General features: G+C 37.6%; 1 protein-coding gene across 2 annotated transcripts; it reads right to left on the reverse strand.

The window, feature by feature from the left end:
- Positions 1 to 12,804: 12,804 nt before the first annotated feature.
- On the reverse strand, positions 12,805 to 46,201 carry LOC107852275 (probable uridine nucleosidase 2). 2 transcript variants are annotated; one of them, XM_016697339.2, is made up of 9 exons: positions 46,035 to 46,201; positions 45,623 to 45,738; positions 45,198 to 45,257; positions 36,089 to 36,274; positions 35,650 to 35,754; positions 35,458 to 35,554; positions 15,480 to 15,587; positions 15,256 to 15,391; positions 12,805 to 13,350 (listed from the first exon to the last, which is right to left on the reverse strand). In XM_016697339.2, exons 1-9 carry the CDS (start codon positions 46,081 to 46,083, stop codon positions 13,242 to 13,244), a joined length of 966 nt encoding a protein of 321 aa, XP_016552825.1. In that variant the 5' UTR covers positions 46,084 to 46,201; the 3' UTR covers positions 12,805 to 13,241. The 2 variants fall into 2 exon arrangements, with proteins under 2 accessions (XP_016552825.1, XP_016552826.1); XM_016697340.2 differs by lacking the exon at positions 45,198 to 45,257 and having other exon boundaries at positions 46,035 to 46,196.
- Between the last annotated feature and the right edge of the window lie 25,888 nt (positions 46,202 to 72,089).

Here is a 72,089-nt window from a genome sequence, read left to right on the forward strand (position 1 = left end):
CATAATCTCCATTGAATTAATTTGCGGTAGATCTAAGCAAATGTTACTTCAAACTTGGCTCCTCCACAGTATCAACAATGGAAGTGAGCAAATCTTCCACTTGGAAAGTCTCCAATGTATTCTTCACCCAAAATTTATACAATATTTTCTTCTCCGAAAAATAGAGTCTACAAAACCCTAAGCAAAACTAGAGAAATATTGGGGAAGAAGGAATGTGATGGTATGAATAATACATCAAATTAGGGTTTTAGTCTTTTTGTTCAAATTGGATTCAGCATATGCTATTATAGTTTTGCCCTTGGGCTGGCTGCGACCGTAGCTATAAGACCGCGATTGACTTCCATGGTCATGGTTGATTGACCATCTTGACTGACCGCAATCATGGACCATGGACCGCAACTAACTGAGGCTAGTTCACTGCAGGTCTTCAGTTGTACTTTTTCTGCTCCCTTTGATCATTTCAAGCTCCAATCCACATATTTTGATCTCTTCAACTCCTATACCTGCAACGAGTGGATATTAGTGCTTAAATAAAATTATGGCTCATTTAAGATAAGGTAATGTGTATGAAAACTGAGTGAGAATGAGTGGTAAAATCTCCACTCATCAGACGCTTACTTCCGCTCAATTTGTTTCTTCATGAGCTTCTCGATTACATCGGCCTGTGAAGCATTCTCATGCCATAAGGATTCTATTTCTTTATACAAATAGCGGGCATTTTTAGGTACCCTTCTCTCTTTCTCAGAACCATATCCCTCTCAATTCTCAAATGCCTCAAGTTTGGATGATCATTATGGAAAGGCCTAAATAGACATAAATTGGTATGATATAATGGTCAAAATCCTCTCTAGTCCATTATGCTTTAAGTGAAGGCTTTTTCTTTCCTTCATAACACATTGGAGGACCTCTGCAACCAATATGTTGGCATTAAACAAAGGAACGTAAATGCGATGATAACATGATGGGGTTAAAGCTAATGAAAGAGAGACAGGGTACAAAATCCACTTTCCTGGCTGTCGTGTGAGCATCCATTGATAAGACATTCAATAGAAGCCTTGTTCATGCTCTCGGGATCTTTAAAAGAAATGATAGCATTTAAATTATTGACTACTCCCGCCAACCTTGTTTAAAGCTAATCTCATTATAGATTCATAGTACTATCAACTAATATTATGTCGGACTATGACCTGGGGAAAGGGAATCTAGCATAGCATAAGGGCTTACAAACCTCCTGAGGGTCGCGAACGATAAAGTGTCAAGCTGGTAGAGTTTAAGGATTATCCTTTGGCCAGATTATTAAGAAAGACTGAGAAGGCACGGTGTGCTTCATTCTATGATAAACATAAGGTTCAACCCCAAAGAAAACCATGAGGACGAGTCCAAGAGCTATTTTTTGAGAATTCTCCAATTCATGAAATAGGTCGCGACTTTAAAACAAGTTGCATCAGGAGTTTTAGCTCTCTGAGTTGGCGACTTGCCTCTTAACTCCTCGAATTTTTCTTCTAAGGGAATAGCCTTAGAAATAGGTCTTTTCTATTTATTTTCTAATGAGCCAGGTGTTTCCTTTGTTTTATCAGAAGATTAAGGTTTGATTTCAGAAGTATAGTCCATCGTAGCATCAATATGAGCATGAAGTCGACCACAAGGTTCTTGACCAATGAAGTTGATAGCAACATCATGTATGATAGGATCACCAAGAAAGATGACATGCTTGCGAGAAAGTTCTTTAAGAGAAAGCAAGTTCAAATAAATAGCAACCAACGTAAGGCCCAAAGTATTAGGTCTTTTGCCTTCCACCTAAACTGACTAGACAAGTGTGCCCATGATCAACTAGTACCTGTAAAAACATTTAGGATCTTCTCGATCCATGAGGAAAAATCTCCAATCTGGTGGTAAAAGGGAATGCCCATGGATGGATGATATCGAGATGTTGTATATAGCTCATGGATGATAAGTCATTAAAGATAAACAAGAGCAAAAGGAGTGCGAGATGGGAAAAGATTTCTTATAGTGTGTGTTCCAAAATGTAGGGAAAGTAACCTCGAGAGAATCAATGGGATCCATTGCAACAGAATGGTCGGCCCAACCTCAATTGTTGAGATCGACTAAGCTACCGAAAAGAGACCTCCTTTTGCGATAAGATAGTTTCACTATCCCTCTTTGGGCTAAACAAGCGAAATAGAGTAAGACAAAATATGTCAAGGAAAATCCATTGCTAGTAGCCTTGTGCACAAATCGATTTAGTTTGATTTTGGCCGTCATCGAATTAAAATTTCAACTTTTAAATTTTTAAAAGCCTAATGGTAACTTGATCCGTCCTAGGTCCAATTTGATTATTTTTTATTATTTTGATTCAAACATAAATTGATTTGTTCAATTTCAAAATTTTAACAAGTACCTATTTTCATTTCAATTTGATAGAAAACATAATAAAAGTAACAAAATTATAAAACTGGGTCTTAAATAACCAAAAGTAACATTGCGCAGTAAGTTTAAAGTGAGTGCAATGATGGGAATTTGGGAGTAAAATAGTGAGATTGAGAGAATTAAGAGGAATGATGGATTAAGAGAGGTCTTTAAGTATGTAAGAAAGGCACATTAGGTCTATAAATGGAAATAGTCTAGATTTTTGCATGGGCTATACCTAGTTACTTACCATACATACATCGCCTTTAGCCCTATACCTCTATTATAAGTTGATGTTTTAATTTTTTGAATCAATTAAGTTATAAACACACCCAACCTTATCCAAATCGAGAAACCATAATAATTTAAAATTAAATTTATAAATCAATTCGAATTGTATTATGCAAATTGCTATCAATTCAAAAATTTGAGCTAATCTAATTTGTGCACATCCCTACTAACAGTTAAAGTGGCCAGCACACAGAGGAAAGCGATAGTTCTCCCCATTCGTGGGACAATCTGACCTAAGCGCAACTGAAAAGTATTACAAAATGATATGATACCTCATCAATGGGATCTTCGGGGTCCATGCTAAATGGGTAAGTATAGACGAAAGTATGGTTAGTACTCGACAAGGTGATATGTTCAAATGAATGAGAATCTTCCACTCAAAATTTCCTAAGGGACCATCCACAGTTTCTTCATACTATGGCTAAATCACCCTTTTTCATAAGGGAGCCTCATTCTCTATGAGCCTATCATTTCCTTTAGGTCACTGCATGGTAGGACTTTGAAGTCTTCATCAAAAGAGAAAAAGTTAGGGATGATTTCACTGATAGTTGGTTAGGAAAGAGTTGGCTTCCTGTTCTTTTTCTTTGTGGCTTCACTAGCGGCCAAGGAAATGGAAGAAGGGTTCAAAAGAGAGCCAGACATACTGGAACGAGATATGGGGTAACTGTTAGCCTCCGTAGTCTATGTTTTAATAATGACAAACTAACAAGTGGATATTTGCAGGACATTGACGACTACTAATAAAGGAAGCTGGCTCTAAGAATGGAAGGACATCAATATGTGATCCGCGGCATCAAAGAAAATCAATCAGAATGAGAACAAATGGAAGGAGAATCTCAGTCCCATAAGTATCGACAAATCAAATCAATCATGGAAAATCTCTAATCCAAAAGTCTCGACAAATCAGATCAATAATGACTAAAGAGAAAGAAGAACCGATCACAAGCATATTTGGAAAGACATCAATCTATACAAGGCCAAAAGGAAAAATAAATCATGGACATATCTGATATGAATGTGATCCAAAGCGTATATGGACATATCATACGGCTACATTCCTCAATCAAGGAATCAATTTAAATCCTTGATTGAGAAGAAATCTCTAGGGTAACCTTATGAAGAGTAGCAGCCGAAGACTACAAATGATGAAGACTGAAGACAGACACGAGTTACTCAACTTCAAGGAGAAAAATCAAAGTGTCTCAATCTTAGTCTCACAAGGCTTTGTAACTTTTAGCTTACAATTGTTATATAAAAAGTAGGATCGAGTCAACTTTGTAATATCAATCGAAACTATGTCACAAGATCTAAAGAGCAAAATAAGTCTTCAGAACTTGTTTCCTATCACTGTATTCGAGCCCGACATTGAACGATCTAAGGAAACTTTGAAACCTAAAGAGACTGGAAATAGGCACCACATTGGTGTTCCAAACCACGATAAATCTCTGTGTCTTTACTTTGTGTTTAACTATTTATTTTCTTAATTGTGTTAAATCTAATTTGCTTTGGGAAGTACACTGATCTACAAGTGAGTCGACTGAAAAGAGTCAGTAGTCGACCCATAGAAACCCCCCCCCCCCCTCTGAATTTTAGTAGCAAGGAAAGGATTAGCCTAAGATGAATTTTTGAAATCAAGAAAAGGGCAACGTAAGAAAATAATGAAGGTCAGTCCAAGAATAGTGAACCATAGGAATGTATAGATCAGGAAAGGCAGCTTTTCTATGATGCCTCGGGTAGTGCATCACGGTTATGCCTCCCCACATAGTAAAAAGGTGATTTGTGGTACAAGATGGCATTTTCTTCCTACAAATGAGGAAAAAACAAGGTGCTTTCAGTCGAGAGCTTTATTTTCTTTCCTTTTTTTAGGAAAAACTGAGTGCAACACCCAAAAGATGGAGGTAATAATTGAAACAGGCAAAATTGGTCTAAGGAAATGTGGCACCAATAGAGGTACCATCATAAGGATCCATTGCAACAAGAAATGAAGATGCTCCCAGCAATAGAAGTACCCTCTTGTACTTGATAGGGATCAACAGATCGTCACCTATACTGACATGGCACAAGAGACAAATAAAAGGCAAGCTTGTCAGATTATTTAGGTACGTGGACGAACCTGTATGGGGTCGAGCATTGCAGGAATATTGATTGGTAGCCCCACTAGCATAATAGGATGTGTGGTGTGAGGATATACGTTTTAGTACTTTAGAACTCTAATAACATATTCTGACTGGCAAAGGGCCTAATGTTGTAAGTTATAAAAAGTCGCCCTTCTTCACTTGTAAAAAGTATCTCGACTCTAATTCTCTTATGGAATACAACAGTTTTCTTGGCCTCCAAGCATTTTTATTCCTTATTTGTATTCTTTCATTATAGGTATTGCTCAGTTAGCAGCTCGAGTAGTTGGGAGCTAATCTCAAGAACGGTCATATTCATTTCGGGCTCACTTAGATTTGTCTTTACTTTGTTTATTTCACTTAAGATACATTATATTTTATTTTTTCCCATTATCACCTAGTAATCAACCTGCTAATAAATTAAACCTAGAGTACGGTTAAATTGTAACACGAGCTCTTGATCAACCTATAAATTCAATTATACCAAATCCACCATAAACACAAACTGGGATAGAGAGTAAAGTTTTAGAGAGTTAATAGATGGTGTTTTCAAAATTTCTTTTTTATGACATAAATTTGGGTATTCATCATAAACTAAAAGCCCCATCTAAATTATACTGAACAAGTTGTCCCATTTTCTTGTGATGATCTGAGCAACCAGGCTATTTAAAACTTTAACTAGTTCTTGTTTGAACAAATCTATTAATTTTTTTTAATCAAAAAAGTGTCATTATAGTACCAGGTAGAAGCTGACTATCTACCTCCAACAAACTAACTTCAAGAGCCACTAGACATGCTAAAGCTACTTAGATAATCAAGAACAATACAACAAGTTCTTATAGTCTAAGGGAAGTGATCCATCACCTTCAAAGCATTTTGCCACACAGCTGTATTCCTATCCTGAATATGATATGTAGTATAATATCCTTGAAAGTTCTTGTCTGTTGATTCAACCTTTCTGAAACCTCAGTATATTCCTATCTTTCCAGCTGCAGTACAAGGTCATAGCAAAAGAAGAGCAAACAATTGCAGCATGTCCAATCTTTCTTTTGGATATTTTGCAAATCCAATCAAATTCATAAGTCCAGGACCCTATGTTCCTGGTGAAGCCTAAGCATTTCAACAATGTATTCCACACCTGCTTACTGTAGTTGCATAAAAAAAATAGGTGTTCCTCTACTGCCTAATTGCAGAAAATGCATTCAGGTGGTACCTGGATACCAATTTTCTAAAGTCTGTCAGTTGTTGTTGGTCTTTAATACATTGCCAACCATAGATTAAACTTGAACCTAGGATGGATTTGTTTATACAATGTAATGATCTTCCAGGTTACTTTTGAGTAATGTGGTTGTAGAGTCAGATAGGCATGCCTGGTAGAAAATTTGCCCCTTGTATTAGCTTATCTAAAGCTTGCATCAGTACATCCTAATTCTACAGGTATAGATGCATCACCTTTCTGCTATCAATTATCTTTCTCACCACCCAAGCAGCATTTTTGGGTATAGGCGCCAATTTCAGGTCCCTGTGCTTAACATAATAGTAATGCACCCAATCCACAGAGTATCTTTCTTCTTTGAAACAGCCCTCGGGTGCTTTAAAATGGCTACTTTGTTCCAAATCTTCAATTCAATAACTCCTAAGCCTCCTACTGAGGCTGGTTAGCATTTTTTCCCAAGCAATCAAAGCCTTCTTAGACATTTCACCTTGGCCAGTCCACAGGAAAGTTTTGCAAGTAGCTTCCAGCAACTTAATTACTTTCTTAAATAATATAAAGGTTTGTGCCCAGTAACTTTGCATACCAAGTAGCACTAATTGATGAGTTAAAGTCTACCAGAGTAAGAGAGCAACCTGGCTGTCTAACATCTAATTTTTATAGAAAACTTCTCAACTAAAGGCATGCATTGTGCAACTATTAGATTTTTTATAGAGAGTGGGACACCCAGATACTTGAATGGTAAGGTCCCTTCTACATATCTAAAACATCCCAAATTTTTTCTTTTGAAAATTTCTTAAGCTTTGAGCTCACTGCCTTGGTAACGACTCACTCTACGAGTCGTAAGGTGTCGTTATGGGTCCTAGGGAATAAGTCGTAACCAAATCAGTAAGTTTATGGCTTGATTCTGCTATGAGAACGAGTGTCTCTCTAAGATCCATAAGGATATGTCAAGAGTAATTAGGTGTAATCATAGGGTGTCTAGTGTAATTCCTAATTCAGGTTTTATGTTGAATACGAATGGACCCCATGAGTCGTAGGGTACCATTACGAGTGGTCTTATTGAGTCGCAAGGATAACAGTGTATGGTACCTTGGTGGTACTGCCTTGGTTACTACTAGTGGTGGAGATTTTTAAGGAGTGGCTACGAGTCAAGGGTTGACCCGTAGTCAAAGGCGACACTTTTTCAGCTTTTAAGTTAAAGGTATTCTAGACATTTTCTCTCTTACCCAACTTGAAAACCATGTCTTATAACCTCATTAGGGTGTTATTAGCACTTATAAACACATCAAAGTAACTTCTCAACACTCTCAAACTCCTCAAGGTCAAGAACACTTGAGGTTTTCAAGAGGTTGATCAATTAGGGCTTTCAAGGGTGATTTCTCTCCATACATCTTACTATTTCAGGCATGTTAATCTTCCCTCATTGTTAATTTTGTAAAATCATGTGTTTTAAGGTATTATTCATGTGAGATGTTTATGTTGGTTTTAAACAAAGGTTGGGGGTTTTGAATGCTTGTTGTTGAACAATGTTTTCAAATGGTTTATGTATGATTAATCATGCTTTAAGTATGGTTTTGAACTTGTGGGTGCATGGGTATGTGAATGAACTAGGGAATTCTGATTTTCCCCGAACTTTTGACATTTGAAGTGGTTATGACCTAAACCCCAAATTGTGAAATTGATTTTGTTATGAGGAATGTGGAAATTAAACTATTCTTGAACTATTGCATCATGATGTTGAATTGAACCTTATGAAATTCTGCTTTCACAAGTTATGGCCTAATTGAACCAAACGGGTTATGAATTTCCCAAGTGATGTAATTGTTTGGACATGTTGTTGCTTTGCAAGTGTAATTGGTATGACGATACCAACAATGTATGCCTTAATGTGAAATATGGTTCAATGAATGGGAGTATGTGATAAATGTTTTTAATTGGGCTTTAAAAGAGGGTTGTGTAGCTGAGTCGTGAAATTGGAGATCTAAGTGACCAGTATTGGAAACCGCGCTAGCCGATGCGGGAGTCATTATGGCTTGAGGGTTCAAGTACCCTTGCCTGTGACCAGGTGGTTCGAGTCCACTTTATCGTTATTATTATGATTAGAGGGTTCGAGTCCCCCACATCACATATCATGATTGGGTGCTTAAGTCACCTTAGTGTATGATTGGAGGGTTCGAGTCCCCCATACATATATGTATGATCTTTCTTCGGTTCGTGTAGCTACATGCACTGAGGCCCAACCAGAGGTGAGAGCTAAGCCCATATAGCCGTGGGTACTATTATATGACGGTTGAGATACACAATCCAGGTTAAGATTTTACAGTGCATGTCTTTGCTCCCTATCCCGACATGAAATATATATATATATATATATATATGAATTTGTATATGGTTATGTGCATTGGTTGACTTGGTTTGAACTGACGGCATTATTTTATCTTTACCCCTGAGTTACATGCTAGCACTCACTCGGCTAACCATCTTCGGATGTTGTATCCCCATGCGATGCAGGATTTGGCCATACATCTACTCCTCCTACTCAGTGAGTATGGATTGATTGAGAGTCAAATTGAAGTGGTGAGATTTTATGCTTCGGAAGGCTCCATTTTAGGATTATGTTCATTTTTTGGTTATAGACTATTAGATATTGTTTTTGGCTATAGTCGGGGGCATGTCCTGACACTTTATTGATACTCGTATGGTATAGGCTTTGTTAGACTACTGTGGACTTGGGACGGTTTGGTTGTTGTTAGTTTGATTATACGCATATCATGATATCTTTAATTTCAAGTTCTCTTATCTTGTTATATGTTCGAAATTCATCCAACATGGGTGTAAGGTGATCTACGGTTTGGGTGTTGGGGGTGGTCTCCGGTCCTTGTTGGACTTGAGATACCCGTCATGACTAGTCCCTGGTTCAGGTCGTGTCAATATCCTAAGGCTTGTAAAAGTTCATATTTCAAGTTATTACTTACTCCTACCACATTTATGCAGAACTCTTGTCAACGTTTGCTTCCAGACTAGAAGCTATTGAGAACCTCTGGAAATTTATTGAAGCAATAACAGAATCCATATCAACCCTGCAAAACATCAATAGGTCATCTGCAAAACACATATGAATTAAGCTAAATCTCTTGCATCTTGGGTGGAAGTGAAATTGTTTTTGTTTTGCCAGCTGTTCCATTTCTCTATGAAGATATTCCATGGCTATCACAAAAAGGTAAGGGGCATGGGGTCCCCTTGCCTCAAACCTCTTCTAGCCTGGAATAGCTTGGTAAGTCCACCATTAATCATCAAGGAGTAAGAGATAGTAGATATACACTCCATAATCCAATTGAAAACTTGTGAGGAAACCCCAACTCAATCAACACGGTCTTGAGGAAAGGCCACTCAAGGGTGTCATAGGCTTTTCTAAGCTTCCCTTTAAGAACACATCTAGGTGATATATTTTTCTAGTATACCCCTTGAAAAGCTCATGACAGAGCAAGATATTATCTGTAATAGCTCTGCTATTTTCAATGAAAGCTGACAGTGAGTATCCAATAAGACCACTCAACACCTGTTTTATCCTGTTAGCAAGTTTTTTTGCAATAATTTTGTAAATAGTGGAACAACATGTAATTGGTCTAAAGTCTTTGACCTTAGTTGGTGATGGAACCTTAGGTATCAAAGTAATAGTTGTACAGTTCCATGTTTTTTTCATCTTACCGGTAGAGAAAAATTATTGCACGACTAAGTAAACCACATCTTTAACTATAGTCCAATTTTGTTGAAAGAATTCAATAGGGTAACCATCTACCCCTAGACTCTTATCTTTAGGCATTCCTTTCACAATCTGGTCTATCTCCCCTGGGCTCAGCATATGCACTAACTGAATTTGTTGCTCTCTAGTAAGACATGGCCCTGCATTTATCACTTCTGGATCTGGATAAGGAATTTCATCAGCACAATCTCCCATAAACTCAATCTCTACTTTCTGTGGATCTGTAAGTTTTATTTCATTTTCAGTATAGATTGATGAGATTGTATTCTATGCAGATTTGATCTTATGTTGAGCATGAAAGTACTTTGTATTAGCATCACCACTATCAATCCAGCAGGCTCTATATTTTTGTCTTAGCATTTGCTCTTCCACTGAACTCTGTCTTTGAATATCTATTAGAATAGCTTTTTCTTGATCAAATAAAGCTTGTTTATTCAGTTGAGAAGCAATATGAGTCTGCACTATTTCCAGTTGTTGTCTAGCTAGGGATAACTTTTGAGCATATGAAGCCATGTAGATATTGATCTCCTTAACTTCCGTTTTTAGTTTCTTTAATCTCTCCCATAAAACAGTCATAGGATCCCCCCTTTTGGCTTATTCCAAACCTGCTGCACACTCTGTTGAAACTAGTGATACTGCAGGACTGAAGCATATAGTCTGAATGGCTTAGGGTGCAAACACACTCTATGTAGACACTGGACCAGTGCTGGGAAATGATCAGAGATCCCTGGATTCAAGAAATCCACTTCAATGTGTCCAAATTGTTGTATCCAATCAAAATTTCCAAGGACCTAGTCAATTCTGCTATACACCCCATTTGATCCATGTTGTTTGTTTGTCCAAGTAAAGTAACAACCCTTTGATCTCAAAGGGGCTAGTTGTATGTTGCCAGTCAAATTCTTAAATCCTTTGATCTCATTTTCTGGCTAGCCTATTCTATCATCAGTGCTTAGGACATTATTAAAATCACTACATAATAACCAAGTTTCATGTACATTCCCACCAATGCTTTGAAGATAAGACCACTACTTTTCTCTTTGATTTAGCTCATTTTTAGCATACACAACAGTGATTATGGCTGACAAATCTATGGACAAATTTTGTACCTTACAATGCATATACTGCTCATGCACTTGCAACACTTGTACATTTAAATGTTTTTTTCCAAAACAACCAAATTCTACGATTCTGACTATGTGGATAATTACATAAATGAGACCATTCTTTATTAAATTTCTTCGGAACATCCTTAGCATTTCTTTCTTTAACTCTAGTTTCTAAGCATCCAAACACATCGGTTTTATTCTTCCTCAGAAAGAAAAGCACCCCCTTCTGTTTAAAGGACTTGTTAAGCCCTCTTACAAAGTGCAGATAATCATAGAGGTTGATGAGGCATTACTTGGATGGATCTTGAGGGTCCAGCTCTATCTCCTTCAAATCTATTCAATATAGCAAACTATTACCTGGCATATTGCGCTTTGTAACATTCAAAGCAGCCACCTCGTGTATAGGTACTTCATGATATCACTTTGTAATCAGCCCATTTTGCACCTTGACAGTAGCATCATCTTGTCAAGCTTGCCATGTCTGCACCACTCTCTTCCTCCTTCTACCTTTTTTTCGTCGTTAGAAGGTTCTTTAAATTCCTCTTCTTTTTCTTGCTTCTTATCTTGAACCGGTTCCTTCTTCTTCTTCATCCAGCATCTTTGTGTCCAAATCTAAAACAATCAGAGAAGAATTTCGACCTCAAATCATATTCAACTCCTTACTTAATGGTACCAAATGGCGTGTCAATCTCAATAGAGTCTTGGAGTGGATAGGAGATATCAACCTCCACCAATATTATAGCATAAGAGATCCTATTTAATTCTGCAGTGTACCTATCAGCGTGAAGGGGTTTACCAATTATGTTGGCCACTTTGCTTAGTACTTCAACAGTCAAAACCCACAGACAACCTAGGTAAATTAACCCATAGAGGAATTGTTGCGATGCATTCTATATCAAATACAAAATCCATTATCCAATGCTTTATTATGAAAGGTTTATTGTGATAAGCGTAAGGCCCTGCTTGCATTAGCTCTTCCCTGTCCTCAATAGACACAAATCGAAATACATAATAGCCATCTACATGGTACAAGATTTGGGGTTTCTTCACAAAATTCCAAACATTGGTTACAAAGTTATCCATAGATTTCTCGTATGGAGTATCTACTATCAACTGCTTGCTGATCCTATATAGTCAGTTTAACCACTTTCTTCCTTCCCATTGACTGGGTGGTTTATACGACAGTATATTCCCTTTACTCGCAACCCTATTCGTCAGGAGGGATCTCTGTCTGTTGCCTATGTAGAGGGGTTTTCAGGTTTTAAGCTCGTCGAAGCACTAATGTCAAAGAATTAAAGTCGCCGGGGAAGGGTTGTCATTGCATTCACTGGTTTTTTACCTTTAGAATTTTCCTCACAACATTATTGCATTCAATATTTTCCTCATCTTCAAGTTACTCTTCCTCATGAATAGGTTGAAATTGAGGTAGGAGAAAGCAACCAAACGTTAAAGGTGAGATGGTCCATCGTATTCTCGTTGCAGGAGTGCATAACCGTCGTAGAGGCTGTTGTGTTACGTAGTCGTGCCATGGTCAGTGCACGTTAGCTTGCCTTAGCTTAACATGCGCCGGGAGTGTCTAGCTTAACATGCACCTACCTTATAAGATCAAAGAAAACTTTTGTATTCGGGTTAAAGAGGACAAAAATTACTTTTTTAAGGCTAATTGACTCAAACACCATCACGCAAAAAGTTACGTTACTGTTAATTATCTCAAACACAGTATTTCAAGAGGCAACAACAACATACCAAATGTAATCCACAAGCAGGGTTCGAAGAGGGTGGTGTGTATGCAGTCTTACCCCTACCTTGTGAAGGTAGAGTGACTGTCTCAATACATTATTTCAAAACAGTTGGGTAAAATTCAACCCCATTCTACAACTCTCTTCTCTATCGTTGGCTATTTATGAGTGAATTCGGAGATGACATAATATTATAATTAAACTTGAATCCTTGATTGTTTGTAAAGAGAAAAATGTCACCATATTACATCTGATCATTAAGCATACAAGTATAGGAGGCCTTTTCGGTTTAAAAGAGAAACTAAAATGATGAGTGTGTTGGATTCTACAGATCATCACCTTAGTAAGAAGGAGCTCAGAAACAGGAGATGTTGTTACATCTGTGGAGATTGCATAGAAGCAATAAACAAAATGAAATTCTTCTTGGTGATCGACGTATGTCCCATAATCATAGTATGAAGGCAATCTTGCTATCATCTTCCTCTTCACATCAAAACAGGATTCCAGAAAATGTCAATATTTCAAGCACCGAGTTGCAGACGACAAAGAATAGAATGCACAGCTGGAGATACATCAAATAGCTTCTGTTTCAGCTACTAGATTCTCCTAAGAATTGATGAGTCGTTCCATAACCAATTTGAGAACTTTAGGAGCATCAACAGTTACTGCCACTTTGACTGACGGTTTATCAGACCATTCAGTGACTTCAGCAAACCTTGTTTGTTCAACAGTAAACATAATAAGAACTACTTATCAATCAAACATCCCTCAATTCCAAACATTATATGTACAAAGATTGAAAATTTTCCTAAAGCATCAACACAGAGAGCAAAATGCACGTGCATAGAGTATTTTCGTCATTTGAAACACACCAGTTTAATCCAACTCATCAAAGTAGAGAGTGAAATGCACGTGCATAGAGTATTTTAGTCATTTGAAACACACTAGTCTAATCCAACTCATCAAAACAACAGATTCAAGTTATTGAACCCAGAGGCCTAACTGAAAAGGACAACAAAAGGGTCTAGTTTCAGTGAAAAATGGAAAAAATAGATGCAAAAGAGATCTTTGGGTTTGACAACTTTTGCTCTTTCCACAAGTCCTTGTATTCCTATCCAACAGTATTGTAACAATCCAACCTCTGTTTTCAGCATTTGTGTACCAAATCATGATTTGAGACCTTGTATAAGTCAATAATATCATTTTGAATCTTAACATTAAGGGAGGATTTTTTTTGTGTGTTGATTGTTAAAACAACAACAACAACAAACCCAGTGTATTCCCACTTAGTGGGGTCTGGGGGGGATAATATTAATCTTGGCAATAAGTGCTGTAAAACATTAAGGGAGAATGCTCTCCATCATAACCAGGATAGGACATCGTAATTAAGTCAGAAATAAAAGAATAACAAATACACTGGAAGTAGGACAACGTCTCTTTAATAGTGAATTGGCCGGGCCGCGCTGAGAAAGTTAATGGAAATTGAACACAAAAAGGTATGGTAAGTGGGGTGGCAAAAAGAAAACAGAAAGGGAATCGTTTACAATTTCTCTCTCTGCCTCTACCTTGGCAAAAGCAAAAAGAAATCAAATTGTGTAGATTTACTTCTTAGTCTCATCGTTTGTCTCTATGACACTTTCCTGCAAACACTGTATTCTCTTTTTAGTTTTTGCTGCTCCAGCCTATTAAGAATTCGATGGTAGTCAAGAAGATAGCCATGTTGCTTTCTTGAGAGGAAAGGTCATAGAGACATTGAGTCAATATTTTTAGAGGCAGCCCTAGTGTTAAAGCAGTGGATTCATCTGAACCCAATGCTTTCGGCTCCAACCTTGAATATATGTATGAATCTAATAGAGTCAGTATATATTAAGCGAACCAAATACACTGCTTCAAGAGAGAAATGGATGTCATTTACTGCTAAAATCCATTAGAACTTCAAACTTCCCAACTCTTAGATCTTAGATCTGCCCTTGAATATTCTCCTCACTCAACTCATCCTCTCCTTTCTCCACTCTACGATTGTCACTTTTCTCTTCCTCACTGTTCTCTCTCTTTTGTCTCCTATCCCCACTTTTCTGTTCACTTTGATCCTCAAGGATGATTTCACTTGACCCTTTAGAATGAGCACATGAGAAAGAAGATTTAGGTGCACACAAGAATTGGTTTCCTCTCTTGACCACAACATAATTATTCCACTCCAGATCATACGAAGAATATGAGCATTAGACCAAGGCATACCAAGATATAATGACATGCAACCTTAGGGTACATCACAACGAACCTCCTTATGAGAATCTCCTTTTGGAGGATCAATAATGGGAAGGGTTGAGGAAGCTTTCCATTCATGCTATCCCTTTACTGAAGGAAGTTGAATCCTCAAAGTACAATCCTATAGTGTTTTTCGAAGATGGCAAGTGTGTAGGTCCAGCTAGAATTGTCAACCAAAAATAGAACCATATGATACTGATGGTGCTAGCAATCTAGAGATTAGTAAGCGTGCCCAACCACACTTTTGTAGGGCATCGTCAGGCAGTGCTGGGAAGAGAAGCTGGCTTTGTCGCGCTGAAAAAAACAAAAGAATGGAAGATATGCTCATTCTTCTGAAAATATGCAACAGTACCTCTTTTGTTTGTTATAAAATAGAGTCAGGCCCCTTGTGATGCCAATTGTCTGGACACGAACCACACCTTCTGTATAGGTGATTAGCGAGGGATCAACAGCAGCAAGCAGGGCAGTTGGATCATGAAGGTAAACACCTATGTGGAGTCCCAGTTCCCGTTAAATCAGAACAATGAGCATGCACCAAATAATATACTAAGAAAGCTATTCTGGGAATAGACAGACCTTTTGTGCTGTATGCATCATGGTGATAGTCAAAATAGACACCCAAGATCTTGTCAAGGTACTTGGCAAACTTTCCGTTAGACTTCGCCAACTGGTCACGATCAGAATCTGACGAAGGTAAATAAATATAAGTAAGAAGGATAATTTGTGGGAAGATAAATAAATGGTCCGAGGAGCTCAAATTGTAGCATCTATGTCAAGAAGGGAGGAAAAAGAAAAGTACAGAGCACATTTTGATCTAGTAGTGCAGGACTTTTCTATTGTTACTTAATGTGGCAAAAGTTAGTATATGCCCCAATTCACCAAGTAATAATTTCACCATTACGTGAGATACTGTATTATTTTCCTGGCAGTTAGTGGCCTATATAACAAATTTATTTCTTTTCCCAAAGAAAGATCAACATGTCAAATGTCAATATAAATCATGTGTGTTTTTTTTTTTTTGGATGAAAAAAATCATGCGAGTTTCTTACAAGTTGAACACTGTGACTACCCGTCTGCCAGTGAAATCTGCTATGCCAAGAATAAAAGAGAAAAACAAAGGTTTCAATCTCCAGGTAAATTTGGGTTATCCATTGAACCCCTGGAAGGGGAGCCTTGGAGTAACTGGTAAAGTTGCTGCCACGTGACCAGGAGGTCACGGGTTCAAGCCTTGGAAACAGCCTCTGGCAAAAATGCAAGGTAAGGCTTCGTACGATACACTCTTGTGGTGGGGCCCTTCTCCGGACACCGCGCATAGCGGTAGCTTTAGTGCACCGGACTGCCCATTGAACCCCTGAACAAGAACCCACATTTCATAATAGTTCTTCACCCAAGCGTAGGGGAAGGTGGAGATATGGCTTTGGAGATCAGATCATGCCCACTGGATTGGATACATCAAAGATCCACGCAAATATATTTGCATATTATCTAGTTAATGCTCAAGAATATGTCAAGACAATGCAAAGGGATCAGGTTTCTTCTGAAAATTTCTCTCTTTGTTCTTTAATTTCATAATGCTCCTATGTTACTCTCCCGTTACCAAATATTTTGACAACATACCCAGTATATTCTCAAAAAAGGAAGTCTGGGAAGGGCAGAATGTACGCAGTCCATACCATTGCTCGAGACAAAAATAGTCTAGAAAAGGACATAATATAGGAATAAGAAACTATAGGTAGTAAAACAACACCACATAGTAACAAAACCAAGACTACCACAAAATAATACTACAATCGATCTACCCGAACAACAGACATCACCAAAACTCCTAGAACAAGACAATACAAGCTCAGCACTACGACAGTACAGCTACTAGCACGGCTAACAAAACAAAGCACTCCTACCTACTAGCATGGACGCACTCCTTCCTACTAACCTTCTAGCCTAATTCGTGTCCTCCACACCTTCTTTGTAATGACCTGACTTTTGGTGATTTGTGTGGCATATTTATTTCTGTGTGATTTGACCCTTTTACCCCTCCTCGTGGTTGCATTGTGGTATTTCTGGGGTGTGGGAATGATTGGCACAGTGTCCAATGCATTTCGTTATGATTTGTGCGAGTTTGTCTAGTTGACTACGTACAACATTTATTGATTTGTGCATCGGATGGCAAAACGGACTGCGCCAACAAATCTGGAACGTCGATTTTCGGTCAGTAGTATGATTGGTGTGGTTTTACGGCTTTTATATCTCATTTCGACCCTCGATTTAGAAAGTTGTGAAATTGGATTTCGAAAGTCAACACTGTGAAAACGACATTTTTTCAAAAATCTGACATCGTCATTGAGTTCAAAGCGTCGAACTTGATAGGGTAGCATAGTTCATTTGCGTTTTTGGGATTCCAGATGGATCCCGAGGGGTCTGCTCCAAGTCTTCAGCCGGTGCACAGCTGCTGGCGTGACCGCTAAAGCGGCCCTATGGGCGCTTTTGATACGGGTACAATCATGATCGGGGTTCAATGCGTCAAGACTCGAGCTCGGGGGCTTCCCATCCAAGGAACAAGCTTTGAAGTGTAGGGAACAAGTCCCACAAGCTCCAAAACTGTTCACTGTTCATCCGCGTTCACTGTTTATCCGCCCTTTGCAAGGGTTTTTTAGTCATTTGTAATAAGTTAACCTAGGTATAAATAGAACCTCATTAGATCATTGGGAGATTTTTAGAGAATATATTTTGTAGCCTCTTTAAGAGTCTTTAGCAAGGTGGAATCCTTGGACAAGGTGGAATCCTTGTGTTGATCATTTGCTTAGAAACAGAGATTACTTGGGAATTCTGGTTCCCTTGAGGTCACGTAAGAGATAGGTTTAAGTTGTGTGTGATATTAAAGGTCCAAAAGTGGAATAAGCTTTTGGGTTGTTAATATTATACTATCCTTTTTGTCTATCTATCTATCTTTACTTTCTTGTAATCGTTTTTCTATATCTAGTGTAATCCGTTTGTGTTCTTGTCTTGTAACCGTGTGTTGTTGTTATTGCATCTTGTTCATCAAGTGTTGTTGCTGTTTTAGTGTGTTTTACTCTTGATATCACTTCCCTTCTTGTTCTTCTTGCGAATCCGAGAGAGGTCATCAAAAGGGTCCATAGTTCTTGAACTAGTGGACTGATTTTGGTGTTTGTGTTGTTGTGTTCTTGGGGAGTTTGGTATCATTTGGTATCAGAGTCATCTTTGGTGTTGTTCTTACAATACCAATCTTGGGCTTTCTTGCTAAGAAAATCAAAACAAAAAAAAAATCGGTGTTCTTGTGGTTCTTGGCCTTGAAAGTGTTGTTTTTGTTGTTCATCTTGGTCGAGGTTGCTTGTAGCATCTAGATCTAGTAGTCCTTTGGTGTGTATTGTTCTTTCTTGTGTTAGTTTCGTGATTCACTAGCACTAAAAGGTGTCTAGATCTATATTTGAGCTTGAACTTGTTAAAGTTGTGTTGTGAACAAGGACCTAGGGCGAGAATTTGTGACTTGTTGTGGCCGGTTGGGTCTTGAATTCATGAATATTGTTGTTGTTCTTGAAGGATTGTTGTGGTGTTTATTTGTTCATCATCTCATCTTACAACTTAAGGCAACCAAAAGTGTAATATAGATTCAAAAAAGTGAACCTACAAGTTGTAAAGTTGTTTGTGAGAAGACTTGAGCCATCATTTCCTTGACTTGACATCTACTTTTCAAACACTTTTCCTTGTTTCAAGGGACCTTGTTTTGTGGGAATTGTACAAAGTCAAGTCTTGCCTTTTGAAGATTAGACTTAAAGAGATTCAAGACATATACTTTCCCTCCAAAACCAATTGTTTCCATTACATAGTAACTAAAGTTTGTAAACTTCAACTAGTGACTAATTGTAGGGCCGTGACCAATGGTGTGCTACCACGTCACCCAAGTTACTGTTCACACGAAAATTTTAAGCTCTAATTGTGATCTTTTAGTTTCATTTTGTTGTCTCATTAGTTTCGTTTGTTGATTCCAATACTAACTTACAAACTAGTGACAGTTTACTAGATTGTGAGTTGGTTTTGAAACCATTTTTTCTGTGTTTCCTTTGTGTGTTTTTATTCTTTTGAGTCATTGTACACACTCGGTTCACCTCTCAACGTCTAACGGATTACAAGCAAACTTACAACAATTGTGAGATCAAAAGTAAGAAAATCCGAGGGACAAAGGATTAAAGAGAGAGTGTGAGGACCATTCTTTGAACAACTAACTTGTTTATTGTTTTGTAGGTAACTTCTTGGCTACAATGGACAACAATGCTCTGGGTGCTATCTTGGAAAGACTTGAAACTATCAACCGAGGAATGGAAAGTATGCTCACGACTATGTCCTCAATTCGAGGAGAGATGTCTACTATGAATGAGAGGTTGGATCGAATGGAGAGTCGAAGGAACTCTCGTGCTTCTACCCCTCGACTCTATGTTTCCTCAAGTGGTCATGACCAAAACCCTTCCATTATCATTGCCCCCGAGACTTTGCCTACAAAAGTCAACCCTCCAAGTTCACCACAAAATGCCATGAGTCATGTTACTAATTACCCTCAAAATCGAGAACAAGGTAGATCACTTCTCCCACAAGTTGATCAAGTCCCACAAGAAGGACTTGGAGGCCCATTTCCTCCCATCCAAGCTCCACAACCGAAGCTCCACATTACCAAAATAGCCCCCCCAACCGAAACTCCACTTCCCCAAAACCGATATGTCCATATAGAGGAGTATGGAAGAAAGGGACACGAAGTATATGGAGTCTACGATGATGCTTATATGATGGAAGGAGACTTGAGTCGGATAAGATTGAAGCCAAGTCTCAAGATAGAGAGGAAGCCGAGGTTCAAAATAAAGATGTTGGCCGAGACTTGTTCATATTGAGCTCTCGGGTTCTTCATGTTTTGCGGACTGTTTTGAGTGCTTTTTTTTTAACTGGCCAATTGAACAAAGTGAAGCTGTGAATTTGTGGGCAAATTCTTCTCAACATGGAGAGGATGATATGAGAATAATCACGAAAATAGACTTATGTGGATGTGCATTGAAAGCAACCAAGTGTATGTGCAAGAGAAGTGTAATTAAAGGCCCAAATACACACCAAAACCGCCCACTCCATACACTAGAGGGGCAGCCCATTCTTGAAGGGCCTTTTTGGTCATTTTAACTTCAATTTGTTTTGTAATATATAAGGAACATGTTAGGGTTTATTCACTTAGTTTTTTAATATTGAAAAGGTAGAACACACTTGAAACCCTCAATTTCTCTCTCTTGTGAGGCATGGCCAAAACTAGGTTACAACATTAGGCTGGAATCTCTTTTGTTGTTTGTTTGCTTGGAACTTGGGGTGCTTGAAGGATTGAGGTCCTCTCTTGTGTCTCTTTGAAGAGTGTAGGTGTTCCTACTATCATCATTAAGGGTCTTTGTGTGTCATCTACACTTAGGTTCCTAGTCATTATAGTAGTTTATGTCTCACTGTCTATCCCTTTGTCTTTTGTAATCTTGTAACGTTATATCTTGTTGTTGTGGAATCCGAATCTGGTTATTCTTATTGTCATCTTGTTCATCTCGTTATTGTTGTGTTGTTGGTTGTTTTGGGGTGTCAAATACAACCTTGTTTCTTGTATTCTTGTTATACTTGTCGAATCCGAGTGAGGTCCCCTTTCGTCCACGGTTTTTCTTGAATTTGTGGACTGTTTGGGGTATATTTTGTGCTTTCCCTTGTTTGTCTTGTATTATTTACTTGAAATTGGGAAATAAAATTTTGATAAAACTCGAGGCCAATAGTGGACTGTCACGTCACTAAAGTACTGTTCACGCAACATTTTTGAGTTCAAATTTTAGATTTCTTAGTTTCATTTTATCATTTCCGAGTTTCGTTTGTTTGCTCGACACTAATTGACAACGTACTAATACTCTACTAGCTTGTAAGTTAGTTTTGTGTACGTTCTTCGTGTTATGTTTGTTGTGTGCTTTTCTCGTTTTTGAGTCGTAGTATCTTTTTTGGTTCAAGTTCATACATTACTTATTTGAGTCGTTTCAAACAAGAATCTACTCCGACCTCGAGCCACAATTGGGACCAAGTAACCTCATTGGAGTATAAGCGAGTTATCAACACTTGTAAGGCCAATAGAGTGAAAAATCCAAAGTGTGAAAGTGAGGGATTGTGGACTATTTTGAGACGCATTGTGAACTGTTTTGTGACGAATTGTGGACTGAGTTTTGCTAATCTTTAATGTGTTTGTTGTTTTCAAGTTGTTTGCTTAGTAGCTCTTGATGGGTACAATGGCGAATGAAGCTGAAATGCCTAGTTGGGTTAAATCCATCATGGCAAGGCTTGATGCCATAGATAGGCGAATAATGGATAGAATGGAAGGAAGATTGGAAGGGACGGAAGGCTCTCTGTGCAAGAAGTTGGATAACTTGATGGAGCATCCAAGCCTTCCTAATCAAATTCCCGTGAGTGGCCATGCTCCACATGAGCTATAAGGTAATCAAACTAACTTTTGCACTCTAGTGAATGAGGATAATAGTCAACTAAGTGTGAATGATAGTTTGTCTTTAAGTGAGCCGAATGTGCCTTCATTTTGTGATGATAATGTACAACTTGAGATTGTGGATACACTAGTTGATTCACCTAGTGTTGAAGCCATTGTGGAAAGTGGTAGTATATTGTCTTATGGAAGTCATGAAGACCAACTTGTGTGTGAAAATGATGATGTTGAACATGTTGGCCGAATGACTAAGGATGACCCTCTAGTTGTTTTTGTTATTGACCATGATAGTATAGAGGGGACATTTGATCATTATTGTAGTAGTATTAGGGTAAGGAAGTGTATTCCCAACCCGTTCCCATGGACTACTCATTTGATTCCGGTGATCATTTGAAGTGTGGTGATGAGGATGTCTTTTGGAATGACTTGAATGTGCATGGAATGTATGGCTTTCCTCTCTCGCCTTTCAAGTCTAATTGTTGTTCCAAGAAGAGTCTATGTTTTCCACTAGATAAGCGACACTTGTTCCTTGTTTCTTGTCACACTTATGTGGATAAACTAGTTGATTCTCCCTTGGGAGGATATTCAGGTAAGAGGGATGTTTGGGTAAATGTGAAGTTTGAGCCACCTTGGCAAGATGTTATGATAGATTACACTAATCCTAACCCTCATACCTCGAGGAACTTTTGTTTGCTTGTCCTTCCTATTGTTTTGCAAGGTTCAAATTCGAGGATGAATCCTTTCTAAGGAGGGGAGGATAATACGGGTACGAGCATGATCGGGGTTCAATGCGTCATGACTCGAGCTCGGGGGCTGCCCAATCAAGGAACAAGCTTTGAAGTGTAGAGAACAAGTCCCACAAGCTCCAAAGTTGTTCATTGTTCATCCGCGTTCACTGTTCATCCGCCCTTTGCAAGGGTTTTTTAGTCATTTGTAATAAGTTAACCTAGGTATAAATAGAACCTCATTAGGTCATTTATGGGAGATTTTTAGAGAATATATTTTGTACCCTCTTTGAGAGTCTTTAGCAAGGTGGAATCCTTGAACAAGGTGGAATCCTTGTGTTGATCATTTGCTTAGAAACGGAGATTACTTGGGAATTCCGGTTCCCTTGAGGTCACGTAAGAGATAGGTTTAGGTTGTGTGTGATATTAAAGGTCCAAAAGTGGAATAAGCTTTTGGGTTGTTAATATTATACCATCCCTTTGTCTATCTATCTATCTTTACTTTCTTGTAATCGTTTTTCTATATCTAGTGTAATCCGTTTGTGTTCTTGTCTTGTAACCGTGTGTTGTTATTGCATCTTGTTCATCAAGTGTTGTTGCTGTTTTAGTGTGTTTTACTCTTGATATCACTTCCCTTCTTATTCTTCTTGCGAATCCGAGAGAGGTCATCAAAAAGGTCCAGAGTTCTTGAACTAGTGGACTGATTTTGGTGTTTGTGTTGTTGTGTTCTTGGGGAGTTTGGTATCAGCTTTAGCGGAGGGCGCTTTAGCAGAGGGCACTTTAGCGGCCCTTTGGCGCTAAAGCGGCCCTGACTGCCTAGCATGGACCGCTAAAGCGGTGACCAGGGCGCTTTAGCGGACTATCACCCTGGCATGGGTACCGCTTTAGCAGCACCTGGGTGCTTTAGCGCCGAACGCTAACACATGGTCTGCTTTTGCAGCACCTTGTATATTTAAATACTCCTCTTTGGCGATTCTTCACCATTTTCGAGACTTGGAGCTTGGGATTTGAGTTTTTGAGCATTTTCTTCTATTTCTAAGCGTGGGTAAACACCAAATCCCTATTTTAATTACTTTTCTTCGTTTTTTATCACCTAAACTTCGTTAAAACTTGGATTCAAAGGTGAAATTTGGAGATTTTGGCCCGGAAGGCCTAAAAATAGTATTTCTTCAATTAAAACCCCAATTTCAACCCATTTCACTCGGGTTCTCTCCTACGAGTTCCTTTAATCTTGAAAAATATGTTTTTGGACAAAATTTAATTTTACTCTACTTTTTGAAAACTCGTTTCGAGGGTTCATTTTGACCCCAATTTGGAAGTAGGCAATATGGATGTTGTTGGCTTCCTTTTGACATGTAGATTAAATATTTGTATGTTTTAGTTGATTCCAAATCCATTCGTGAGGGGAAAGCTCTATACTGAAGGCTTTCGAGATTAGTTTTCGGCTTTCAAGGTAGGTTATGGCTTAACTTTCTTTAGATTGGATTGGGTAGTTAATAATAATGTAAAAGCATGCTATGGGTGTGGGGTTGTACTATGGAGAATGTGTTAGGTGATTTATGTGCCCATGTAGGGAGCCTACATGGATAATATTTGGTGGTTTTGAGACATTTTTGCTATGTGTAACCATGTGGGGTCTTATATGATGTTGTAGCCTGGTATTGATATGTGTATATTTGGTTGTACTCTTTTTTGTGGAAAAATCCTAGGTTTTGGGGTCATCCGGTATCGATGATATTTTATTGCATGTTTCACTTGATGAGTTTCACCGTGTTCTTCTGCCCCGAGTTCTTCTACCCCAATCTTAGAGGGGTTACTGGTTTGCTTGTTGACCCGATTGGAGGGTGCTCCTTTGAGTTCACCTGGTGTTCCTCCAGCTCCGAGTATTGTGCCTCCGTCTATGCCAAAGTCTGCTTATGGTGTTCCCCTGGTTCCGAGTATGGATCCTCCTGTTGTACCGACATCTGCTTATGGTACTCCACATTTTCTTATGGTACTTCACAGACCCCGAGTACGGTTCCTCTTTCGGTGTCGATATTTGAGTATGGTATTCCGAGGCCAGGAGTTCATCCTTCTTCTATGATGCCTCCACAGATGGGTTCTCAACCAGCTAGATTTACTATGCCTCCTATTGTTGCGAGTGCAGCTATGTCTTTTGAGGATCAGAAGAGGTTTGAAAGGTTCACTCATTTGGGTCCTCCTACATTCAGTGGTGCTGTAGGCGAGGATGCCTATGAGTTCTTGATGGATTGTCGTGAGAAGTTGCATAACCTTGGTTCGCTTGAGTCACATGGGGTTGCTTATATTACTTACAAGTTTAGAGATGCAGCGATTGGTGGAGGTCACTTATTGGTTGCCGACCTCTTAGTTCGCCGGAGATGACTTGGGATCAAGTTAAAGAGGCCTTTTTAGACAGATTTGTGCCCTTCAGTTTGAAGGATCAAATGAGAGATGAGTTTGATCGCTTGGATCAGGGCTCCATAATTGTTGCGAATATGAGACACGATTCCATGCCTTATCTAGATATTCTTATGCCAGTATTGCCACACAATCTGAGAAGATTCGGAAGTTCATGAAAGGGTTAGATGTTTCTCTTCAGCTTGTTACGACTCAGATGGTAGTATATGGAGCGTCGTTTCAGAGTATTATAGATCATGCTATGATGACTGAGTCTATTCTTCGAGCATCTCAGGAAGGCGCTAAAAGGATGCGCCGTCGAGGTGAGTTTACAGGTCACATCTCCCGAGGAAGAGATTGTAGAGGTTTTCGCAGGTATCATGGTAGACCACTGCAGGCAGCCTTGCAGAGTTCAGGAAATGGGTCTTCTGGTTCAGCGGCTTCATGTGGTCGTCCGAGTTCAACTGTACCTCCTTTCATTGAGTCGGGCCACAGGGTTGCTATGTTTGTGATGAGATTGGTCATGTCTTCATAGCTACTCCTATATCGACTGTGAGAGGTAGAGATTCTACCAGGGGTGCGAGAGACAGAGGTAGTGGTGCCCGTAGTGGACATCGCAGGACTACCCAGTCAGGTGGTGGACGTGGTCAGTGCTATGCTATACCTGTCAAGCCAGAGCAAAGGCCTCCGATGCTGTCATCACAGGTAATGTCCCTGTTTGTTTCAGTACTACGTCTGTGTTATTTGATCTGAGGTCGACTTTCTCTTATGTGTCTGCATATTTTGCCTCGGGTTTTGATTCTGCTTGTGAGCCTCTTTATGTGCCTATTCATGTATCTACCCCCGTAGGAGACTCTTTAGTGGTGGATCAGGACCAATCTCGTGTCGTGACATTTGCTGGGCGTGAAACCTGGGTAGATCAGATTGTATTAGATATGGTAGACTTTAATGTCATCTTGGGTATGGACTGATTAGCTCCATATCATGTTATCCTAGATTATTATGCTAAGACCATGACTTTAGCTTCGCCGGGTGTGCCAAAGATAGCTTGAAGGGTGTGCTTCATTCGGATCCCAAGAGAGTTATATCTTTCCTTCAGGCTCGTCGTTTGATTGAGGGGAGATGTTTGTTTTATTTGACTCATATTCGTGATACTAGTGTTGCTGTGAGTTCGTGGATGTTTTCCCTACAGATTTGTCTGGTATGCCTCCGGATCGTGATATTGACTTTGCTATTGATGTTGGGTCGGGCACCTATTTCTATTCCTCTTTATAAGATGGCCCTAGCAAAGTTGAAGGAATTGAAGGATCAGTTACAGGAATTGTTGGATAAGGGATTTCTCCGATCAAGTGTATCACCTTAGGGTGCGCCTGTCTTGTTTGTGAAGAAAACGAATGGGTCGATGCGTATGTGTATTGATTATCGACAGTTGAACAAAGTGACGATTAAGAATAAGTATCCTCTTCCTCGTATTGATGATTTGTTCAACCAGCTTCAGGATGCTTCGGTGTTTTCGAAGATTGATTTGAGGTCCAGGTATCACTAGTTCAGGATTACAGCTTCGGATATTCCGAAGACAGCCTTCCGGACTCGGTACGGTCATTATGAGTTCTTGGTCATGTCCTTTTGGTTGACCAATGCCTCAGTCGCATTCATGGAGTTAATAAATCGGGTATTTCAACCGTATCTCAACTCCTTTGTTATTGTATTTATAGATGATATCTTGGTTTATTCCAAAAGTGAGGTCGATCATGAGGAGCATTTGCGGATTGTGCTCCGAAGATTGAGGGATGAGAAGTTGTATGCTAAGTTCTCTAAGTGTGAGGTTTGGTTGGAGTCTCTCTTTCTTTCTTGGGTCATGGGGTGACCAAGGATGGTATTATGATCTATCCAATCAAGATTGTAGCGGTTCGTGATTGGGCTAGGTCTATTTCTCCTATCAAGATTCGGAGTTTTGTTGATTTAGCAAGTTACTATTGACTTTTGTTGAGGGTTTTTAATCTATTGCAGCTCCATTGACCAAGTTGACTCAGAAGAAGATTTTCTTCCTGCCGGGGGTCTATCAGAAACAGCCTCTGTACCTTACATTTGAGGTAGTGGTATGGACTACGTACACTTACCCTCCCCAGACCCACTTGGTGGGGAATATACTGGGTATGTTGTTGTTGTTGGTTGTGGTGGTCTAATGCTTATGAGGCGAGCTTTCAAAACCTCAAGGACTTGCTGACTTTAGCTCCTATCTAAACTTTGCCCAAAGAGGGCATGGATTTTACCGTCTTCTATGATGCTTCAGGTGTTGTGTTGATGCAGGACGGTAAGGTGATTGCAAATGTTTCTCGTCAATTGAAGCCCCATGAAAGGAATTACCCTACCCATGATTTGGAGTTGTGCGCGGTTGTTTTTGCTTTGAAGTTGTGGAATCACTACTTGTATGGAGTCCGTTGTGAGATTTTCTCGGATCATTGTAACCTTTAGTATTTCTTCACCCAGCGAGATCTTAACATGAGGCAGCGTCGTTGGCTTCAGTAGCTTAAGGATTATGACTTGACTATCCTTTATCATCCGGGCAAGGCTAATGTGGTTACAGATGCCTTGAGCCGAAAAATCGACTAGCATAGGTAGCTTGGCACATCTTTTGACCCAAGATAGGCCTTTGGCCTTAGAGGTTCAATCTTTAGATAACCAGATGGTTAGGCTTGATTTTCGACACCTGGGTGTGTTTTGGCATTCGTGAAGGCTAGGTCTTCCTTGATGGAGCAGATTCGGGCTCATCAATTTGATAATATTGGGTTGAGAGTGATTCGGGATAAGGTATTGAGTGGTGAGGCTAAGGTAGCCTCACTTGATCCCAACGGTGTTTTGAGGATTGGTGGCAGAGTTTGTGTGCCGAGAGCGGGTGATTGGATTAGATCGATTTTGGAGGAGGCTCATTTTCCAAATATTTCATCCATCCGGGAGTGACTAAGATGTATCGTGATTTGAGACAACATTACTGATGGAGTGGAATGAGGAAGGATGTAGTGGATTTTGTAGCTCGTTGCCTATGTTGCAAGAAGGTGAAGGCCGAGCATTTAAGACCCGTGGTTTGCTTCAGAGGTTACCCATTCCCGAGGGAAATGGGAACAAATCACTATGGACTTCGTGACTGGGTTGCCTCGTACTTCTCATGGTTCTGATAGTGTTTGGGTCATCATGGATCAATTGACCAAATCTACTCATTTCATTCCGGTACAGGTTTCCTTTAGTGCTGAGAGGTTGGCCCATATCTATATACGTGAGATATTACGTCTGCATGGTGTGCCAGTGTCTATCATCTTAGATCGAGGTTTCGTGTTTCACATCTCACTTTTGGAAGATTTTTTAGGAGGAGTTGGGTACCCGAGTTGATCTTAGGAAAGGATTTCACCCCAGCCGACGGTCAGTCGGAGTGGACTATTCAGGTGTCGAAGGATATACTCCGCGCTTGTGTGATAGACTTTGGTGGTCAGTGGGAGCAGCATCTAGCTTTGGCGGAGTTTGCGTATAATAATAGCTATCATTCTAGTATTGAGATGGCTCCTTTCGAGGCTTTGTATGGTAGGCGTTGTCGCTATCCAGTTGGTTGGTTTAATGTTTCGGATATTAAACCTTGAGGAACGAACTTGCTTCGTGAGTCCTTAGATAGGGTTCAAGTCATTCAGGATAGATTTCGAACGGCTCAGAGTAGGCAAAAATGCTATGCGGATCGTAGACTTCGTGCCTTGAGATTCAGTATTGGTGGTCGAGTTTTCCTTCGTATGTTGCCCATGAAAGGCGTGATGAGGTTTGGGAAAAGGGGCAACTTTAGCCCCAGGTATATTGGGCCTTTTGAGATTCTTCGGACTATTGATGATGTGGCTTATGAGTTGGCTTTGCCTCCAAACCTATCAGTTGTTCATCCAGTTTTTCATGTTTCTATGCTTCTGCGTTACATCCCCGATGAGTCTCATGTCATTCATTGGGATTCAGTTCAGTTAGATGAGCGGTTGTCTTTGTTGAGGAGACAGTCTTCATTCTAGCCAGGAATGTCTGGCAATTGCGTTTTAGAGTTATTCATATGATTAAGGTCTGGCAATTGCGTTTTAGAGTTATTCATGTGACTAAAGTCTAATAAAGGCATCGGCCTGTAGAAGAGTCTACTTGGGAGGTTGAGTCTGATTCGTGTAGTAGTCATCCCTATCTCTTTGCGGACTCAGGTATTTCCTTTGCCTTTAGTTCGAGGACAAACTAGATTCTTAGTGGTGGATGATGTAGTGACATGACTTTTGGTGATTTGTGTGGCATATTTATTTGTGCGATTTGACCCTTTTACCCCTATTGTGGTATTTCTGGGGTGTGGGGATGATTGACATGGTTCCCAATGCATTTTGTTATGATTTGTGCGAGTTTGTGATTTTTGGTGGCTTGAAAAGCCTTATAGTTGACTTCGATCAACATTTATTGATCTGTGCGTTGGATGGCAAAACGGTCTGCGCCAACTGATCCGAAACATCGATTTTAGGTTAGTAGCATGGTTGGTATGGTTTTACAGCTTTTATATCTCACTTTGACCCTCGATTCGAAAAGTTGTGAAATTGGGTTTTAGGGGTCAACTCTGTGATAAATGATGTTTTTTCAAAAATCTGATATCGCTATTAAGTCCGGAGCGTCGAATTTGATAGGGTAGCATAGTTCATTTGCGTTTTCGGGATTCCAGATAAATCTCAAGGGGTCTGAGAAGACTTGAAATTCTCTAAATCTCCAGCTGGTGCACAGCTACTGGCGTGACCGCTAAAGCAGCCCTTTGGGCGCTTTAGCAGCCCTGACTGCCTAGTAGGTACCGCTAAAGCGGTAACCTGGCGGCTTTAGCGGACTGTCACCCTGGCATGGGTACCACTTTAGCGGCACCTAGGCTCTTTAGCGTCAACCGCTAAAGCAGCCATGGTCCGCTCTAGCGGCACCTAATATATTTAAATACTCCTCTTTCGTGATTCTTCACTATTTTCGAGACTTGGAGCTGGGTTCGAGTTTTTGAGCATTTTCTTCGATTTTACTTCCTTTTCTTCGATTTTTATCATCTAAACTTCGTTAAAACTTCGATTCTATATCTATGTTTTAGTTGATTCTGGGTCCGTTCGTGAGGGGAAAGCCCGTACTGAAGCTTTGGGGATCGATTTCCGGCTTTCGAGGTAGGTTATGGCTTAACTTTCTTCAAACTGGATTGAGTAGTTAATAATAATGTAAAAGCATGTTATGGGTGTGGGGTTGTACCATGGAAAATGTGTTCGGTCATCTATGTACCCGTATGGGGGGCTACATGGATAATATTTGGTGGTTTTGAGATATTTTTGTTGTGTGACCGTGTAGGGTCTTATATGATGTTATAGCTTGGTATTGATATATGTATATTTGGTTGTACTCTTTTTGTGGAAAAGGCCTAGATTTTGAGATTCATGTGATATCAATGATATTTTTTTGCATGTTTCACTTGAATGTTTCTGAATTATATTGGGTCATGGATGGTTAGTTGATTTGAGTGGATTTTTGGCTCACTTGGCTGGTATATTGGTTGGATATTGGATAATCTCATTTTGGTTGGTTGCAAGCATTACATCCTCATATCATATTTATTCACAAAACATTGGTACCACCGTAGAAATATTGAAAACACGGGCTTTTTCTGACAGAAAATGTGACATCTTTAAAACCTCTGCCGGTAGATGTGTCGGAGAGGAGATATGGATATCATATTGGATATGAATTGTATATGGATTGTATATGGGTTGACGAATCCCCCATAGGTCCTACCTCGGGAGCACAGCTCGGTAGGTGTGTACGGAGGCTGTGCGATGACCTCATGCATCACATCATTATCATCATCATCATCTTCATTGCATTCCATATATTGTGTTTATTTTGTAATTGTATTTCTGTCCTTGACTTGATATCTATCCATTTGTTCTATCTTGTACTTGAATTTGGTGTACGTGTATATTTGTTCTTTTTTTCCCTACCCGTATTTGTTTTATGTGTATATAGTAGAACTATTGGTGGAGATTGTGTGGGCTACCGTTTGGGGCATTTTTTGATTGCAGGTTACGTGCCCATAGTTTGTGTTTATATGCTTTATTTTCTACTTTACTCGGTTGGCCTATGATACCTACTGAGTATAAGTGGACCGTAATCTTCCCTACTGCGCACTTTCGATGCAAATCCAGGTACAAGTGCGCCTCACGGCAGATGATTCAGGCGATACTTGGAGCACATTCGAGGTAGCAGTTAAACTATGCATCCGGAGTCACACCTCTTCCTATCTAATTCATATCGTATTTTGTATTCAGACCAGTGTTTTGGACGGCGACAAGAGGCGACAAGGCCCCGCCTCGCCACGCGGCGAGGCGAGCGCCTTTTGAATGTACGGCGACAATTAATATAAAAAATTAAAATAATATATAAATGATCAAAATTTCAATAACACTAATATATTAGGAAATATTTCAAGTCAAGAATTAAAAATAAAAAATTAAAATAATATATAAATGATCAAATTTTCAATAACACAAGATATTAGGAAATATTTCAAGTCAAGAATTAAAAATAGATAGTAGATAAAAAAATTACATAATAAGGCTACAGCAGCTTACTGGTTACTGTTAAAGTAACAGTGTAAGGTTGTAACACTGTTACAAAATACAATGGAAGCAGGAAGGAAAATAGAAGAAGAAGAAGAGAAAAAGAGGAAGAAAAAAAACACCACCAAAATACAAGTATTGGACGCGGGATTAAGAAGAAGAAGAAAGAAGAAGGAAAAAAATAGAAATTAGTAGTTCACTGCTTACCGAAGTAGAATAGCGAGAGTCGCCGGAGTACATTGCCGGTCGCCGGAATCGAACTTGTGAGATAAATGGTAGCAGCCGTAGTCACCAACTAGTAAGTTGGTAGAGCCAAAATGGGTAAATAAGTCCTAAAATTAGCTTATATACCTAAAACCCTAATTTTAAAAAAAAAAAAAAAAAAAAAAAAAAGGGCGACGTCTTTGACGCCATGTTGCCTTTCTCGCAAAGGCGACGCCTTTTGAATGTCACAGCGCCACACCGTGAAGAGGCAACCAGGCCTCGCCTCGCCATTCACCATTGGCGACGAGGCGCTCGCCTTTTACAACACTGATTCAGAGACAGAGTTGCTCCTTTTTGGATATCCTGTGTATTTTCAAGTTGTAATAGTTAATTCTTACACTGTGACACCAGGTTTTGGAATATTATATGGTATCTTGACTATGTATTTCAACCTTTACTATATATGAGTGGTTCGACTCCATTCTTGGTGTCTTGCCTTGGGTTTTGGTACTGATTTCTCATTTCATATCAATTTGGGTGATAGACTTACTTGTCAGGGCTTTGCCGTGACAAGTGTCATCATGACCCTTGGTTTTTAGGTCATGACATTTCTATCTAGGGTCATGTCCTCAGTAAGCTGTAATTACTCCATGTCATGTCTAATCACCTCCTTCCAATATTTCTTAGAAGTATCTCTACCTCGCTTGGAATAATCCATAGTCAACCTCTAACACCTCCACATTGGGACATTTGTGCATCTCCCCATCACATGCCCAACCATCTAAATCCCGCTTGCCGCATCTTGTCTTCCACCGGCATCACTCCCACCTTGTCTCAGATAACCTCATTTCTAATTCTATCTCTCCTAGTAAACCCCCACATCCATTGTAGCATCCTCATCTCCGCTATTTTTATTATTGGCCAACACTTCGCCCCATACAACATAGTTGATCTAACCGCCACTCTTTAGAACTTGCCTTTAACTTTAGGAGGTACCTTCTATCACACAAGACTCCGGAAGCGAGCCTCCATCATCCACCATGCACTAATATGGTGAGTGGCATCCTTGTCATTCTATCTATTTTTCTAGATCATAGACCCAAGATACTTGAAACTATCCCTCTTTTTATGGCTTGAGTATCAAACTTCACTACCACGTCAGCCTCATGCGTCACCTCACTGAACTTGCACTACAAATATTTCAGCTTAGTCCTGCTCAACCTAAATCTTTTAGACACTAGAGTCCATCTCCAAACCTTCAGCATTAACTCCTCCGCAGTTCTCGTCAATCAAAACTGTCATCCACAAATAACATACACCATGGCACCTCATCTTGAATTTGCAGCGTCAATACATCCATCACCAAAGCAGATAAAAATGGGTTAAGGGTCGATCCCTGGTGCAACCCCATCAATACGGGAAAGTGCACTAAGTCTCCTCCCGCAATTCTAACACGAGTTTTGAGTACAAGTGTCATCATGACCCTTGGTTTTTAGGTCATGACATTTCTATCTAGGGTCATGTCCTCAGTAAGCTGTAATTACTCCATGTCATGTCTAATCACCTCCTTCCAATATTTCTTAGAAGTATCTCTACCTCGCTTGGAATAATCCATAGTCAACCTCTAACACCTCCACATTGGGACATTTGTGCATCTCCCCATCACATGCCCAACCATCTAAATCCCGCTTGCCGCATCTTGTCTTCCACCGGCATCACTCCCACCTTGTCTCAGATAACCTCATTTCTAATTCTATCTCTCCTAGTAAACCCCCACATCCATTGTAGCATCCTCATCTCCGCTATTTTTATTATTGGCCAACACTTCGCCCCATACAACATAGTTGATCTAACCGCCACTCTTTAGAACTTGCCTTTAACTTTAGGAGGTACCTTCTATCACACAAGACTCCGGAAGCGAGCCTCCATCATCCACCATGCACTAATATGGTGAGTGGCATCCTTGTCATTCTATCTATTTTTCTAGATCATAGACCCAAGATACTTGAAACTATCCCTCTTTTTATGGCTTGAGTATCAAACTTCACTACCACGTCAGCCTCATGCGTCACCTCACTGAACTTGCACTACAAATATTTCAGCTTAGTCCTGCTCAACCTAAATCTTTTAGACACTAGAGTCCATCTCCAAACCTTCAGCATTAACTCCTCCGCAGTTCTCGTCAATCAAAACTGTCATCCACAAATAACATACACCATGGCACCTCATCTTGAATTTGCAGCGTCAATACATCCATCACCAAAGCAGATAAAAATGGGTTAAGGGTCGATCCCTGGTGCAACCCCATCAATACGGGAAAGTGCACTAAGTCTCCTCCCGCAATTCTAACACGAGTTTTGAGTCCATCGTACATATTCTTAATCGACCTAGTATTCGCCGCCGGAACACCTTTAGCATCCAAGCACCTTCCTAGAACCTCTCTAGGGACTTTATCATAAGCCTTCTCTAGGTCAATGAACACCATGTGTATGTCCTCCTTCCTCTCCCTATACTGCTCCAACAGTCTCCTTACTAAATGAATGGCTTCTGTAGTCAAACATCCTGGCATGAATCTGAATTGATTCTCGAAAATAGTCACGATCCTCCTCAACCTCAACTCAACCACCCTTTCCCAAATCTTCATAGTGTGGCTTAACAACTTGATACTCCTATAGTTGTTGCAATTCTGAATGTCACCCTTGTTTTTGTACAATGGAATCATCGCAGTCCATCTCCAAGCTCCAGACATCTTTGTCGTCCTGAAAATGACATTAAATAACTTGGGTCAGCCACTCTACACTTATTCTGCATGTGCTCTTCCAAAAGTCCACCAGATCTCATCTGGACTAGTCACTCTTCCCCCTACGAATAGCACCTTTAACCTCCTCGACCTTAATATGCCTACAACAACTATATTGTGACGGCTCTCTAAGTACTCCAAGTCCCCCAGCACAATTTCTTTGTCTCCCGCTTCGTTCAAGAGCTTATGCAGTATGATTGTCATCTCTTGTTAATAAGTACCTCTTCTACCAATACTTTGTCGTCACGCTTGATGCACCTCAGTAGGTCAAGGTCACGAGCCCTCCGCTCCCTAGCCTTAGCTAGCCTATAAAACTTCTTATCCCCGTCTTTATCCTCTAATTATAGGTACAAGCTTTCAAACGTTGTTGTTTTAATGCTATAACCGCTAACTTAGCCTCCTTCCTAGCCATCTTATACTACTCCCTATTCATTTGTTTCTCCTCTTCGGTCGCACTTTCCACCAACTTCACTTAAGCCCCCTTCTTCGCCTCCACCTTCCCTTGTACATCTCCATTCCACCACCAGTCCCCTCGACAACATCTCGACAACATCTGGCAAATCGACCTCTCGAGATATCCAACACCTCTCTAGCCATTTTCCTAATGCACCGGCATTCTTATCCCACATATTGTACATACCCCACTACTCCCCCAAGCCCCCATATACATTAACTTCTCTCTTATCTCCAAGGCACTGGTCATAGTCAAGCTACCCCATTTGATCCTAGGTCGATCATCCTCAAACCGCTTCCTCCTCTTCATCTTGATATCCATCCATCACCAAAAACTTATGTTCGGTCGAAAAATTCTCACTTGGGATAACCTTACTCTTTACAAAGACATATATCCCCCTTAATAACTATTAAATATCTTATATGTATCTGCATTTTTATTGATGTTACACGACAGGAAAAGTAGTTTATTTAAAGTTATTTCTCAATTTTCTCTTTTCCTTCCTTAATTCACCATCCTCCAACTGTGCTACTATCTCCCAAAAAAAAAAGAGAAGCCTGGTGCTCTAAAGCTCCCGCTATACGCAGGGGTCCGGGGATACTATCTCCCAGTAACCAAATATCTTAAATAGTTTAAACAGACATGAAAATGGAAACTTCTAGTTGCATTTGCAGAATATTTAGAAACTGGCATGAGAATGGTCCGGAATACATGACCCATTCTTTTAAGTCATGAATGCAGGGAATGTAAGAGGAACAAGAATATGGTAGTGTGAGACGAACAGAATATTTGAAGTGCCATACTAACTGGTTGTAATAACTTAATCAATCAAGAAAGTACCAGTAAGGACAACTTGATGTGTAACATTGATTCCAACTGCTAGAACATCAGCACCACTAGTAAATACAACATCAGCAGCATCTGGATCTCCAAAGATCTTGTGCAGATGATCAACAAAACAGGTATGAATATAACACACAGAATACACCTGAAAAACTATGGCATGGTTTTGGATGTATCTTAGCAACTTACATTTGCCTCAGCAGCTGGATTCACATTTCCGTTTACAGAAAAGGCACCACCAAGAACAACAATTTGTCCAATGTTTTTAACAAAAGCAGGATCTGATTGAATGGCCTGTTTCAATATGCCATTTCACTAAACAGTTTTCTATTAGGTTAAAAACTACTCATTTTGTTTCAATTTATGTGGCATAATTTGATGGAGCACAAAACTTAAGAAAGAAAAAAGTTTTGGTATTAAACGTGCCATAACATTTGCCTGACTATTACATGACTTTTAGAACTTGGCATCTTAAACATGCCATAACATTTGTGTGGCTATAAAAGCGTAAGTTAAATTGTTCCCGAATTCAGAAACTGCATTCTTCTCAGAACAGACTAAAAAGGAAATGCTGCCACATAAACTGGAATGGATCTAGTAATATTTAATTGGAAGATTACATACTTACAAGTGCTACATTTGTTAGGGGACCCAAAGCTACAACAGTAACCTTTCCAGGGTGTAGACTGGCTTGTTGAACGAGAAAGCCAGCAGCATTCTGTTCAATAGGCTTTCCATTTGGTGCAGGAAAGTTTTGGTTGCCAAGTCCATCCGCGCCATGAACAAAATCAGCAATTCGAAGTTTTGTACCTTTCTTTACATTAAATTAAACAAAGTAAGCAGAAACATATTCATAAGGAAAAAACATTTCTAAGTTTGCTGCCTATTCAGACTATTAATTTTTCTCAAAAAAAGGTTTGCAGCCTATTTTGCTAAATGTACTAGTACAACAACAACAACATACCTAGTATATTCCCACATAGTGGGGTCTGGGGAGGGTAGAATGTACGCAGACCATACCACTACTTCAGGTGAAGTAGAGAGGCTGTTTCCGCTAGACCCCCGGCTTAGGACCGATAACAGTATAACAAACACAAAAGATAAGTGCATATAAACTAGTACGATATGGCAAAATAAACTATGCAGATAAACTAGTACGATATGCAAAAATAAACTAACACCGCTAGCCACAAGATAATACTACAGCCACAACACCACGAACAAGAAACTTCAAACACAAAAGAATGCTCCCCTACTATTACCGACGCACTCCCACCCCCCAACCCTCTACCCTAATCCGCGTCCTCCACACCTTCTTAAATGTACTAGTAATCAGAATTCAGAAGAAAATCACATTAAAATTTAGCAAAAGGAAATGTTACTGATAAACGATATGAGAATTCTGCAACAATCATCACTTCCAGGACTGATGTTGCAATAGATTTTTTTCTTATAGGGAGGAAAATGCAAGAAAATAAAATGAGAAGATCCAGCATACACTTCACTATTCTTTTATCATATTTCCTAACAATGCTTAATTCTATGGATATGTTTGCTGCTAAGTCAGGTATTGTAGGTTAGAAAATAAAATTCTAATGTTGTTAAGATAGAAGTTTGCTTTGAGCCACAACCTTCTAGGTCTTCCTAAGAGAGCATCTTCATTTCCACTTGTTATATGGAGCAAGAACGCTATTGGTACATGGAGGAAGCTCTTGAAATTTATCTCATACACTTGGAATATGAAAGAAACATCTTGAAGTATTACTCACAAGCTCACTAAGCAAGATTTGTGATACGATCCAAGATACAAACCACAGTGGAATATTAAGTAACAATAATTGAAAGCAAATTAAAGATAGAAGTCAATAAAAATAATTATGAATAACCCAAACAGTAAAACAAAGAAGGAACATAGAACCCTGGATGAACGTTTCAGGCAACAACCGGTATACCGGTATACGAGCTCGATCGCTTCCAAAGAACGATAAAATAGAACCCAAGATATAAAGAAACAAGCAATTCATGAAAACAGGCAATCGTGAGTCAAACACAAACCAAAGATTCAATCGTGTCTCAAATGGAGTTTGCCAATCTTAAATATGCAAAAAATTTCTCATTCTTTTTCTTTTTTTATTTCTTTTTGTTCTCCTACTTATATCATTAGGGCAATTTTGCCAGAAGTATAAATCAATTTAATGCCTACACATTTACGATTTTAAATTATTGAAAAGATAGCTAATTAAGCATGATAATAGAAGTACTTAGCATAACATATATTCATGAGCAAATTATTAGTTTGTCCATTAAATATTCTGCTGTTACCATACTTCTGCTCTTTTATCAAAAATCAATGATCATATAATACAAATTTGAATTTTGAAAACACAATTTCCATATAAATGTCTATGACTTATTTCTCTTTTATTCTAGAACTTGTGTTTGCCCCTCCCCTAAAACACTTCCCTGGTTCTGCCTGCCCCATATCAATCAAATGGTTTGACAACATAGAACTAATCAAAGAGCACGCTCTGGAATACTACTTGTTATACAACTAGGCTCAGCCTGCTGCAAAAGCACTGCACTAACATGGTTAGTCATATTTGACACAAACACAGCAAAGTGATAAAGTCTAATGAACAGAAAATATTGCTGAACAAGAGAGACAGCAGGAGATATGATGGTTCAGCAAAGTATGCTTACATCCAAGTTAAGATAAAGAAATTACTATATGTGGTCATCATGGCTTGGAGCTCAACAAGTTGGTAAGATCGAAAAGCAAAAAGTATTTTTTTATAAGGTAATGTAATTTAATTAATTAAGTGTGTAGAATATCATCTACCACGCCTCCTACACCAAAACATTTAATTCTGAAGACATCTATTGTTTACAAAAGACATGTTTTCTGATTTTCAAAAACATCTCTCATTTTTTCGAGATAGTCCAAAACGTGCAAACAGGAATGGTATGCCAAATTTTATTCAAGTTTTTGATGACTTTCTGACTCTACCATCATTTCAGCAAGCCTCTCACACTGTATGAAATCACCCAATTTACTCTACTATGATAAAGGAAGAGGTCCCAAACTTGTTTGTATGGCTACAGTGGAGGAGACCAAAAAGCAAAGAGGAAAAAGTAGTGATCCATTGATTAAAGAGAACCAAAAGCATTGCAAAGGAATGAAAGACACTTCAATGTTTCATGCATCTCTTGAACGGCTTTCGCTCACAGCATTGAAAAATCCTTTTGTCACACCCCAAATGACACCAAAAGTGCTTCACATATTTCCATTGTTCATCTGTATCCCCCATTCTACTTTTTTCTCTTGACTATATTTACATTCCTAACTACCAAGGGTTTCTAATACCACACTCCACCTTCACTCATTCCGTCTTTTAGCTTTTGATAAAATCCAAAATGCCTCCAGACTTTGGATGGGATCATCATGAAGTTAGAGGTGCTTGACTACTCCTTAGTGCTATCAAAAAGGTGTCATGAGTCGGTGTTTACATCTAAGAAGGGTCAAGGGGCCTTGGGGAGGTCAAAAGGAGGCAAAGTAGAGCCTGGAGAAGCATTGAAGGGACCTGGCTGCAGATGGCCATTTTGACACTTCCAGTGTCACCTGCGTTGCCACATGCATGAGTAGGTCACTAGGCTGCGTGGACATGTGCCCAATTTGCTGAAATGGGTCACTTTTGGGCCCATAATTGTAATAATTAGCCCTAGGCTATAAGTAGGAGTTTCTCTTTCATTTTGAGAATGGTAATATAGGTCTATATACCCATAGGTAAACTACAACTAAGTGTAGTTCCCTTTTAAAAAGAGTTATAGTTACAACCTTTGTATCTATCACTTGTTCCTATACATAATCTAAAACACCAAAGATATCTTTTGCCTGAATTATTAGATCATGTTTACACCAAAAGTAGAACAAAGCTAAACAATTCATCTTAAAATCTTGTAAATTGTTCCGCTTGTCTTCAAAACATCTCTTGTTCCTTTCTTCCCATGTGGTCCACCAAATGCAAGCAGGGACAATCTTCCATCTCTCTTCTTTCTGTGTCGCATTTCCACCTTGTTCCAGCATTGAGGAACCCTTTGATGTTCCTTGGTCTTACCAAGCTAAACTTCCTCAAGCTGATGAACATTTTCCACAATTGATCTGTCCACTTACAATGTAAAAAGAGATGGTTTACTGTCTCTGCCTGTTCTTTACAAAAAAAGCATCTGGACCACAAATGAAACCCCCTCTTGTTCAATTCTCATGACCACAAATGAAACCCCCTCTTGTTCAAATTCTCATGAGTCAAAACTGCCTCCTTGGCTAGAAGCCATGTGAAGCGGTTTACTTTATAAGAGATCTTAATCTTCCAAATCATTTTCCATGGCCAATCCTTTTCCTGAAATTCTGAGATATTGAGGTCCTTATATGCTGAGTTGACAGTGAATTTTCCAGATTTGTCCTTCTGCCATTCTAATCTGTCCACTTTTTCTACTGAGCTGGTAAAATCTGCCAAGTTAGCATAGAAGGAAGCAATAGTTTCCATTTCCCAATCATACAAGTACCTTCTATTCCATGCTTGTCCATTTCTCATTTCAGCTATTGTAGCCTGCTTGGTCTGGCATAGTGAATAGATATTAGAATATAGTCTACTCAATAGATCATTGCCGACCCATTTATCATTCTACAAGGAAACCCTCTGCCTTTTCCCAACCTTGAATCTGGTTCTAGTCTGCATAAGTGGCCATAGATTCCTGATTGCCCTCCACACTGTGCATTCATATGTTGTTGTGACCATGTTTGTCATCCATAGATCCTCCATACCATGTTTAGCACTAATCACACTCTTCCATAATATGTCTGTCACTTGTAAATTTCCAAAACCATTTCATCATCAAGCTCTGATTCTGTTTCTTGAGATTTCTAATTCCCAGACCTCCTTCCTTTTTGTTCAATGTCATTTCCCCCATTTAACCAGATGGAATTTCTTCTTGCCCTCGCTACCTTTCCACAAATAGTTTCTTCTCACCATGTCTAGTTTCTTGATCACACTAGCAAGCATAGGGAAATGGACATCATGTACGCTGGTGAGGCATCCAAAACACTATTCGCCAAAACCAGTCTTCTACCCATCGATAAATATCGAATCTTCCAAATTTTCAACTTCTTTTCACACTTTTCCACAACCCCATTCCAGATCCCCTCGCATTTACTCTTAGCTCCTAAGGGCATGCCCAAATAGGTGGTTGGGAGATTCCCTATCCTTCCTGCTAGTTTCTCACAATAAGATTGTTCCAGATGTGGTCTTGTGAGTGTGTGTGAGCTTGGATAAGCATACATTGAATTCTTGTTTAGAAATATTGATCTCTTGGGAATCGATTCCTTTGTGGTCAACATAGGAGTTATGCTTGTAAGTAATTTGAATTGAGAATTAAAGGTTTAACATACCCTTTGTTTGCATTTCAATTCCTATCTTATGTCTAGCTTATTACTTATTTTTTCATCTATCCTTTATCTTTGTTTCTAGTACCGTAGTTAGTTTTCATTACCTTAGTTTGATCTTTATCATTTGGTATCAGAGCAAGGATTAAATTCATTCTTACGATTTTAGTCTTGGGATAGTTACCATACAAAATCAAAAACAAAAAAAAAAGAGTCCAAATGTTTTTGAAGAAAACCCCAAAAATGATTTTGTGTTTTTTATCATTGTTGTTGTTTCCACACTAGATTTGTTCCATCTAGTGATATTGAGCATTTGGTGTGTTTGGAAGAGATTTGAAGAACCCTCCATTGCTGAGCTTGGTTTTGGAGAAAAAGAGAAGCGGGTCCTTAGATCTTGATTATTTGGTGTGGATTTGTAAATAAAAAGCATTTGAAAGTGATTCCCACATTGAAAAGACCCAAAATCTGAAGTTTCATGCAATTCTGAATCAAAATGAGTTAGTTGGAAATCTTGATGTTCATTGTGTTCTTAAAGAAACTCATATCTTCAAGTGGGATATTCAACAAAAACATGGTGTTTGATCCAAGAAAGAGAAAGAAGAACGGAAGAAAAGCTGTTTGTACAAAGGAATATCCAATAAAAAAGGGAATATTATTGAAAAAGGAGTGTACAAGGGCCCACAAAAGCACAAAACTCAGAGTACAAACTGAGCTGGAATCGGCCACCTGCGCCAGGCACCTGCTTACGCAGGTCACCACCTGCTTAAGCAGGTGACCAATGCTGGTCATTCCAGATTCACTGGAAAGTGACATGCGAAGGCAGATGCCACATGCGGCCATATCTCACCCGAACGCACCCCAATCGCTCCGAAAATGATTTTTATTCAGGTTCCAACTTCCTAATTCCTTTTCTTAATTCTTAAACACTAATTAATAACTAGAATCAATCTATTAGTTGATTAATTAGTTTTAGAGTTCGTTTTCCTTCTTTGTCTCTTTCTTTGTGTGTTTTTCTCGATTGTTTCGTTGCTATTTCTTGTTTCAAGTACGTTAGTTTGTTTTGAGCCATCTTTTTCAACTTCAAACAAGAATCCATTCCGACCACGAGCCACAATTGACACCATGTCTTCCATTGGAGTACAAACGATCTTTCAACTCTAGCGATGCCAATTGAGAGACAAACAAAGGTGTGTGCTTTGAGAGCTTGTGAGGTTGATTTCTTAATGCTAACTTGTTTGTTGTTTTTGTTTAGTGTTTCTTTTACTAGGTAAAATGGCTCCGAGAGAAGGAACTCCACAAGTCATGGCTAACAATACTTCGAATACAATCTTAAGCGTACTTGAATCCTTGGGTCGTAAAAATGGAAACCATGAAAGGTTCCTTACAAAGGAAAAAGACAACATGGTGGGTCGTCTAAATGCCATTAACTCCACCCTTTCCAATCCACCAAACTTTCAAGCTTCCACAAGTGGACATGCTCAAAACACCTTTGCTAAACTACCCCAAGCTCCACTAAACCAAAATCAACCCAACCAAGTTAAGGATGTAAGGGAAGAGGAAATTAAGGAAGGGGAGAAGAACTTGACTCAAGAAGAAGAGTTGCGTGAGGATGTTGAGCCAAGGATTGGATTGGAAGAGGTAGACAAGGAACACTTAGTTGTGGAACTTGTCAACCCCAAGCCCTTGTTGTTTGCTAACAATGCTAGCATTTTTCCTAGCACCAATAGTTCTCTTTTGCAAGGTCATTAGGAAGTGTTTTCAAATGAAGAGTAAAGGAAAGTTCCTCTTGGATATAAACTTGAAGGTCTAGATGAGTTCTTATTCAAGGAATCCGAAGTTGATAAAGACTTGACGCAAAGGAGGAACCTAGTCAAACTCCTATGGATCGATGGATACTTGATGACAAGGGGTGAAGCATCTAACTCTGTGGACTGAAAGAAGGAGTTACCTACCAAGGAAACTCCCACAAAGAGGCAAGAGGACCAGGCCTATTGGTCCAAGTTGATGCATGGAAGGGGAGGTCCTTGTAAAGCACATATGGGGGACAAGAGAACAAGTTGCTTCCAAGGTATGTACCTACCCCCTCCTATTCCTAGTGATCCTTGGAGGCATGATGATATTTTTCTCATATTGAGTAGTTCTTTGAAACTGATTGATATCATGTCATACCATGGGATTATCAGCGTCTCCAAGATTACTTCATGGTATATGTCTTGTGTGCTTAAATTGTGTGGGCCGTGCAATCTAAATGCTCAATATCTTTGTTGCTTTAGAAAGAGTCAATTGGTGTGTACTTGATGTGCAACTCTTGTTTCCCAATCCTTGTCACACTTACATGGTTGAACAAGTTGAAGTGATAGGAAAGACTTTAGGAGCATGCTAAATGTCATGAATAGAGATCACCTAATTTCTGGGTATACCACTTGTTTTGGAGTGAATTGGTTTTTCATAGAAGCTTTAATTCCTCTAATAGCATGACTTTATTGGCGAATGCACTTCTTGTGGGAAGTTGGTTGAAGGGAAAAGATGTAATGTGCTTAAATTTTCTTATCTCATCTTCCTGTATACTTATGTTTAAGGGTAATTTCAATGAGAATGGTGTCCTTAACTCTTTTCTTTTCTGTCTTTTTGCCTATGATGATGGCCATGTTTGTGTTGAAAATACATTTTGTGTGAACATAGGTTGTCTTGAAAGGAAGGGTGATGTACAGCCTAATAACTTGACACCATCCTTGGTTGTTCCAACTTCTAGTGACTTGATTACTAGCTTTCTTGAGTACCTTGCTACTCTTACGTATTCTTAAGTATGGAAACACCTTGGATGGGACTCATATTCTTCATACCTTCCTTTACTACCTCTTTGCATTTGATGACGTCCATGCTGATATTGGATTTGTTTTAGATAGAGTTGGGATTCTTTGGGTATGGTCTTATGGTGAAATAAAGAAACACTTTTGTCTTACGACCTTGGTGGTTTCCTTGTTTCATAATGCTTCTTATAGCCAACACCTTTGTGTAGGATATGATGAATTCGTTTTATTGATAACAAAAGATCGTTGGTTGTATGTCAAATGTGTGCCTCCTTGGCATGGAAATATTGATATTGACCCTTGTGCTAACCCTCGTGCTTCGAGAAAATAACAAATCTTCTTCAAGAAAGAGAGGCTGATATAATCCTTGGAAGGGATGATCATGAAGTTAGAGGTGTTTGACAACTCATTATTGCTATCAAAAAGGTGCCATGAGTCGATGTTTACATCTAAGAAGGGTCAAGGGGCCTTGGGGAGGTCAAAAGAAGGCAAAGAAGAGCTTGGAGAAGCACTAAAGGGACCTGCGAAGCCACATGCGCATGGAGGAGGAGCACATGCGGTCGCAGATGCCCATTTTGACACTTCCAGTGTGACCTGCATTGCCACATGCGTGAGCAGGTCACTAGTCTGCGTGGGCATGCTCCCAATTTGCTGAAATTGGTCACTGTTGGGCCCATAAATGTAATAATTAGCCCTAAGCTATAAATAGGAGTTTCGCTTTCATTTTTAGACTAACTTTGATGCTAATGAACAATTATACTCTTGTGAGTGTGTGTGATCTTGGACTAGTTTACGTTGAATTCTCATTTGGAAACATTGGTTGCTTGGGAATTGATTCCCTTGTAGTCAACATAGGAGTTTAGGTGCTTGTAGGTAATTTGAATTGAGGACTAAGGGTTTAATATATCTTTTATTTGCATTTCAACTCCTATCTTGTGTCTAGCTTATTACTTGCTTTTTCATCTATCCTTTATCTTTCTTTCACGTATCGTAGTTAGTTTTCGTTACCGTAGTTTGATCTTTATCAGCTTTGGTCCTAGATTTGAACATCCGAAAGGACCAGTCCAGAAATACCTTTTTCTTTTCTTCTCATAACCACATACATGTCTCAAATCCTATGATAAACAAGATCAATCACTCCATGTTCCACCTTTTTTCTTTTCTGGACCCGGGTATTACTGATTATTTCTCCTCTTATTCCTTTTCTCTTATTGTATTCACCAAATCAAAGAAAGCTTCACCTGCGAAGCAAAAGGAAAGGGAAGAGAGAAATTGAGAGGCAGAGTATGTACCAAGGCAAGTATATCTAGTGTGGATCATCATCACAGAACAAAAAATGATACACAACAGTAGTGCCAAATACTAAGTCCCCTTTAACAAGTAAACTAGAGTTTCGACAATAACTAAAAAGCATGGAGTATGTGACATCTACGCAAGTTAAAATGAGCATCAACGCAGCATTGAACCTAGAGTTCAGGATTACATACAGTGATTGTAACATGAGAGCCTTCAGCCACTGGAATATCTGTCCTCCCAACTATCTCCAACTGAATTATTAAGGCGTCAAATCAATAACTATGAGTATAGCCAAAGTAAAAAGTATATCGGATACACAACTACCATAGCCCAACTGATTAATAAAGCTGACTCACTAGTCTTTTACCTTTTAGGGCTCGTTTGGTAGGAGGGATAAGGGATAATCGTTGGTAACTTCCCGGGATTGTAGTGTTATTTTCTCCCACATTGATGGTGGGATAACAATCCTGGGATAACTTGGTTTCCCAACCAAACAAGCCCTTAAACTTTACACTAACAAAAAAAAATAAGTTCATAGAAATTTAGCAATTATCCAAGAACGGGCAAAATGACAAAATCATACTAAGCATGAGTCCAGAAAAAATGGAAACTTTACCAGATGTAAAGCATTTCTGGTAGCTAGAGTTGTGTAGACATTTCCGTATATTGTTGTAAGCCCGATCACCTCAACTTCAGGAGATTGCAATGCCACAAATATCGCCATTGCATCATCTGAGCATATTCATAATAGCTCAATTAACTCAACAATACAATTTCCAAAAATTTATCTTGGAAAGTGTAATTCAGCTGAAAAGACATTAATGGTAGTCTCTATAGGAAATGGACTACAGATGCTGACCCTAATCCAGAATCTAGAGAAAATGAAAACCCAGATAAATCTTGGCAAATTCCACAGTAGTAAAGTAAGTAACAAAAATCACGGAGAAAAATGTTGGGATTTAAAATCTTTTTCAAAGTGTCTTCACATCTACAATACTATGTGCGCGAATAGAGGAAACGGAAGATACCAATGCCAGGATCAGTGTCAATGACGATCTTCTTGGGCCCTGCAGCCATTTTTCTAAATCTTAATGGGAAGGTGAATGAGATCTGGGATTGGAGTGATGATACAAAGTAGAGATTGATATATTGATGAGAATTGCTGAGAAGCCCAACTGCACTTAAACTTACATTCTGTTTATTTATTTCTTTAATATCTTTAAAATATATTATTTTCATAAATTTTAAAAAAAAAAAACACATTATTTTATTTAAAGAAGGATATAGCCCCACTTTTTAATATATATATATTTTATAAAACAATTACCTTTTTCATCTTTTTAATACACCACACCCATTTCTTTGTCTTTTTCTAACCCGCATCCACCAAATCCATCACCCCCACTCCGTCCCGCCCTAATTTCTCATCTTTCAACTACTATACCCGTCATCTCCACCCAACTTTCATCGTTTAAGGTGAAAAAGAAAAAAGAAGAAAACGATAGGTGAGGTAGATGAAATTTAATGGTGGGTGAATTTGAAAAGATAAGTTCAAATATCTGTAAAATGTGTTGTTGATGATAAAATGCTGAATTAGTATTTTGATTCTTTTGACTTTGGTGACTTTGAGTTATTAAGAAGATAAAGTGTTGAATTGGGTTTTTTATCTTGGAAGTTTAATGGCTTTAATCTATTAAGAAGATAAATAAATTGATACTTTACAATTTTTTGTGGATGATTTGTTGATAAAATGCTGAAATGCATTTTTGATTCTTGAAACTTTGATGGTTTTGAGCTATAAGGAAGATGAAAAATTGATACTTTTCAGTTTTTTTTTTTTTATGCATGAGTTGCTGATGATAAAATGATGGAATGGATATCTGATTCTTATGACTCCGAGCTATTAAGAAGATGAAAGTTTGATGGCTTTGAGCAGTTAAAAAGATGAAGAAATGATTTTTTTTCTAACGTGGGTCAGCTTTGCCTAGTATTGTGTGATTGCCACCGTTAATTGTTCTTTGCCTTTAATTGTATGTATGGGTTCAATGGTGAATTTGGTTTTCTGATTCTTGTAGATTTTGTGGCTTTGAATAATCTGTTGAACGAGCACGTGAATTATGTTATTTGATTGGCAAATTTAATTGGTTCTTATCTGAATTGGGGTTTCTTTTTTGCTTAATAAACATCAACAATGGCTAGTGGTAATATGCTTTAAGTTTGAAGAAAATAGAAAATGAAAGAGAGAAGAGAGGTGGGATAGTTTGAAGAAGATAGAAAAAAGGGACTGCGTTGCAGGGCAAGGGGCGATGTGGGTGGGGGGTGTGAAAAAGAAAGAAAATGGGGGTGGGGTGTCTTTTTATTTAATATATATAAATATATATATATATATATATATATAAATAAAATAGTAAATATATATTTTTTAAATATATATATATATATAAAAAAAAAACAATGTGTTAGAGATTATTTTTTTCTTAGAAAAATCAAACTTCTTACGTGGCAATGATATGGCTCTGATGTGGCATTGACGTGGCGTTGATGTGTAAGCGAGTGTAATACACTCTCCATTGTGAGAGTGGTATTCAGTTTTGAGGATGAAAATAATACACTTTAGAGATGTTAAGGGGTAAATAAGCAAAAGTTAAGTTTAAGTGATAAAGTGAGTTTGGAGGACAAGTTCAAAGGGAGAAAATGTTTTTTCTTTATATTGATTTGAGTTATTTGTCTTGATTGAAAGTCTAAAAATTATGTTTTCACTTTTTTACTTCAATTATTATTTTATTATATTTTTATAATATTAAATATTGATTATAATAAGGTATTCTCTATTATATATAAGCCAACAACAAAAAGGACCAACACAACATCAATGTATTGTACAAAAAGTTATCTGAATTGTACATTGTCAACAAGAAAAACGACAAACACAACATCAATTAATTGTACATTATATTTGGCCTTGATATTTGGTTTCTTTTCCTTTTTTTTTTTACTAACACATGTACTGCATCTTTCCCAGCAAACCACGTGTACACACTTTACATAAAAAAAAGAAAATGGTCAATTGCTCCTCCAAACTTTAGTCGAAATATCAACTACACACTTAACCTTTATGAGAGCCCCATTACCCCTCTAAATATTCTTTTAGTGTATTTTATAACCCTCCAATTGCTGACGTGTCAATATAAACCAAACAATTACCCATGCGTGTGTACACGCGCTCAGTCCACCTACTTTTTTAGTTCCCATCTAAAACGCCATTTTCATGGATTCTACTCACATCTCTCAGCTCTCTATACACACACACACACCATCTACAATACTACACACAGAGAAATACACACAATACACAGACTACTACACACAGCTATACGCTAGAGAGGGGAGAAATAGTGAAAGACAAGAGAGAAAAAGAGGGAAAAACAGTCATATCGAATTCAATAACAACAAAGCGGATCCAAAGTTCCAAATTACTTATGCAGATTCACGATCTTTCACAAAATTTAAACTGCAATACAAATTCAAATCAATGTGTGCTGATAACACTGCATCCACTACTCCAGAAGCGACGAGCTTTTTCAGTTGAACAAGCAAGAGTTGAGAATTAACAATTTCAATACGAATCACAATTGAAAGAGATGTAAGGATAAAAAGAAATAAAAGATATCTTCTAAATTTAAAACTCCAAACACCAGCACGTCGCAACTCAAAACCCGGGATCTGGGTTTCTTAGTAGCTGCAGCAGCAAAACTCTTCTTCACAATTGCTGACACTATTTTTGCTGAATTCAACAAGAGTAATTTGCTCGGTATTTTAAGAATTGAGAAATAATGAATTGTGGAAAATTTGATAAAGCTATGAATAGTATATAAAGGGAAATAATGAAATCTGATTAGAAAATAGCTGTGTATGATGCAGCATTTGTGAACAGTGAATTATCAAAAAACACTTTAATTTTTGGATTGAAATTATGGGTGGTTATTAGGATATTTGGTGAAGCTGTATTTGTTCTCATATCTAAGAGATGAGATTTGGCGTTTGGAGATGAAGGATTATGTTGGGTTTAATTGGAAAAGACAAAATTAATTAATAATTAAAAATAATGACATGTATTATACATATGGCACCTAAAAATACTGATTTTGTAGGGTTGAAGACCCAACTGACGCGCCTATTGGGGGTGTTCTCACCTCCCATGACACGTCAACAATTGGAGGGGTATAAATTACAGTAAAAAAATATTTAGAGGGTTAATGGGACTCTTGTAAAGGTTAAGTGTATAGTTGAGATTTCGATCATAGGTTGGAGAGGCAATAGGCTATTTTCTCCATAAAAAATAAACTGTACCAAAACTCGCTTTTACATTATAATTCTCTTCTCAACTTTCTCTATCTTCTTCACTCTTAATGGTTTTTGATCCCTAGCCATGGCTAGAAACAACAATTGCAGTTGGTCATTTCCAGGTAATGTCACTTGCTATGGCCTGTGAGATTCTGTTGATTTGGTTTATGTAAATCTTGTTTTCTCAGTTTTATGAATTGGGTTTTTCTTATTTTGTTATTAGTTGTCAAGATCTCTTTTTTTTTATAAGGTGGGGGTCCATCAATTGGTGAAATTCTATGTTAAAATATTGAATCTTTAAGAAAAATCGAGATTTTTCTATTGTCCTTTTGAAAGATTTTGGGGTTTTAGTTGTGAGATTTTTTTGGGGGGTTCATGTACATGTTGTTTTCATCCTTTCCTTATTTTGCAATTAATTATAAGATTCTGATTATTTGATTCATGTGCATGTTTTATTAGTTTTATCAATTGATTTTTTTCTATTTTTACTATTTATTGTTGAGATCTTTTACATGGTGAAATTCCATGTTAAAAGTTTAATACTTTAAGACAAAGCTGAATTTGAAATTTTAAATTTTAATATATATTTTTCTTTTGCGAGCTTTGAATTAAGTCAAAAAACATAACTTGTAGCCGGATACATGTAGATAGAAAATGACCTTTAAACCTCACCCTGTCATATGTTTATTGCTTTACATATCTCTGCGTTTTCCGATCTAAAGTTGGGCCATAAACTAATTTATAAAGAATCTATTTTGTTCTCAATTTCATAACACTACTGCGGGGTATGTTGTCTGCCTCTCTCAATCATTAAGTGAAAAATAGTTTTTTCCCAATTTCATAACACTACCGCGTGGTATGTTGTCTGCTTCTCTCCATCATTAAGTGAAAAATAATTCTCCCAAGAGGATTTTCTTTTGTTTCGTCATCTGACAACTCTCTATGGTAGTGAGCTCTTGAAGTGCAAGAATCTAATATCTACTTGCAGGAAAATTTTTACAAAGTATCTATCTCATAAGTGGCAAAATTTTGGTAAATGACGTACATATAACTTGAAGTTTAATGTTCTGAAGCTAATATCATGTCTGCAATATAGATCATAGATCGACTCAGAGCAATTTCAGAAGGTTTTGAGGTACATAAAAGAAGGCCGTGACAGCTCTTCTACCCTTAAATATGGTGGTGATAGAATTGGTTCCAAAGGCTACTTTATTCAGCCCATTGTGTTCTCAAATGTCAAGGTATATACTTGATTTCCTTCTTATCTGAAGTCCTAAAATAATACTACAATAACATACCCAATGTATTTATAAAATAATGTTACTGAAAAATCTTTGAGAAAGCAATTTAACATGATCTTTAACACTTTGGTTGAATCATGAGGACATGTCGATAGCACGGGATGAGATTTTTGGTCCAGTGCAATGTGTCTTCAAATTCAAGTAAATTATGATATGAAACTTTTGTGGAGTTTGTTATGGATTATTTCGTATAATAATAATATGGAATGACCTTTGATATAGAATCAGGGATTCATCGATTAGTAAAATCAGTGAGTAAAGCAAAGATCTTGACAGAATATAAACGTGGGGTTTGAACCCTCCACTTTAACTAGAAAAGTCACTCAGCCCAATAGCTGAAAGAATCGTCATTGCTTCTTCTTCGAAAAAAGAATTTTACGACCCATGTGTAGTAGCGGTCCTTACATATCATATTAATAATCAAACTATGGTTAAAAGAAAAAAATCTCTATTTGATAGGGCTTCTTTATATACATATGAATTTCATTGGACTCAGAAATGATACAATATGACTGGCCTGAATAAGTTGGAAGTTCTTGATTTAACGAAGAACCGGATTCGTGGGATAACGACCCTGAGATTTGTGACACTTAGCTGTTGCAAATATTTCTAAAAATAATTTCATAGGTGGGAGTGGAAGAGTATTTGTCACCAAAAGAATCTAAAGAATCTTGATTTGAGTTACAATTATTTGACAGGGAATCTGTCATTCGGGCTTGATAAGCTAAAAGTGTTTTCAGCATCTTATAACAATTTCAGTGGTTCTCTGCTTTCTTGGATTTTCACCCAAAATTACCTCTTGTAAGTTGTGGACTTATCAAAAATTTATTCTTTGGTAAATTGCCTACGTCTATAGGAAATTGTAAATGATTAGTAGAGTTGAATTTGTGGGGAAACAATTTTTCAGAGTCAATCCTTTGAGAGATTGGATCAGTACAGAGTCTTCAGGAACTTTGCTTGGGAAACAATTACTTTTCAAGTGATATTCCTAACACTTAATCAGGACTAAACAAATTGGTCTTTCTAGATTTAAGTAAAAACAACTTTGGAGGAGAAATACAAGAAATTTTAAGGTGGTTGATACAGGTAAGATTTCTCATGCTGCACGAAAACTCTTATATTGGAGGTATAGTGTCATCAGGAATTATGATGAACCCTTCGCGGTAGGATAATGACTTTTTTATTTCTTTTCCTATAAACCTTTAATTTGTTAATGCGTTATTCTGAAATTTCTACACAATATAGAAGGTGTGGAAAGGTGGGATTTAACCAAAAGAATAGTATTTTGTGGAGTTTAACACTATTCTAAATTGTTGGGATTTGAAACTTTGAAATAAAATGCAGACTCCAATCAGTAAAAAAGTTCGAGGCATGAAAAACGAGTAGGCAAGCACGCAAGTTGTACCCGTTAGTATTGATCTGTCGAGTGACGATTGTCCGAGGAGACTTCCATCTTGTACTATATATTTTATCCTTTCAAAAATTAGTGTATGCATGATTGCTTGTTTTTCTATATGTAAAATTCGGTTACCTATTTACGGCTAAAACTTTCAAATTCAGGGATAACATTGCCACATATTCACCCCTCTCCTACTCTACCACCAAACAAGTCTTACTATAGAAGCAAACTTTTTTGGAAGATGGTAAGATTGGTAGTTCAAATTCTGCTTCTTTTAGCTATATGTTGTTATTTGTTGATTGATTAGAGAACCTCTTCTTATACTAGTTTAGTGATAAATGTGGATTTGGAGCATACTTAGTGTCTTACATTGTTTTGCAAAAATATTAGTGTTAACTCGTGCCTCATTTGCACCAATGTCAGCACTGCATAGACACCATTTAAACCATATTCAATTCCCTCTAGGGCTCCTGCTCCTTCCCCTGTATCTTAAGGTATTAAGAATTGTTCTTTCCACGTCATCTTTTAGGACATCGTGGGAATTTCCTGATATGGAACTCTAATTTTTAGGTCTTGCTCTAGCTCATATTGCCAATCGAGTGCCAAGGCATCACGGTCATTATCATCATCGGCCAAGAGCTCGTGCTTCCCCATCTCCTGTAGCGGGCTCAGGTATTATTCTGTTATAGTTGATAATATCTAGTCAATCGTATGATCGTTTTCCTCTCTTTTATTGCTTCAACTTTAGGACAAAATCTGGACCAAAGGCAAAACATCAAATGAGAATAGGATGAAGGCCAAGGTTGGTGTGTTGGTGGCACAAACTATAAAACGTAACATATGTTCCACCTTTTGAGTATTTAATGCATAAGGTATAAAGCATATGTCTTGCATGTAAATCGAGTTATAATTTTTAGCTTATGTGTTATAATATTGAACTTGTTTCATAGATATCTAGAATTGCCTCACAGACCCCTTCATCCCCATTGACATTGTGGCTTCATACTTTCTCTAACTTTGGTACCAAAGTGCAGAATCTCAAGGGGTTGTTTGGTTCTCTGATAAGTTAAGAGTGTTTTAAGGTAAAGAGACTGAATATGATGATTAATAAACTTAATTAATGTTGATGTTCATTATGTCACTTGCTTTCTCACCTTAAAACTTTAAAAAAGTAATGTTTGTCTTACTTAGTCACTATGTTGGATATATAATCAGTGATAATTGATATTATATCTTAATTGTACATTTACTTTACAATTAACAGGCGGTTAAGAAGAGCACTTTACAGCTGATGGAAAACACACTAGTCAATATGTGAATAGTTCAACCTCCCACTAAAGACGTTGATACTTTAGCGCATCCAAAAGAATGTATCATTTTCCATCAGATGTTTTGTGTTAATATGTATATATTCAATGTTATCTGCAATATTACATATATGACATTTGTCTGCATCAATCATATTAGCATGTACATATTTGCAATTAGCTTTATATTTTTTCATGATACATTGCTTTATTTTTTGTTAAATTTCTTCACTACTATCATTTTGCAGGGAATTCAAAAATCAACAACCACTTAAAATATTAAATGTTGGGCATGATACGCTGCTTCATTTTTTGTTAAAGTTCTTCACTACTATCATTTTGCAGGGAATTCAAAAATCAACAACCATTTAAAATATTAAATGTTGAGCCCGTCTAGTATTGAAAATAAATAGAGAAGAAGTTTGTTAGGTGTAAAATTTACTGACTTTTTCTATTTTTGTGGAAAAAGTTTGTTTTCTTAATGTTTTGTACGTGTTTTTCTACATTTATGGAAAACTAGTCACGAGAAGTCCGTGCAGAGTACAGGCCCAACATCTATCCTAAAGTAATATCATAAATAATCATATCAATTAATGTGATATCTTTAGTATTGACACCTAATTTTTTGCCTTCCACGACTAAGTTTAATCCTGAGTGTCTTTGCTTTTAAATAAAATTACAATATTTATTTTACCCGAATAAAAGATTTTTAAAGTATTTATCTAGGTAATTTTATCATCTTAAGTAACCATTATATGTTTTCGTATCCATACATACGACATTGTGTAATTTTGTTACTTAAATAATTATTTAAAAAAAATAATTGAATTTTAATTAAGGGTTATCTTGAAAATTAATTCAAGGAGTTAAAATTTTGATTTAAATATAATTTAGTCTCAAAAAATAATTTATTTGGAAAAATATTTGTTTGATTTTTTATTGAATCAAGAATCTTGGGATTGAAATGGTTGTTAATTTATTTCTAATATTATTTTTATTTTGTCAATTTATTAAATTGAATATTAATTGAAATCAATTCAACCATAATTGCAATGCAATTGGTCAATTAAATTTTAATTAGGTTAAATTTAATACAATTCACTAATATTCATTTTTTGGCTATTCAATAAATAGTCCAAGCCAACCAGCCCATTTTCCCTTTTAACCAAATAAATTGCGTTAGCCCATTTCATTTTAAAATCAACCAATTGCCATAACCCAACCCATTCTTAATTCTGTTTCCCTTTTTTCCCCTTTAGGGGTCATTTGGTAGAGTGTATTGGCAATAATAATGCATGTATTAATTAGTGTGTACTATGAATACCTTGTTTGGTACAATTTTTAGTCTATATATAATTAATGCAAACATTAGTTATACACTCTATTGTGTATTAAGGTGTGTATTACTAATACTGTCATTTTCTATGTATTAGTAATGCAAAATCTTTAATACATGCATTAACTTATTAAATGACCTTAATACCCCTCAATTTTCCTCTCAAAATATTTTATCATTCCGTTTTCCACCATTTTAATTTGCAATAGTGAATTTTTTCAAAACATTTCACAAATTTTTTCCCACCATTTTAATCTACAATAATGGATAATTGGTTTAAATAATTGTAACATATTTTTAATTTGCTTCGAGGGTGTTTAAAAAGATTAAAAAAAATTGAGATTATTTCTTAATTTTACGTTTTGTATTTTATTTTTGTTTCGACTATGTTAATCTGTTGGCGTAATATTTCATATACAAAAACGAAGGTCTTGCAATTAATTTGAAACCTCTATATACTAGTTCAACAATACTAATTATATTTGAGATGACAAAAAAATTTTGTTGCAAAAAAATGTACAAAATAAAAAATTTGGATATTTTTGTAAACAAATATTTCTTTTATAGAAATTATGTAAGATGTATTATTTCTTATACATTAAACCAAACAATGTATAAGAAATAATACATGCATAACTAATACAAACATAACTAATACAATCATTATTAATACACTATATTTTGAATTGATCTTATACACTCTACCAAACGACCCTTAATACTTTAACAACTAGCAGCCCAGCAACAACAAATGATGACCCGACCCATTTTCCATCCTTTATCCTCTTTTCCCCTTTGCTGATATCCAACAACAGCAACTCCTCACAATCGACAATACCCAAAATAACGACAATAAATAATATCAGCAACAAAACTCCGACCAACAACAACAATAAACAATATCAGCAACAGCAACTCCGATCAACAATGACAACAACAATTTCAGCAAACAACAGCTTCATTCAACCCGATTCTAACCCGTACCCGATGAATCGATCCTTAAAAACACAAAAATCCCTCTCTCTCCATCTTATCTCTGAATTTTGCAGACACAGATCTATCTTTATTGACCTTTTGCTCAAGATTGTGTGTCTTCAATTCCAAAATTCAATCCAAATCAGAAGTATCACAGTCAACCCGGATTTTTAGGATATGTTTTAACTCCTTTTTAATTCCCTAACCACTCTTTGTCACAAAAGGGAGACTTCTTTTTCAAATTTTTAATGAGATTTTTTCGATATAAATAAGAGCTCATGCTTCCATTGAAGGGGGGGATTCTTTGAGAATTTTTGGGGAAAAATTTGAAGATTCTGGGGTGCATGCTCCTAATTTTATGAAACCAAACTTCTCAAATAACAATTCAAAAGTCGAGTCCCAACGAACTCGATTGAACTCAGTCGATCAGAATTGAGTCAAGTATGTAGAAGTCTCATCGTTATAAGCCCGTTTGTTCCGTTCGCTGCCTGAAAACAGGTATGAAACCTCATATTTTACATTCTTCTTTTTTCACGATTTGATGTTGCAACATGAATCCCGCTGTGTGATGAGTTTTGGGGCTGTTGTATGAGCATGATGTATTTTTTGTGTTAAGAGTCATAATTTGGTCTTGTCAGAATATATTCGTCGAAAATCTTCAAACTTTATTATCGAACTGCTCGCTGTTGCTTTAACTTGTAAAATATTATTATTATTATTATATTTTTTCCCCCTATTTGTAAGAAATGAAAAAAAGAGATTTCACGTGATGTTTAGCTTATGTATCGCAATGTGGTGACAATTCGGGATTGAATTGCTAGAATAAGATTGTTAAAGATGTGCTGGCAATATTAGCCATTGGAAATGCTTGTTCATTAGTGACAGAATACTAGGTGATTGTGCCTTAGATGTTGGCTTTTTTTTTTGAACGTTCAATCTACAATAGTTGCTAAAGAAGAATAGATTTTACTAACTCGTAATTTTCCAGAACGTCTAAGCTTCTCCTGAACTTGTTTTATTTTAAGAGTTGGATGATCCGAATTCTCACATGACATGTCTAGTATTCAAACTAGTATTATAAAAAGTAGTGAAGCTAATTGAAATAATAATTTGTACTTGCCATTTTGTTAATATATGCATATTTGATAAGTGATGATATTAATAATAGTAATTAATACTACTATTTTTGTCAAGGTCATCATTTAACACTGTATATACATATTTTCGTCTAATAATTTTACAAGTAGTCTAATCGTGTAATGTTTTTGCTACCTGTGTACAGTTTAGACTAAATTTGTATAGGATGTTAACAATTACTAAATGCTCCTACCGGTCACATAACATAAATCGGATCTTAATTAAAGAAGAGATGGTTATTTAACCCATTTGTTTTACTATCATTGACTTTATAAAAGTAGTGTTCCATTAACTGATTTTTTCAAGAACTGTAATATAAAATGTCACCTTTCCTTTTTATGGTATAAGGTGATAAAACATCCACTTCTTGGTTATACATTTTTCGACGGAAAAAATAATTGAACCATGGTATACTTTTTGGATAGTAAGATCACAAAAGCTGCTCTCTTTTGCGGGTTCTTTGTTAATATCGTGTGATTCGGACATGCTAAACAAGATAAATGACCAAGGAGTTTTTAGAATGTTGTTATTTGCGGAAACTGAGATGATGATGGTTTTAAATTCAATTCTGATTATTGTAGTCGTTTTGTTGGTCATGAAGTGTATAATTTGCTTGAATGATTTAGTTACATTTTTAGTCGGGTGACTCTTTCATACGCTAATATTTTCTCTCATTTTCTATGCATGACCTCCTCCTTTGAGTCTCTCGAACTCCCCTCTCTCGCATTTCGTTGGGTTAAACCCAATTTGCATCGAGTCAAGACCCGTACCAAGTCCAAAATGGACTATGCAAGAAGAAATTGGGCTGGTATAAAGTTGTAATGCTGTATACACAGATATACAACAGTATACATGGGATATACAGTCAAAAACGGGAGGTGAAGTTGATGTACAGGTGGAAGACTAAAATACATGCATATACGGCTGATATACAGTCGGATATACAAAAACGCAGGGAAAAAATAGCTGCGGTATACAACTGATATACATGAGAAAAATGGATTGAAAATCCATTCAGTTTAGGCCCAAGAGCTGGGCAGCCCAGTAATGGTCCAAAAGGCCCAATTTTCACTCTTTCTTTATTTTCTATTCTTATTTATTTTATTTAAACACTAACTAATTAATCTAGATAAACTCCCTAAAGCGTCACCATTTTATTTTGTCACGGCTTTTGATCAATTCTTAATTTTCTCACCTAACTTATCTCGTCTAAATGAATTAAAGCGGTTCTTTCAATTCTTCTTCCTAAAACTAATCTTAAACGAAAAGAAGAAAAAAATATTGCCAAGCATTTTATTTTTGTATATGGCGTTTGTTTTTTTTCATGTGACTAATAGCCTACTTGGGTTAAAGCAATTTTCTCTAAATCAAAGAAATCAATTTTCTTGTGATTTTTTTAACTTTTCATAATCGATAAAATACTTTTAACACGATATTCCCTTAACATTCTTCAAATGTGTTATTTATAAAAAAACGATCTTTTTTTATAATAATAATAACAATATTAATTATGTATTTTTTTTAATCATGAAAACACAAGCTTGTTTCCTTCTTGAGTCCAGGTGTGCAACATAGTTTAAATGAGTTCCTCTTTAGTTAAAACATTTTGTAATTTTTCTTAAAATAATTGTGAATTAAGTAAAATATTTCTCAGGTAGAATATTTTTTATAATATTTCTAAACAAATTAATCATAAATTAGGTGGAATATTTCATAATTCTTTAATATTGGATTAAGTGAAACATGATGTAACTTTTTCTAACTAAGTAGACTATTGCTCTTTAGAATAAACAAATGTCAATTTTAAACATGTAAATAAATAATTTTAACATTTTAAAAATCAACTTGTTCGTAAAGTTAGGCACCTTTATTTTAGTTAGTCCAAAAAATGATCTTTTGGTGAGCTGTTTTTAAACGGACGCCTTAGGAACCTTCTTAGGGCGTTAATTAAACCCTTATCAGTTTCTGTAATTTCAAAAATTTATATCTGTTTTTGAATCTTTGAAATTTCCGTAAGTTTTTTCTTGATATTCTTCTATAAAAATCAAGTGGCGGCTCAGTAAATTTTTCTCAAAATTATTTCGAAAATTTCTTGGATTTTTGAAATAGTTTGGAAAAGTCAAAACCATTTTCTCTCAAACGAAACCCGAAAAGGGATAAAACAAAAATGATGACTCTGTTAGGGAATTATCTAGGTTCTAACCAAAAGGAATTTTCTAACTTGTTGTGGCTAATTATTACGTGTTTATTTGTTTAAATTTCATATAAACTGTCATTCCTTTCATATTTCTTCCATTTGAGAAAATTGACACAGTCACACGTACACGTGAGGTATGTTTCGCGCACCCGCAAACTTCTTTCAAATTCCCAATTCTAAGAAAGCTGGTGTATGCGTGGTGTGTTCGAATCTTTTTCTGTGTGACCGCGTAGCCTTCTCACTCGAGTTGTCCACTCGAGAACCTTATGTCTAGCAAGCCAAATCTTAGAAGAACTCAAGATAGAGCTTCCCCAAATATAGGCCATGCATGCATAAGCCTTAGGTGGTTTGACCCAAGGTGTCATTCCACGAATTTAGAAAACGTCCTTATGTCTAATGGGTTTACGACCCGACGAGAACCGCTCATATTATGTGCATGTGATAATGATAAACAGATTCAAGCCTAATTGTGATATCGTGTGTTTCGAAAACATATACTTATTTTATTGTATTTACTTGTAGGATGAATTTAGTTCCCCAAGTGCCCAAGATTAGAATGGTCGAAGGTGTTCCACACAAGTTGAGGATATGGTGGGAAAATTTAGACTCGACTGAAAAATTAGCGATCACCAGGAAATTGGGGTTCCTCCCTACACTCTTCAAGATCTCCCCTGACAAGTATGTGGTTAGAGCATTGATTCAATTTTGGGACTCAGATCAAGTTGTCTTTGCATTCAAAGACTTTGAACTCACCCCCATGTTAGAGGAGATCTATTACTTCACTAATTTGAAGTATCAAGGGAGAGATCAGATCATCCCGCACAGTCAGTCAGGGAAGAAATTTCTTTGCTACTTGGGATTAAAGAACAATAATAAACTCCGTTGCTTAAAAAATAATTGGGTTTCTTTAGATTATTTGTACGAGAGATACGGTCATCAAGATAGTTATAAGCTATTCAAGAAGGAGTTCGCTTGCACCTATACCCATTGGTGGGTTAAACGTCCGATTGCATTTGTCGTTGCCTTGCTAAGGACTTTGGTATTTCTACAAGAAAATGAAAAGATCAATACTTGCATATGTTCTGTGGCTTGAGTACTTTTTAAAGGAGTTGATGGTGCAGAAATCACCTTGGTTCCTATGATCTTGGTAGAAATATTTTGCGCACTTGAAAAGTGTAAAAGAGGTGAAACACGATTCTTTGAAGGTTGCAATCTCCTTATGCATATATGGGCAAAAGAGCATTTCTACATGTGTGACAATATGACTGACATAATATTTAGCGCTTCACATAAGATCAATACTCATGATGACAGAATGAGGAGGTTCATTTCCTCGATCGACATTAATGATTGGTTTGAATTCTTAGCCTCTCGTACCAGTGACCAAATCCAGTGGAGATACCCACTATTGTCATGTTCCATGACTTACATACGGTGTAGATGGCTTTATTATATTGAGCTTATTGGGTTAAGAGGTCTACAACTATATGCCCCGGTACATGTAATCTGGCAGTTTGGTCAGACACAAATCATCCCTCTTCGAGCAAATATGCGAGTTTTGAAAGTCCTTTTTGGACTAGACTTCAGAGTTCCTAAGGCCAATCAAATTCTGCATGAATGAAGTAACATTCTCCCAATAGATGTAAGACGCAGACCAACAGAGTGTATTCCGAAATACCAAGTATGGGTTCAAGAATATCGTGGAGATATAAAACCCAGCCCAGAAGGGGAACAGGCTTTTGAGGATGTTGGGATGACTATTTGGATAAGGTATTTTCATCTTGGAACCACAATGGTCATGCCTGAAATATGCGCTTAAATGTCAAACATAATGCAGTATTTGGAAAATGCGGGAGCGGGGGCCAGCAGTATTGAGGCATTATCTTCACGTCCTCCACTAGCATGATCAGAAACAGGGTCTAGGCTAAGTTCTAGGACTGTCTTTTTCATGTATTTTGATCTTATTTCTTATCATTGTACTCGATTAATATTTCAATGAAACTTGGCACTTTTATTTCCAAACTTAAAGTTTGTCTCAAATTAATGGTTTGGATCAATTTATCATAATCTCAATTACTTGACGCTAGGCCAACCTTTGGCTCAAAGGTGATACGAGTACGATCGTGATTGTGGACCAATACGTAAAGAACTCGTGCTCGGGTGGCTTCCCAACTAATGGAACAAGCTTTAAAGTGTAGAGAACAAGTCCCAACACTCCAAAGCCATCCATATGGACACTCTAAGGCCACTCCTTTGCCATGGCTCATTAAGGGCATTTTAGTTATTTTGTAATAAGTTGTAACCTAGGCTATAAATAGAATATATTAGGTCATTTTCTCATAACTTAGATGATATTTTGAGAGCTCTAGAGAGATAGTCTTGCAAGGTGGATTCCTTGTAAGAAAGTATGGATATCACTTGTGTTGGTGCTAGTTTTGAAACGTTGGTTGCTTGGGAATCCCGTTCCCTTGAGGTCACCGTAGAGCTTAGTGTTACTTGTATGAATTCTTGGGTCTTTGTGTTTAATATACACTTAGTTTCATAGGGTTTGTACATTTGTATGTCAAGTTCCCTATCTATCTATCTATTTCATTGTTGTTGTTGTTCATTCTCGGCTTTGGTGTCCCAAAATCGAGACTTTGTGTTCTTCTTGTTCTTGTGCTTGTATTGTTAATATAGTTTGTTGGCTCGCTAATTTTAGAGGATTTGAACATCTTAATATCTTGTTGTTATTGTGTTTTCGTTGTTGTTGTAGTGAATCCAAGAGTGATCACCAAAAAGGGTCCTCGGTTCTTCCAACTTGTAGACTATTTTGGTGTTTATTTTTGTGTCTACTTTGTCGATCTTGTATCATTTGGTATCAAAGCTTGTGGTTGATTCTGTTCCAACGAAATCAATCTTGGGCTTGCTAAAAGAAGTAGCGTTCTTGAAGTTGTTCTTAGCCGAGAGTTGTGCTCTTGTGGTCATTTTGTTTGTTTAGAGTGTTTCAAGTATTGGTTTCTTTCTCACAAACACAAAAAGTGTCTATATCTAAAGTTTGAGCTTAAAAAAAAAAGTTAACCATATTGTTGTGAACTTGAAAGGTAGCCGTATGTTGTGATGTTGTTGTAAAAAAAAATTGGAGTGGGACGTTGTTGATGTTGTTATTTTTCTTGAAAATTGATGTTGTGATCTTGTTGTTCTTCACCTCTCTCTTATTTTGACCAACATAAAGTGCCTAATAGATCTAAAAAGGTGGAATATAAAGTTGCAAGACTTGTTGGTGAAAGACTTTATCACATCACTCTTTACTTGACCACAACTTTTTCAACCACTTTCCCTAATTCAAGGGCCTTGTTTTGTAGGAATAACAAGTCAAAGTCACATCTTTTGAATATTGAAATTGAAAAGGGTTCTAGGACTTACACTTTTCCTCCAAAACCAATTTCATCCATTCCAAATTGTGAAGAACCAAGAACATCAAAATTGATAATTAAAATTTGTTGAAAGTCGGCCAATTAGGGGGTGACACGTCACCTACTTTACTGTTCACACATTAATTTGAACTCAAACTTGGATTATTAGTTTCTAATTTATTGTTTCTTAGTTTTGTTTATTGGTTTGAACACTAATTGACAACCTAGTAAATTCCTACTAGCTTGTAAATTAGTTTTGGTTCTGTTTATTCGTGTCTATGTTTCTGTGTACTTTCATCTTTTCAAAACTCATTGTAGCTTTTTGATTCAAGTACGTACAAACTTTTTTTTTGAGTCGTTGCAAACAAAAATCCATTCCGACCTTAAGCCGCAAGCGGGACCAAGTAACTTCATTGGAGTAAAAATGGTGTTCCAACACTTGTGAGACCAATTGAGTGATACTTAAAAAAGTGTGAGCTTGAGAGTTAGTGAGGGTGATTTTTTACTAACCTTTAACTTGTTATTGTTTGTGTTTTGTTTAGTCTTTCTTATTAGGTACGATGGCTTCGGGTGAAGGTAGTCCAAGGGTCTCGAGAAAGGTAACCATGGATGCTTTGTTAGCGGCCATAATGAGCGTGAAACATGATCTTAGTGGTCGAATGGAGAGAATGGAGGGAAGGATGAACGGGATGGAGGGTTCTTTTTCAAGGAGAATGGATACATTGGAAGTTCGTTTAGATTCCAACCATTCAAGTACCAAGCACAACTATGCCTCGACTAGTGGATATGCTACCACCCCGGATACACTTCACCAATTGCTCAATCCACCTAGACCTATCCATGAACCCATCCACCAAGTCTCTACTTATCCAAACAGCTAAAGTCAAGTCCATCAAGAAGCTCCCCAAATACGAGACCTCCTTAATATGCCGAGAGCACCACTAAACCAAAACTAATTAATCTAAATTAATGATGTGGAAGGTGAGGGTCCTTATGGTGGCGAGGGTTTAGATTAAGCAACTCTCTTTGCTAAATTTGTGTGCAATAGAAAAGGAGCTTATGGCAGGGGACATAGAGGCCGAGGGGGAAGAGTTGGACCAGCTCCTTATGGAAGGGTCAACTTGGGACACCGACCTCATATTCAAGAAGGTCTAGTAGACCAAAAAGCAATGTGGGTAGAGACACAGGCCTAAATTCTATTAAGATCACTCTTTCTTCTTTCAAAGAGACTAGTGATCCATCTCTCTATCTTGATTGAGAGTTATAATGTAATCGGATTTTCCAAATCAATGAGTTAACTTCCCAAAAGAAAGCCGCACATGCCATTGCTCAATTTGAAGGTTATGCATTTACTTGGTGGGAGACAAAACGGTTGAAACAGGCAAGGAATGACAATCTTGACCTTCTGTATTGGGATGAATTGAAAACTCTTATGAGGGAGAGATATGTTACGGAAGGTATAAACAATAGCAACTAACAAAACTCTATCACTTGAGGCAAGGAGATAGAAGTGTGGAGAAGTATTATGATGAGTTTTAAAGCTTGATTCTACGTCTTGATATTGTTGAACCTTCGAATCATTGCCTAGCTCGGTTTAAGGGTGGCTTGTGCTATGAAGTTGTTTCTCAACTAGTTTTCCACAAATTTGACCAAATTAAGGACCTTGTAGAAGTGACTATTGAAGTTTAAGGGAACAATCATGCCAAGAAGACCTTCGGGTGGGACAAGTCCTACAAGCCCTTAGAGAAGAAGCCATTTGATAAAACAATCCAAAGGTATCAACGACTTGAAGGTAATAATTCTTCCACTCCTAATCCTAAGGATATCATTTGTTTTAAATATCAAGGTTGGGGTCACAAAGCTAGCGAGTACCTAAACCGAAGGAACCTTATACTAGTAGAGGGTGATCCTTATTTTGTTGGGGTTAAAGTGACCAAAATTGATGTTAGTGAAGGAACCCCTCAAGAGGATGATAGATATGATAGTGAACCTGAGAGGGTGGTGGAAGAAGGAGAAGTTAATATGCCTTGCGGATTGATGAGGAGAACACCCCATGATGATGCTTGGCCTGAAGAAGGTGAGGTCTTGATTCCACTTTGACCTCTTGATGATGAAGAACCCGAGAGTACACTATAGTCATTGCTCCAAGGATGTACACTTTTCTTTTGTCTTGTTTCTTGTCACACTTAGGTGGATAGACAAGTATTTCTTTTGGTGCTTAAAAGTGTATCCTATTCCCTAAGTTCCCACAACATGTGTATAATGTACACTCGTGGTTGGATATTTTTTTTTTTGTTGATTATGTTAATGTTAACCCTCATGTCATGAGGAATATGTGTTATTTTGTCTCCTTTATTGTTTTGAAGGTTCGGATTCGAGGTCGAATCCTTTTTCAAGAAGAGAAGGATGATACGAGTACGATCGTGATTGTGGACCAATACATAAATAACACGTGCTCGGGTGGCTACCCAACTAATGGAACAATTTTTGAAGTGTAGAGAATAAGTCCCAACACTCCAAAGCCGTCCATATGGACACTCTAAGGCCCCCCTTTTGCCATGGCTCATTAAAGGCATTTTAGTTATTTTGTAATAAGTTATAACCTAGACTATAAATAGAACATATTAGGTTATTTTCTCATAACTTTGATTATATTTTGAAAGCTTTAGAGAGAGAGTCTTGCAAGGTGGGTTCCTTGTAAACAATTGTGGATATCACTTGTGTTGGTGCTAGTTTTGAAATGTTGGTTGCTTGGGAATCCCGTTCCCTTGAGGTCACCATAAAGCTTGGTGTTACTTGTATGAATTCTTGGGTCTTTGAATTTAATATACACTTAGGTTCATAGGGTTTGTACATTTTTATGTCAAGTTACCTATCCATCTATCTATTTTATTATTGTTGTTGTTCATTCTCGGCTTTGGTGTCCCAAAATCTAGACTTTGTGTCCTTCTTATTCTTGTGCTTATATTGTTAATCTAGTTTGTTGGCTCGTTGATTTTAGAGGTTTTGAACACCTTGATATCTTGTTGTTATTGTGTTTTTGTTGTTGTTGTAGTGAATCCGAGAGTGGTCACCAAAAGGGGTCCTCGGTTCTTCCAACTTATGGACTATTTTGGTGTTTGTTTTGTGTCTCCTTTGTTGATCTTATATCAAAAGGGGTCACCCAACTAGGACACACTATTTACTATTCTATTATTGTGTGATATAATTATCTTATTTGATATAACTGTTTATGTGCTATGTGCGTTGTTAAATCAAAGGTAAATTGATCCATTCCTCAAAAAGTCCTTAGAAAACCCTTTAGGCAAAAAATATACGCCTACTATTTAAAGTTTGTCCAAAATATTCCAAGTCCCCAAGTTTCTCAAAAATCCCTCAACCAATCTTCACTAACTTTCTTTTTAAACGCATTCCTATTCTGTCAGGAAAATCGATCATGAACTCAGAAATTCTTGCTTGGTTGAACTATGTATAGCCTGATTTCTTCTTTGTGAGATACGTAGGTAGCCTTTCGGTCCGGCCTCTATGCTTTAAAATTATTATATCTTGTTTTATCGAGGAAAGTCGTACAAGTCCAAAATCAGTAGAATTGGAAAACATTCTATTAAAACCAGTTTATTTAAAAATTGAAGGACAAAGTCCTGCCTGTTAATTTCTTTCGAGTCAATACCCATCCGTGGATCAATTTACCCACAATAAAAGTAACTTTATGTGTTTATTTTACGTCAGATATCTTGAATTATTTATTACTAACCAAATCTAACATTTGTTTTACCAAGTAATCAAGTAAGTAGAAATTGATCTGTGTTGATAAAACTGGCTGAACATCAATACTTCACTAGATTTAAGGTAAATAAAAATTCCTCCCTCGACCATCGCTTAGCTGAAGAGAAAAGAATGACTGGTAGTAGTGATAGTAATGCTCTCATCAAAATTACTGTTAGGGATGGTGTGATAACAACACAAGGAGAGATGATCGCTTAACTAACTAGGAGAATGGAAGAGCTTCAAGAAAAAGTACAACGAGTAAAAGATATGGCTAATCTGGCCATTACCGCTAATACTCCAGTCTTGGATACCCATGCATTTCCACTCCGATTCTCTCCTTTTAGCTCTTCTAACAATGGAAACCAACCAAATGACACACCCTCTGCTCCTATACTTAGACCTCCCACCAATCCTATTAATTTGTCATGCCAAACCCATATCCCTCCTATTTGTAATACCAACCAAGAAAATAATACAAATGCTTACCACCCTTAAAGCTTCACTCCAAACTACCAAAATACCTCTACAAATGCCTTCACTTCCTAAAATACCCGCCCCACTTTCAGTTCTAATGCCAACATTCCCCGAAATCCAGTCCCCACATACCAAAACTTCGCTCACACCACTCTAAATCCTTCAATAACCCAAAATACATCTCCCACTACTATCCATGCTACTGTAATGCCTACCTCTTACCGTACATTCCCCCCAAATCAAGAAATTGACCACTATAAGAAGATGGAGAAAGAGTGTAAGGTGCCTGAAAACAACCAAGCTAGGGAGCTACTGTTGACAAAGTAAGAGATCTCCAGGATCAAGAAAACACATGGTTCGCCCAACGCAGTAGGGTTCAGTCATGATAACTTTTGCATTCACCCTGACTTGAATCTGCCCAAAGGATTTAAAGTCCTTAAGTTTGAGACATTCAATGGTACTGGAAACCCTACAGCCCACTTGAGAGGATATTATAACCAAATGGTAGGCACTGGGAGATTTGAGGTATTGCTGATGAGGCTTTTCAGTTAGAGCCTGAGTGAAGAAGTGCTAGAATGGTTTGCTTCACAGAAACTGAAGAAGTGGCCTGAATGGAGCGCTTTAGCTAAAGATTTTGTTGATAAATTTACCTACAATGTAGAGATAGTTCCTGATCTATATTCTTTGAACCGCATCAAGAAAAAGTCTAATGAATTCTTTTATGAATATGCCTATCGTTGGCGAAAAGAGGCAGCAAAACTATGACCTCCTATGAGAGAAGAAAAATAGTTGTTGTGTTTACCCGAGCCTAGGAGGAAGAGTTTTATAACAAGATGATATCGACAATTCGTGCTACCTTCGCTGACTTGGTTAAAATTTGTGAAACAGTTGAATAAAGACTTAGGACGGGAAAAATCAACAAGACCTCTGCATAACTTGGATCTTTAGGATTCCTAAAGAAAAAGAGAGAAGATGTGTCTTTCGTATTCTTTAGTCCAAACCTGAAGTCAAAGAAATCTTTTGTTTCAATTCAGGGCAAAGGCCATCACTATCTATATACCACCCAGTTCCACAAAATTCCCAACTTGTGTTCTATACCCAACCTAGCCCCCAAGTTCCATAGCTAAATTTCTCTATCAATCAACAGAATTACCCAACTCTATTTCCAAATTATCAGACCAACTACCTAGCTCCACTCCCAAACTTCTAACCCTACTAAAAAGCTCCAGTTAACCAAAATTACCATCAGGCCGCTTCACCCGCCTAACAAAATCTTTCTCGTCTAAATAGTGAAAAGAAAGTCACTAGAAATTTTACTACTTTGGCTGAAACCAGAACTCAGCTGTTTGAAAGACTAAAGAAAGCAGATCTCATCCAACCTATCCCACTGAAACCCACCAGTTCCAATTCTTAATTTTTCCATGCTAATCAGCATTGTGCATATCATTTGAGAGGTGTTGGAAACACAACCGAGGACTGTATTAATTTAAAGCACAAGATTTAAGATTTGATTGACCAAAAGGTGATCTCGCTTAAAACAACACTGCTGAATGTTACCACCAACCCACTCCCAAACCATGAAGGGGCAACCATTTGTATGATATAAACAAATGACGAGTGGATAGTGAGTAAGTCTGTAATATATGCTATACCGAAAGAAGTGGTTATGTTGAAAAATATAGAAAAAACAGTGGCTGCCTTAAGTGTTGTAGAGAAGCCCAAGTTTGTTCCATTCATCGCACCTTATCAAGTCCTTTTCTTAGTTCCCACAAGGGAAGAATTTATGGTGGAAGCCACCGTCGTGCAAGGAATGACTAGATCAGGGAGATGCTACACTCCAAAGGAGCTTGGCAATGATGCATACAAAAAAATGCTCAAAAAAGGCCAATCACTGAAGGGGAGGCTGAAGAATTTTGGAGAGGAATATAGCCGAAAGAGTACTCTATTGTAAAATATTTAGAGAAAACTCCTGCTCAGATTTCTATTTGGGCACTGCTTATGAGTTCTCAATATCATAGACAAGCTCTGCTGAAAGTTCTTGAAGAAGTCAATATTCCCGTGGGCACCAGTACTAAAAATTTGAAGGCTATAATCAGTAGAGTTGTGGGCGCCCATCGTATTAGCTTTGGTGGAGATGAGTTACCTTTTGAAGAAGTGATTCATAACAAGGCATTGCATATCACTATCAAATGCCAAGATAAAATCGTTAATAGGGTATTAATTGATGATGGGTCAGGTTTGAATAGCTCCCCATTGTCTATTTTGAATCAGTTGAACTATGATATAGGTAAAATGCATCAAAATACGATAAATGTAAGAGCTTTTGATGGGGGTCAGAGAAATACCATTAAGGAAGTCAAGTTGCACCTTCAAATGGTTCCTGCAAAATTCTTAGTTGAGTTTCAGATGATGGACTTTTCCACAAGTAATAATCTATTCTTAGGAAGGCCTTGGATTCATACAACGGACGCCATTTCTTCAACGTTACACCAATCGGTGAAATTCATGTGGGAAAATGATGAAGTGGTCATCTATGGTAAAGAAAGTCGTATGAGTCACCCTAATGGTTGTGTTCCTATGATTGAAGAAGCCCTGAAAGGGAGTAACTTTTATACATTGGAGATCGTGAATGAAGCTTAGGAATGCCCAACTCCTTGCGAGCCAATGCCTTTGATTTACAAGGTATTGGCCACTGTTTTGTTGAGAAACGGTTTTGAGCCCAGGAGTAGCTTAGGAAAGAATTTAGATGGGATCATTGAGATTGTTTCGATCCCAGATAAGTTGTTCAAGTATGGAATAGGCTATGTGCCAAGTAAAGAAGGTAAAAGAGAGATTAAGAGAGAAGGCCCAAAATCAGCTAAGAGGTTACCTCCGCTCTACTAGTCATTTCCTGTATCTGTAAGCCTATAAATAATGGTCTCGAGGATGGAATAGGAAACTTTTTCAAAGAGTGGAATGCGATTATAGAAGATTATCCTGAGAAGATCGAGATCAAGAAAGATGAATTAGGGAAAATATATCAAAATGGACTTCCACTCCAATCATGACTCCCTAATTGATGTGGTAGATGAAAGGACGAAATCCAATTTTTGCAAAATTGGTGGTAGTCCGAATGAGGCTCGAGACCTACCCTTTAAGTTTTGTTTACCTCATTTTCACTTTTTATGCTTTTCAAAAGGCTTAGACCCATACTAGTGAGAATCATAGGCAGTGTCTGTAATATTCTAAATTTCAATAAAAGCCTCCCTTGTTACAAAAATATTTTCACTTATTTTGTTGCACCATATGATCACTATAATCTAACTTATGATTTTAGTAATAATTTAAAACCCGCCAATGTCATATCATGTCATGTTAAGAGCTAAATAAATAAATTGAAGCAAATGATGATGAATAAGAGAATTATGATGAAGAAATAATTGCCCCAGAGCAATTTACAGAGGAACTAAAAGATTTTGAGGATCTGGAAAGGACTAACCTAGAATAAATCGAGATAGTTAATCTAGGTGATGATAGAGAAGTCAAAGAAACCAGAATCAATGTTCACCTTACACAAGCACAGAAAGGAGAACTCGTCCGGTTGCTTAAAGAATACATTGATATATTTGCTTGGTCCTATGACGACATACCAGAATTGAGTACAGATATTATTTCGCACAAGTTGCCAATTGATCCGGGGTTTAATCCCGTAAAGCAAAAGTTGTAGAAATTTAAGCCATATCTAAGTCTGAAAATCAAGAAAGAAGCCACTAAGCAGATCCAAGCCAATGTGGTTAAGGTCACGAAATATCCAACGTGGCTAGCCAATATTGTTCCAGTACCGAAGAAGGATGGAAATATCAAGATTTGTGTCGATTATAGGGACTTGAACAAAGCCAGTCCTAAAGACAACTTTTCATTACCCAACATCAATATTCTCATTAACAACTATACAAGGCATGAAATACAATCATTCTTGGATTGCTTTGATGGGTATCATCAAATACTGATGGACGAATAAGATGCAGAGAAAATGGCCTTTATCACTCTGGGTATTTATCACTATAGGGTGATGCCCTTTGGTCTCAAGAATATTGGTGCTACGTATATGAGATCCATGACAACCATATTTCATGATATGACCCATAAAGATATTGGAGTGTATGTGGATGATATGATTATCAAATCTCATAAGAGTTCAGACCACTTGGCTCATTTGGGAAAGTTCTTTGATCGATTGTGGAAGTATAATTTTAAGTTAAACCCTGTTAAATGTACTTTTAGGGTGATTGCTAAGAAGCTGTTGGGTTTCATAGTTAGTAGAAGGGGCATTGATCTTAACCTTTCAAAAATCAAGGCAATCCAAGAACTTCCTTCCCCGAAGATAAAGAAGGAAGTCATGAGTTTCTTAGGGAGGTTGAATTATATCAGCAGGTTCATAGCCCAAGCAACGATTATTTATGAGCCAATCCTCAAGATGTTAAAGAAAGATGCAGCAAGTAAATGAACTGTGGAATACCAAAGAGCTTTTGACAAGATCAAGGATTATTTATCTAGTCCACCAGTACTAGTTCCCCCAAGAGAAGGAAACCCTTGATTTTTGTATTTATTGGTCTCTGATAATGCATTTGGATGTGTCTTAGGGCAATATGATGAAACTGGAAAGAAGAAAAGAGCAATTTATTACTTAAGTTAGAAGTTCACTCCATATTAGGCTCGTTATACGTTATTAGAAAGAACGTGTTATGCATTGACCTGGGTGGCCCATAAGTTGAGACATTACCTGACATCCTATACAACATATCTCATATACAGAATGGATCCTTTAAAGTACACATTCCAAAAGGCCATGCCTACGGGGAAATTGAAAAAATGGCAAATGTTATTGAGTGAGTTCGACATTGTATACGTGACTCAAAAGGTGATCAAAGGGCAGGTCCTAGCGGATCATCAAGCAGAAAATCCAGTTGATGAAGAGTATGATCCACTCCAAACTTATTTCCCTGATAAAGAGGTACTGTTTGTAGGGAAAAACATTGCCGAAATATACTCGGATTGGAGATTATTCTTTGATGGGGAGGTTAATTTCAAGAGTTCAGGAATTGGGGGGATCTTAATACCAGAAACTAGTCAATATTATCCAGTTATCACCAAGCTGCGCTTCCCTTGCACCAAAATATGGCTGAATACGAGGCTTGTATTCTCGGTCTCAGACTGGCTATTGATATGAATATTTGGGATCTACTAGTCATTGGAGATTCCGATCTATTAGTTCACCAGGTTTGAGGTAAATGGACCGTAAAGAACCCTAAAATCACGTTATACATGGAATTGGTACATGAGCTATTCAAAAGATTCATGGAAGTAGAATTCAAGCATGTTCCAAGAATATAAAATGAGTTTGCCGATGCTTTGGCCACTATATCCTCCATGATTCAACATCTAGATTGAAGTTACATTGATCCGTTGGA

Source organism: Capsicum annuum, chromosome 3, assembly GCF_002878395.1.
Source record: "Capsicum annuum cultivar UCD-10X-F1 chromosome 3, UCD10Xv1.1, whole genome shotgun sequence".
In the NCBI taxonomy this organism is placed as follows: domain Eukaryota; kingdom Viridiplantae; phylum Streptophyta; class Magnoliopsida; order Solanales; family Solanaceae; genus Capsicum; species Capsicum annuum.

Bases quoted from the DNA above. Each gene is read 5' to 3' on its own strand.
- LOC107852275 (XM_016697339.2), bottom strand. From the start codon at position 46,083: ATGGCTGCAGGGCCCAAGAAGATCGTCATTGACACTGATCCTGGCATT. The intron at 15,588-35,457 runs GTACTTTCTTGA...TACCTTCGTCAG, and splicing joins ACATCAAGTTGTCCTTACTG to ATTCTGATCGTGACCAGTTG. The intron at 13,351-15,255 runs GTACTGTTGCAT...TGAACAAACAAG, and splicing joins TTTTATAACAAACAAAAGAG to GTTTGCTGAAGTCACTGAAT.